Genomic DNA, 72,089 nt, shown 5'->3' on the forward strand with positions numbered 1-72,089 from the left:
TACGGGAAGATTCTAGATTTGGCCGCAGCGGAGGTTTTTACGGAAGCTGCCGTATCCCTCGCCCAATACTATGACCAGCCGTTGAGGTGTTTCACGTTTGGGGACTTCCAAATGGTCCCAACTATTTAAGAGTTTGAGGAAATATTAGGATGTCCTCTTGGAGGGAGGAAACCATATCTTTTCTCCGGCTTTCTTCCTTCCTTGAGCAAGATTGCGGCTGTAGTTGGTGATTCAGCAAAGGAGTTGGATCGCACGAAGCAAACTCGGAACGACGTAGTGGGCCTCAGAAGTATTTGGAAGGTAAGGCAAGGGATATGGCAAGCCAAGAGAAGTGGGGGCCGTTTCCGGATATTTTAGCTTTGCTGATTTTTGGGGTTGTCCTCTTCCCGAACGTCGACGGTTTGGTGGACCTAGCCGCCATTGATGCTTTCCTCGCCTATCACCATAGCAAGGAAAGTCCAGTGGTGGCTATCTTGGCAGATTTGTTTGACACCTTTGACCGGAGGTGTGAGAAAAACAGTGCACGGATTGTCTGTTGTTTACCCACTCTTTGTGTATGGTTGATTTCACACCTATTCCGACAAGACACGAGACACTCGTGTCCGCTTCAAAGCTATCGCTCATGCGCCAAAAAAGGAAGAGTCGATTGGGACCAACATTTGGCTGGAATAGGGGGCAGTGCGATCAATTGGTTTCCTCGTTGGAAGGAAGGCAAGGAAGGAGTTCTTTTCTCGTGTGGGGACTACCCTAATGTTCCACTGATAGGGACTAGGGGTTGTATTAATTATAATCCCGCACTCGCCATAAGACAACTAGGGTACCCAATGAGGGGAGCGCCAACCGAAGAAAGTCTCTCGCCTTTCCTTGTGAGGAATCTAGGCGCACAAAGTCTCAAGGCGATACAAAGAATCCACAAGGCGTGGAGAAGTCCGTTGAGGAAAGACAAGGAGCTTAGGGGGATCCGTAATGGCGTCATCAGAGGTTATCATGGATGGCTAAGAATTCACACGCGGGGCTTAGATTGGCTCTCCAAATTGAAAGTTATCGATGAGGAGAACTTCGAAGCTCCGGAGGAAGATGAAGAAGTCCGAGCTCTAAAATTAGAGCTAGGGAAGGCGAGACTCGCCAAGGAGAAGTTCAAATCCGCTGCTACACACATCCGGAAGGAGTGCACCGAGTTACAAGAGGAAAATGCGGCCACTGCAAGAGCCCTTGAACAAGAAACCAAAAGGGTCCACAAGGAGGAATATGGCCGAGAGAAATTCCGAGGAGCATTGTGGGGTAGCAACAATGAGCTCAAGCTCCGAAGAGAGGAGAGAGATCGGTCACGGGTGCATGGCATGATCTTAAAAGAAGAATTAGTTGCTTGCGCGAGGTCCAAAAGGAGTTTGGCTCAACACTTGGAAGCCACGGAGCAAAGCATGCTAGCTATCATAGGGCAATACAAGGAAGAATTGAACCAGTCCATGACCCATGAACAAAAGCTAGTGGAGGATTTTGCACAAGTGTATGCCGAAAAAGAAGCAAGAGGGAGGGTGATTGATGCGTTGCATCAAGAAGTGACTATGTGGATGGATAGGTTCGCCTTGACCTTGAATGGAAGTCAAGACCTCCCGCGGCTGTTAGCCAAAGCAAAAGCCATGGCCGAAGTGTGTACTGCCCCCGAGGAGATTCATGGGCTAATCAATTACTGTCAACACATGATAGATTTGATGGCCCATATAATTAGGAATCGTTAGGTTCTCTTGTAATACCTTTTGTATAATCTTGGCTAGATGAAAGCTTTGTTCTTTTTATAAAATAAGAAGTTCTGAACTCATCATGTTATCTAAAAAATCCTTGGGGTGGATCCAAGTGCTCCGATCATCCATTTGCATACTCATGTTTTGGTGGCATACTCACCGTTGTTTATTTCTTTAGGAATTTCATCATAACTAAGAAAACACCAAGGCACCCCTATAACACTCGATCCAGAAAAATGGATAATGAAGAGGGCGTGCAGGAACAGATGAAGGCCGATCTATCAGCCTTAAAAGATCAAATGGCTTCCATCTCGGAGGTCATGTTAAAACTTCAGAAAACCATAGAGGATAAAGCCACCGCAACCGCCTCCAGTACAATTAGGGAAGCGGAGCCGGTGCTGCAGCCCGCCTTGAATCCGGGCCTAGACAGAAACACGGCCGTGTTCGGTCGAAGGTATAGTCCGCAAGCTTATCCTTATGGCCTGCCTCCGGACTTCACCCCCCGTGCCACCCCGGAAGAGTTAAGCCAAGCCCCTACTTTTGAGAGGCAACTCCCACCTTATGAAGACTATCTCGGGCAAGACGATGGGGAAGGAGATACCCATCTTGGCCCCCTGCTCCACCTCAAAGATCCGTCCCCGCATGAACTACCCCAACCGAACATAGTCCGTCATACCCCGGCCTCACCCACACCCGTAAAAGAATCTGTTCCCTTTGCGGAAGATAAGGGAAAGATTGAGGCGCTTGAAGAGAGGTTGAGAGCAGTCGAGGGCCTCGGCAATTACCCATTCTCGGATTTAGCGGATTTATGTATCGTGCCCAACATCGTCATCCCTCCCAAGTTCAAAGTACCGGACTTTGATAAGTACAAAGGTACGACATGTCCGAATGGGGCATCTTTGGATGTATTGCCGAAAGATGGGGGCGTATTCTGCGGACGAGAAGTTGTTGGTTCATTTCTTTCAAGACAGCTTGGCTGGAGCAGCTGTAGCATGGTATACCAATCTGGAAGCTTCCCAAATCCGATCATGGAAGGACTTGGCAACTGCCTTCATTAGGCAGTACCAGTACAATACGGACATGGCTCCCGATCGGAACCAGCTTCAGGGTATGACTAAACGAGAGCATGAGTCCATTAAGGAATATGCCCAGAGATGGAGAGATCTCGCAGCCCAAGTCGTACCGCCCATGACGGAGAGAGAGATGATCACAATTATGGTAGATACGTTACCCACGTTCTACTATGAAAAGCTGATAGGCTACATGCCAGCTAACTTTGCGGATCTCGTCTTCGCCGGAGAAAGGATTGAATCCGGGCTACGAAAAGGAAAGTTCGAATATGCTGCCAATATGGCCCCCAACAACAACAGAAGAGCCCCAGTAGTGGGCGCGAGGAAAAAGGAAGGAGATGCCCACGCAGTCACCACCGTCCCAACATGGATGAAAGCACCCCAAAATATCCAAAGCTCATACCAGCCCAATCCCCCAATTTTTTTAATCCGAGCCGGGAACTCCCTCCCGACTCAAGTAAAAGGACCACCCGCAGCAGAAAGAGCGCCGGCCCAACGCACAGCTCCAGCCGCACCCCGGCCAGTTAATAATACAGCCCCCGGCGCGACTTATAAATATGCACAGCACCCGAAAGACAACTTCCCTCCTATTCGGCGGGAAGTGATGGGGGAAATCGACATTCCCATTCAGATAGGCCCCCACACTTGCAATGTGGTGTTTCAAGTAATCGATATAAATCCCGCCTATAGCTGCCTCTTGGGAAGGCCGTGGATTCATGCCCTGGGAGTGGTCCCTTCAACGCTTCACCAGAAATTGAAGTTCGCAGTGGGTGGACTTTTAGTGATAGTGTCGGGTGAAGAGGACATGTTGGTGAGCTGCCCCTCCTCCGCACCATACGTAGAAGCGGCGGAAGAATCATTGGAAACGGCTTTCCAATCCTTTGAGGTGGTGAGCTGCGCCTCTGTGGAACCAAGTCCGTCGCTACCTTCTCTCTCCAAAGCGGCCATAATGGTGGCGTGTGTTATGCTTAGGAACGGATTTGAGCCCGGAATGGGTCTAGGCAAGGACTGCCTCGGGAATGCCGACGTGGTCGATATCAAGGGAAATCCATACAAATATGGATTAGGGTACAAACCCGGGATGCCGGGGAGGAGGAACGTGCCGTCAAGATTTCGGGCGGATAGGGTATGGCCCGACCGTATTAGCCAGTGTTTCACCAGCGCTGGAATGATGTCCGAGGAGGAGGTGGCCGCGATAGAAGAGGAATTCCCTCAAGACCCACCAAGTTTTGTGCAACCATGCCACCCCGATTCCTAAGTGGGGAACTGGCACGTGATAAGCCAGTCAGAAGTCTATACCGCCGATTCAATGTAATTAGAGCCTATAGATTTCCATTCTCTTTTGTTTTGTGAAACCTACCTTATTAAATAAACAAAGAGATCTTGTTTCATCTATTCTTGCAGTACCACCTTTTCTCATATCATTTTGCATGTTTTTGTTTCTTTTGTCTTGTTTGGTATAGATGTGAGGGTCGATTCTTTGAGGAACCTAACAATGAGGGTTTGACAATCGATTTCGATCGAGATATAAGCCAAACGATAAACGAGGAAGAGGAAGAGGAAGAGGAAGAGGACGTCCTGTCACCAGAGTTGGAGAGGCTGGTCGCTCAGGAAGAACGTGAAATGAAGCCTCACCAAGAAGAAACCGAATTGGTAAACTTGGGGACCACGGAGGAAAAGAAGGAAGTAAAGGTAGGAACCGGTATGACCGCGCCTATCCGTCAAGGCTTGATAACCCTTCTTAAAGAGTATCAAGATGTCTTTGCGTGGTCATATCAAGATATGCCCGGTCTGGATTCCGACATTGTGCAGCATAAGTTGCCTTTGAATCCTGGGTCTTCTCCGGTTAAGCAAAAGTTACGAAGAATGAGACCCGAGATGTCTTTAAAAATTAAAGAAGAAGTAAGGAAGCAGTTTGATGCAGGTTTCTTAGCTGTGGCACGGTACCCGAAGTGGGTGGCCAACATTGTCCCTGTCCCAAAAAAGGACGGCAAGGTTCGAATGTGTGTAGACTACTGGGACTTGAACCGAGCTAGTCCTAAAGACAACTGTCCCCTGCCACACATTGACATATTGGTAGATAATACAGCCAAATTCGCCCTTTTCTCATTTATGGATGGTTTCTCGGGATATAATCAAATAAAGATGGCACCCGAAGATGTAGAGAAGACCACTTTCGTCACCCTATGGGGGACATTCTGCTATAAAGTGATGGCCTTCGGGCTGAAAAATGCTGGGGCAACCTATCAGCGTGCCTTGGTGGCGTTGTTCCATGACATGATGCATAAGGAAATAGAGGTCTACGTAGATGACATGATTTCCAAGTCTCGGACTGAGGACGAACACCTTGTCAATCTGCGTAAGCTGTTTGGAAGGTTGCGGAAATACCAATTAAAACTAAACCCAACCAAATGCACCTTTGGGGTGAAGTCGGGGAAGCTGCTAGGATTTATCGTAAGTCAGAAAAGGATAGAGATAGATCCCGAGAAAGTGAAGGCCATCCTTGAAATGCCGGAACCCCGCACGGAGAAGCAAGTTCGGGGGGTTTTGGGCAGGTTGAATTATATCGCGAGATTTATCTCGCAACTCACCTCTACCTGTGAGCCCATTTTTAAACTGTTACGTAAGAAGCAAGCGGTCCTATGGAATAGTGACTGCCAAGAGGCCTTCGAGAAGATCAAACAGAGTCTCGCGAATCCCCCGGTGCTCATGCCACCTGTAACAGGAAGACCTCTTTTCCTGTACAAGATCGTGTTGGACGAGTCTATGGGGTGCGTGCTGGGTCAGCATGATGATTCTGGGAAAAAGGAGCAAGCCGTCTACTATCTGAGCAAGAAGTTTACCGCATGTGAGATGAATTACTCAATGCTAGAAAGGACGTGTTGTGCTCTGGTATGGGCATCACATCGGCTTAGGCAATACATGCTCAGCCACACCACGTGGCTTATTTCCAAAATGGATCTTGTGAAATACATCTTTGAAAAACCAGCCCTCACGGGACGAATCGCTAGGTGGCAGGTACTATTATCGGAATTCGATATCGTTTACGTCACCCAAAAGGCGGTAAAGGGAAGTGCCTTAGCGGATTATCTTGCCCAACAACCCCTCCAGGATTATCGGCCGATGCACCCCGAGTTTCCAGATGAAGATATCATGGCCCTGTTTGAAGAGAAGCGGACGCACGAGGACATAGACAAATGGATTGTTTGCTTCGATGGGGCATCCAATGCTTTGGGCCACGGAATAGGGGCAGTCCTTGTATCCCCGAATGATCAGTGTATTCCTTTCACGGCTAGGCTAGGGTTTGATTGTACCAACAATATGGCCGAGTATGAAGCATGCGCCCTCGGGGTTCAGGCGGCTATTGATTTTGATGTAAAACTACTCAAGGTGTATGGAGACTCAGCTTTGGTGATACGCCAGTTGAAAGGAGAATGGGAAACTAGGGATTCGAAGTTGATACCCTATCAAACTCACATCTTGAGATTAGCCAAGTACTTTGACGACATTTCCTTCCACCACATACATCGGGAAGAGAATCAAATGGCTGATGCATTAGCCACCCTGGCATCCATGTTTCAACTCGCCCCACACGGGGATCTGCCGTACATCGAATTCAAATCTCAAGGCAGGCCGACATATTGTTATGCAATAGAGGAAGAGCGGGATGGGAAACCATGGTATTTCGACATCAAGCAGTATGTCGAGAACAAAGAATACCCACCAGGGATTTCCAACAATGACAAAAGGACGTTGAGGAGATTGGCTACTGGTTTCTTTGTAAGTGGGTACTATCCTTTACAAACGAAACCACGACATGACCCTCCTACGATATGTAGATGCCAAAGAGGCAAACTTCATGATTGAGGAGATCCATGAGGGTTCCTTTGGGACACATGCCAATGGGCATGCTATGGCCAGAAAAATCCTCAGGGCCGGCTATTATTGGCTCACCATGGAAAGCGATTGCTGCGCTCATGTTAGGAAATGTCATAAATGTCAGGCATACGCGGACAACGTCAATGTTCCGCCACATCCTCTGAATGTTATGTCCGCCCCTTGGCCTTTTTCTATGTGGGGAATAGATGTCATTGGGGCCATAGAACCCAAAGCGTCGAATGGTCACTGCTTCATTCTTGTGGCGATAAATTACTTCACCAAATGGGTCGAAGCAGCTTCTTATACTAACGTCACAAGGAATGTGGTAGTTAGATTCATAAAGAAGGAGTTGATTTGTCGATATGGACTCCCCAAGAAGATCATTACTGACAATGGCACCAATCTGAACAATAAGATGATGCAGGAGATGTGCGAAGACTTCAAGATCCAGCATCATAACTCTACCCCTTATCGGCCAAAGATGAATGGGGCTGTAGAGGCTGCGAATAAGAATATCAAGAAGATTGTTCAAAAGATGACGGTGTCATATAAAGATTGGCATGAGATGTTGCCTTTCGCCCTACACGGGTACAAAACCTCGGTGCGAACTTCTACTGGGGCAACGCCGTATTCCTTGGTTTATGGGATGGAGGCAGTACTCCCGTTTGAGGTAGAGGTTCCTTCTCAGAGGATAATGGCGGAGTCAGGCCTAGAAGAGTCAGAATGGGCTCAAGCACGCTACGACCAACTTAACCTTATTGAAGGTAAGCGTTTGGCTGCCATGAGCCATGGGCGTTTGTATCAACGAAGGATAAAGAACACATTCGACAAGAAGGTACGCCCGCGCAAGTTCAACGAGGGGGACCTCGTGCTGAAGAAGATGTCCCACGCTGTTAAAGATAATCAAGGCAAGTGGGCCCCGAATTATGAAGGACCTTTCGTGGTGAAAAGAGCTTTTTCTGGGGGTGCTCTGATACTCACCCACATGGATGGCGAAGAATTGCCTTCGCCCATGAACTCCGATGTAGTTAAACAATATTACGCTTGAAGTCTGAGGCAATCGAGAGGACCGTTGCATGGTCTTTTAATTCAGAGTTTTTGTGCTTCCTGGTTTCCTCCAGGGATTCCCTTCCTCTGTATTTGTCTTGTTCTTTTAAAAAAAAAGGAAAAGATAGGCGAGGTTTTAGTCCTCCCTTTGGTTTCAAACTTTGTGTTTTAGATTTGTTATAAGCATGAGCCTTCTTCGCTCGGTGTATGGGGTGCCCCAAACGCTTATTTAAAATTGAACCTAACTAGCCTTCACTAAAATAAAATCATCGCATTAGAAACATTCATACATGCACATGCACATGCATATCTTGTGATAGCAAAGAGCAGAATTGTCTCAGGTCACAGTTAGAAGTCAAGACAAGTTGACTGCGGAAATCAACCAAGGTAAGACGATGAACGGACACGATTGGCCACAGATTTTGTTTCCTACTTGCAGGTACATGGGGACGGATGCAAGTGGGGATAGGGTCACGACCGACCGATCGTTCCCCTTTCCCGGCGCTAAACAAGCAGAGAACATCGCTGCAAGGCAGCCCAGTATCCTTTGCATTCGCGGTTTCTTTTACTATTGTTTGTTTTAAATAAGTAATCAACACCTAATTCTAGTTTTAGTAGGTTCAAGTAGGCAAACGCTAGCCCGTAAGGGAGGAGGGGACATGGTTAATGTTCCCCTAAAAAAAAATAAAAATAAAAAATAATATGGCAGGTTAGCTCGCCTGGGCGAGCTGAGCTCGCCTGGGCGAGCAACCCCTGCACCCAAATTATAAAAACGAGGGAGGGGAACGCTTTGGCATCCAAAAACTCCCCCCCCCCCCTCATTCAAAAGATAAAGAACACGAAGGCTTGCGGTTTCTTGCTCCCCTAAGCCACTTTTGATCGCGTTTTGCTTTCGTTTTTGGTGTTTCTATTCACTCCAACAAGTAAGTATTCCATCCTTGATGTTTTTGCTTCCCATTGATGTGTTTTCTTCATCTTTTGGTGCCTTAAATTGTGAGAACATGCTTATATTTGTGAGGCAGTTTTGGTTTGCTTTGGTGCTTGTTTTCTTGAATTGAGGATTTGAATGAAAAGTCCTTAGGCCTAGGTTGTATTCTGAAGCAATGGGGCATGCCACATTGCTCCCATTCTCTTGCAATTCATGTCCAAACATGCGCTCACCAAGTGCTCGGTGAAATGCCCCAATGGTGTATGAATATGATTTTGTAAAAATTGGGATGGTGGGGCTGTTTTTATGTATGTAGGTACAGCATAGGAGATTCAAAATAGGTGTCCAAATGCAATTCCAAGCTTAGGAACCCAAACTTGTAGCTTCAATGCAAGGAAACATGCTTATGGCTAGGAATCCAAAATTTGGTTTTAGGATTAGAAAAGTATGAAAATAGGGATTTGTTTGTAAGAATTTGGGTTGCCCCATGATTGGTACTTTGCACCTAAGTAACGTGGGAAATGCTTTTCAATGGTGTGTAGATATATGTGTAAATATAAAGGGCATGAAATTCTTTGTAAAGGGTGAAGGAATATTGAGGTCCCTTCCTAAATGAATGTATGATAGCACGGGATTCCCTTTTGAATGAAAGTATGTGCATAATGTTAAATATCTTGCCAATATGCATAAGTGTGAGTGAAACAATGAAAGTTTGTATGGTATATATATTTTGAGTGTGTGTAGGTAGTTTGTGATAGCAAGTGTTTAGGACATAGTTAAGTGTAAATTTTGACGCAATGCCTTAAGCGTGAGAATGTGTGTTCTTTTCAAAATGCATATATATGTATGACAATTAGAATGTGTTAGAGGGCCTCTATGTTGATATAAATAGTAGGATATTCTACGCATACGCATGTGCATAAATGTGTTACTTTAAACGTGCGCATGATTTCGTTCTAAACCGGAGGGGTTAGCATGACATTTTTGCGTTAAGACAAGTGTTATCTTGTAAAACTAACTTCTAAATGTTTGTTCTCACAGGAAATGGCCCCGAGGAAACTTTCCTCAAAGAGATCCAGGAAGGATAAAGCGGTTGAAGGAACCAGTTCCGCTCCCGAATATGACAGTCACCGCTTTAGGAGCGCTGAACACCAGCAGCGCTTCGAGGCCATCAAGGGATGGTCATTTCTCCGGGAGCGACGCGTCCAGCTCAGGGACGATGAGTATACCGATTTCCAAGAAGAAATAGTTCACCGGCGGTGGGCATCACTGGTCACCCCCATGGCCAAGTTCGATCCAGACATAGTCCTCAAATTTTACGCCAATGCTTGGCCTACAGAGGAGGGCGTGCGTGATATGAGATCCTGGGTGAGGGGTCAGTGGATCCCGTTTGATGCAGATGCTATCGGCCAGCTCCTGGGATATCCTTTAGTGCTGGAAGAGGGCCAGGAATGTGAGTATGGCTAGAGGAGGAACCGGTCCGATGGGTTCGATGAGGAGGCCATCGCCCAGTTGCTATGTATACCGGGGCAAGATTTTGCCCGGACTGCTGCTGGGAGACGGGTGCGGATCATGCGCACTAACATGACCACCCTGACTCAGATATGGATGACTTTGCTGCTCAGCAACATCCTGCCCAGCGATCATAATTCCGACCTCCCCCTGCCGAAGTGTCAGCTGGTGTACGCCATCTTGATGCGGATGAGCATTCATGTGGCTCAATTAATCGCTGATTTCATCTATATATTTGCAGGTATGGCGCCTACTAGGCACCCTCTGGACCCGGATAAGTCCAACAGGGCCCTGGGATTTCCCGCCTTGATCACAGGACTCTGCCAGTCGTTCGGCGTCCCCGTCACACCTAGCAAGGTGATTCGGCCGCCCATCACCCGAGCTTTTATTGAGAAGTACTGCACGCAGAGACAGGTCCAGGGTGATGCACCACAGGCCGCGGACGCGCCGCCACCTCATCAGGCTGGTCCAGCCGGATTGTTTGATACGGAGTAGTATTTGCGGCATTTGGTTTGCCAGCAAGCGGCCAACCACCGGGCACATGTACAGACCCATGATTGTCTTTATCAGATGAGTCTCAGCCTGCAGAGCCAGGGCTTTACTTCTTTTCCGTGCCCTACTCTGGACCAGTTCAGGGCAGAGGTCGCATGGCCTGGAGATTTTCCTGAGGCCCAGGCAGGAGAGGCACCAGCAGAGGCTCCTGACGAGGCAAATGAGGCCCGCGAGGACGAAGAGATGACCGATTTAATTGATTTCATAGGAGGGAGCGGGGTCACATGATTGGGAGATCTCTCGACCCATATTTCTTTTTGTTTCCATTTGTTTTTTCTGTTACATATCATCTTATTTTGTGTTTGACTAAGGAACTGACGTTTGTTTCATGTTTTGACTTTTGTTTTGTACATACATATCGCTTGAGTTGTTACGTCGGTACTTGTTTCATTGTTGTCAATAGTGTTTGTTGAAATTCCGGAACCGTGTAGAGTTTTTTATTTAGGGACGTCATCCTAAAAATAAAATGAACCAAAAATCCTAATAAAAAGGAAAAAGCGTTGTGAATAAAAGTCATGTTCATAAAGAAAAGAAAAAGGTTTTTATTTATATATGTGTGTAAAAGGAAAATGTGTGTAGAAGGTTTTTGTGTGTAAATGATGCGTGAAAAGGAATTCTTGTGTGTGTGAGCAACGAGTGTATATGAAGGAACTTTTGTGTGAACTATAAGTGTGTGTTGGGAAAAATGGAAAATCTTTGAATGTAAATAGGGTTTGTATATAGACCGTGTGACGTAAAAAGAAGAGTTCTAATGCGTGTACAGAAAAAGTTTGTCATGTATAAAAATATAGATGTACAAAGAAAGATTTTCCTCATAAAGGATCACAGGTGTATAGTTTTAGTGAACGTATATAAAAATAAAACAAAAAGTAAAGAGAAAGAAAGATCGCGAAGGTCGACATGTTATAGTTAAGAAGTATAAATCATTCGTAAAGAGCAAACGCATCTTCTGGAAACAAGGGACTGATGCTAAGAGTTTATTTTCTGGAATGAACCGAGATAAGGATGGATGAATGCATTGAACTGATGAAAGAACATAATTTGGAAACGTTGGGTCTGTCTGTATAAATTCCCAACCGTAGAATCACAATGCCATAAACAGGATGCTTGAGTGCCCACCTGGCTGTAGCCATGACTAATTTTGCACGTAGTTTCCAAATCATCATTGTCGCGCGTGCCTTATGGAATAATGTGGAAGTTCAGCCCGAGACCGACACCTCGTCGCCCAAATTTGTTTTTCCCCAGATATCAAGATTGGGTTCCCACGATAAAAGACCCCATTGAAACACAACCTTAGACCTCTTTGAACCTTGGCCTATAAAAAAGGAATCCTCATCCTTTCCCCCGAAGCAAAGGACAACGGAATCTCCTCAAGGGAGAGCAAATAGAATGCTAAAACCCGATTTCCCAAAGAAAGGGATGGGGAAGGAAAGGTGAAAAGAAAGAAAAGGAAGAAATGGAAAGAAAGAAAGAAAAAGAGATGAAAATAAAGAAAAGAACAGAAGAAAGGAAAGAAGGATTCCCGATCAAAGATCAAAAAGAAGTGAAAAGGGAAAAGAAGCAATTCTCGATCAATGAAAGAAAGAGGACAAAAATTCTTCAAGGCCATATTGCCACTCATAATCATTCTTGACTGGCAATATCCCACCCCACATGAACAAAGAGAAAAAAAAAAAACCGAAACACCCAGCTTCCTCTCCAAAAAACACTATCTACGAGAAAATCCTATTGGTCCGTGATCGTGCGTTTGATCTTTGATTCGATAGGAAATCGTGTGCAAAATAGAGTCATGGTGCAGTTATGGTTTGGGAATAGGATCAAACACTTGCCTTGTGAGTTCCATACACTATGAGTGACTTATTTTCAACTTAGTCCGATGTTTCCCTGCGTGTTCATTTGAAAGCTAGAGGTTGACATCTTACCCTTCATTCTCGGTTACAAGGAAGATTACCCTTGGCACAAGTATATTGTTTCTCTAAGATGTGGTGCTCTCGCAAATGATTTATTTTTCTTTGCAAAAAGCATGTTATCCTTTTAGGTGGAAAAACCCGGTGGACCGTTCGGTCCCGCCAACCCCTTTTCCGGAGCCCCGTGAATTGCGTTTTCGTTCATGTGTCCTCCACTTTTGAGTTTGGAGCTGAGTTTCATGATTGCCTAAGTGAGGACCCTAAAGGCAATCCTCCATTCTCACCCTTTTCCGGAGCCCCATGAATTGCGTTTTCGTTCATGTGTCCTCCATTTTCGAGTTTGGAGCTGTGTTCCATGATTGCCTAAGAGAGGAACCTCAAGGCAATCCTCTATTCTCATCCTTTTCCGGAGCCCCATGAATTGCGTTTTCGTTCATGTGTCCTCCATTTTCGAGTTTGGAGTTGTGTTCCATGATTGCCTAAGAGAGGACCCTCAAGGCAATCCTCCATTCTCATCCTTTTCCGGAGCCACATGAATGAATTGCGTTGTCATTCATGTGTCCTCCATTTTCGAGTTTGAAGCTGTGTTCCATGATTGCCTAAGAGAGGACCCTCAAGGCAATCCTCCATTCTCATCCTTTTCCGGAGCCACATGAATGTTCTTGCTTAGGGCTGTTCATATGTCCTCTATTTTCGAGTTTGGAGCTGTGTTCCATGATTGCCTAAGAGAGGACCCTCAAGGCAATCCTCCATTCTCATCCTTTTCCGGAGCCACATGAATGAATTGCGTTGTCATTCATGTGTCCTCCATTTTCGAGTTTGGAGCTGTGTTCCATGATTGCCTAAGAGAGGACCCTCAAGGCAATCCTCCATTCTCATCCTTTTCTGGAGCCACATGAATGTTATTGCTTAGGGCTGTTCATGTGTCCTCCACTTTCGAGTTTGGAGCTGTGTTCCATGATTGCCTAAGAGAGGACCCTCAAGGCAATCCTCTATTCTCATCCTTTTCCGGAGCCACATGAATGTTATTGCTTAGGGCTGTTCATGTGTCCTCCACTTTTGAGTTATGAGCTGAGTTTCATGGTTGCCTAAGTGCGGACCCTCAAGGCAATCCTCCATACTCCACCTTTGTTCGGAGCACCATGAATGTCATTGCCTAGCGCTTTTCATGTGTTCTCCATTATCAAGTGCGAAGCTTCTGGTGACTGGGAAGCACGTTATTCTGTTGTTTTCCAGATCGGTTCCTTCGCCAAGTATGTGTATGTGTATATGTGTATTATATTCGTTGTTGTTTGTATTTTGTTTTGTGCAGAAGAAAAAAGAAGAAGTAGAGATGAGAGTCGTCATCACGGAAAGGGCAGGACGGACGAAATCAATGTCCTATCTTTGCTTTCCTCTTATCTCCGATGAGAGGTAAGTAAAGAGGGGCAACTGTCATACCCTAATTTCGTCCGGGGATTATTACTTGATGACATGCAACCTTTGGTTAGCCGCTTTGAGATACTTGGCGTCCTTTGTTGCACAATAAATGAAGTCCCGAGATGTCTCAGAAATCTAAAGGAAGCAGGCTTGCGCGATCCGTGAAATTCCGTAATGTGGCGGAAGTCGAAAAGAGGTGTTTTTGCGCAATCCGTAAGTTTCCGTAACTTCTTCGAAAGCTAAAAAAGAGTAAATACATAATCCGTAAGGATTCGTAACCTTGCGGAAGGAAAATAAGTATCGTTACGAAATTCGTAAAGTTTCGTAACGTTACGGAAAAAGAATTACAAAAAATAGAAGGGGGGTGCATTTAGTAAAAAAGGGGTGCAAATAGCAACCAGGCCCACTTGGGCCCTCCAGAAGATTCCTCCAGAAGGCTGTTGCTTCTGGAGGAAGCAACCTTGCTCGCCTGGGCGGCAAGCTTCTCCCCTATTTTGCTATAAATAGGGGATGAAGTGAAGAAGAAAAGGGTTCAGCCCCTTAGGCACTTCTCTCTCTCTCGAAATAGCTGAGGAAAATTAGTTCCGTGAAGAAAATCCAAGCCGAGGCGCTTCCGTAATGTTTCCGTGAGTAATTACGCGAAGATTCTCGACCGTTCTTCAAGATTCATCATTCGTTCTTCGTTTTCTTCAGTCTTCGACTGGTAAGTACCTCAAACCAAGCTTTTCAATTCATTCTATGTACCCGTGGTGGTCCACATTTGTTTTGTGTATTTTTATTCTCATTTTCATTCGCTTTTTATACCCCATTTTGACGTGCTTAAGCCATTTATTTAAGCCATTTCTCGCTTAATCTAAAAATAAAATAAATTTCCACCGATCGTTTGAATTGTATCATCCGTTAATTTTGGTTAAAATGAATTCCGACCGTTCGGTCGTGCCGTAACCACGTTGGAAATAAAAAAAGAGGTAAAATAATAATATAATAATCAAAAAATACCTTTTAGTAAAATAAAAGCGAAAGATCAATCGGACGTTTTCTCTTTGGGATTTCTCATTCTTAATTGAATTGACTAATAACTAAAGTGAAACTAAGGCTAAAATCAACTCGCCTAGTCAAGCTCGTCCACAAAAAATAGGGTTTTGAAAGTTTATCATCTCAGTTTTCTTACCAAGTAAAATAGATCATTTTTAAGGTCCAACGCCTTAAAATGATCACTTTTTAAGTAAAAAGAACCACTTGATTCACGCATAAGAAAGAACTACGTAGGTCTAATTTCCTCTCCAAAGGAGGGTACGTAGGAGCAAAAGCCCCGCTTTTGTCGACCTCAAAAAATAAAAAGAAATAAAAGTTAAGATAACACAATTCCACAATTCTAAAAATAGGTTGTTGTCTTTCGAGACAAACGTAAGAGGTGCTAATACCTTCCTCAAGCGTAAATACAACTCCCGAACTTAGAATTTTCTTTTTGACCGGTTTCCTTCGGTTTTCCCGACGTTTTCCACAAATAAATGTTGGTGGCGACTCCACGCATCTTTCCTCCTTTGGGAAGCGCACCCGTGAGCCTCGCCCTCGCTCGCCCGCGAAGGGCACGTTGCGACACTAAGCTAACGGCTTCGTCAGCTACTGAGAGATACAATAGTAAGGGTGCTCTTAGCCTGGGTCAACTTAAAACTAGCAGTGCGTCTATGGTGTCCTTGAAAGCCAGGAAGGCTTGTTCACAAGTCTTGTCCCATAGGAAGGGCTCAATTTTCTTGAGTAGTTTGTAGAATGGCTTCACCTTTTCGATGAGCTTTAGGAGCAACCTGGATAGGGATGCTAGTTTACCGTTTAGCTTCTCCACTTCTTGGATGTTGGTTGGGCTACGCATCTTTAGTATGGTAGTGCATTTGTAGGGGTTGGCTTCAATCCCTCGGTGTGTGATCATGAAGCTGAGGAACTTGCCTCCTTGTACCTTGAAAGTACATTTCTCAGGGTTGAGGCGCATGTCATATTTGCGGAGTTCTCCAAAGAATTCTTCTTGGTCCACCACGTGTTGGGGTATGCTTTGAGACTTGACAACCATGTCATCCACATATACCTTGATGTTTCGTTCGATCTGTTGTTTGAAGACTTAGTCCACGAGTCATTGGTATGTAGCGCCTGTATTTTTTAGGCTGAAAGGCATGACCCTGTAGCAAAACTTGACATCTTCAGAGATAAATGTCATTTTCTCCTAGTCTGGAGGATGCATTATGATCTGGTCGTATTTGGAGTAGGCATCTAGGAAGCTTAGCACCTAGAAACCGGACGTTCCATCAACTAGCATGTCGATGCTGGGTAGAGGATATGCATCTTCGGGGCATGCCATGTTCAGATCAGTGTAGTCGGTGCACATTCGCCATTTTCCATTGACCTTCTTGACCATGACGTAGAAGCATATATGCTATGATGTTTTGATGATGCCAAAGATAAGCGCTTCTCACGTTTGATCCAAGTCAAGAATCCAGAAATTCAAGATAATTGATGAACTTAGTTCCTAGAATCTAAGGAAGAGTTTCTTAATTGATGATGCACAGGTTTGGCCAAAGAATATTTTCCAAAAGTTTTTTAGATTTCATAAATATAATGTTTACTCTCTGGTAGTCGATTACCAGAGGCTATAATCGATTACCAATGGCCAAAATAATTTCTGAAATGCTCTTACAAAATTTGAATTTAAATTTTTAAGCCTGTAATCGATTGCATAAGGCTTGTAATCGATTACTAGAAGTTTTAAACGTTTTGTAACAACCTTTAGAAATTTGAATTTAAATTTTAAAGCCTGTAATTGATAGAACTTGTGTGTAATCGATTACCAGACATGAAAATTCAAATTTCAAATCTGAAGAGTCACAACTTTTCAAAAACTAACTGTGTAATCGATTACAACAATTATGTAATCAATTACCAATAAGAAATTTTTGAAAATAACTCCCAAGAGTCGCAACTGTTCAAGAAGTTTTTGAATGACCATCAAAGGTCTATAAATAGGTGACTTGGGACACGAAATTCCTTAGAGTTTTCCTGAACAAATTGTCTTATCCTCTCAATACCAAATTGTCTTATAACTCTAAAAAAGAATTCCCTGGCTAAAACACTTGCAAATTCAATAAGGAATCTTGAGTGATCTTCAATTGTAATATCTTTGTCTTAAAGAGAGAATTCTTCTTCTTCTTCTTCTTATTCAAAGAAATTGATTAAGGGACCAAGGGTCTCTTAAGTTGTAAGGATTTCTAAACGCAAGGGAAGGGTTGTCCCTGTGTGGTTCAGACTTTGTAAAAGGCATTTTACAAGATAGTGAAAATCTCAATCGGTTGCTTGGGGACTGGACGTAGGCACAGGACGTAGCCGAACCAGTATAAAACTGAGTTTGCATTCTCTCTTCCCTTAAACTTCTGTTATTTATTATTGTTTATATTTTGCTTTAAAGAAGTTTGTTTTTGAATTGTTCTTAGAGTAATTCATAATAAGGGTTGCATTGTTAATAAAAAAAAGAGAGTTAAATTTTAATTGGGGGATAGCTTGTGTATCTTAATTCAACCCCCATTCTTAAGATAACTGAGACCACTTGTCTAACACATGACGACATTGGCGAGCCAGGTAGAAAACCTGACTTCTCTTATGAAGTTTGCCTTGAGGAGCTTGTCAACTTCTTCTTTGACGACTTTATGTCATTCTTTTCCCATCTTCTTTTTCTTCTGTGATATTGGTTTGGCCTGCGAGAAAATGACAAGTTTGTGGCAGATTATGCTACGATTGATTCCTGGAATGTTAGACGACTGCCAAGCAAATAAATATGTGTTTTTGTGTAGCACGTTGGCGGTGCGCCAGTGCTCATGATTGGGGAGTTTCCTACTGAGCTGTGTGCACTGCCCGAGTTTAGGTCTGAGTTGCAGCTTCACGAGCTCTTCGATGGGTTTCAGGTCTCTATCAGAGGTGTTGTCTCATGGATCTATGTTGAATTCATCACCCTAGCTTGCTTAGTAGATGGTCAAGGCTTAAATTTGAGACCCTTTGTCCACACTCATGACTTGAGTGCCTTCAGTTGCTGTGGGATGAGGCATGACAGGTTCCTTGGTGGAAGGATATGCTACTACCTTCAAGCTCTCTGCATAACACTGTTGTGTTTGCTTTTGGTCAACCTTGATGGTTACAATTTCCTCTATTAGAGTATGGAATTTCATCTTCAAATGGGACGTAGAGACTTTGGCTCAAAGCTCGTTAAGTGTCTTCCAGCCGATTAAGGCGAAGTATGATGTGTCTGCGTCAACTAATAGATATCTGATGGTGAATCTCCTGGAAAGCTTGCCCTGACCGAAGGTGGTCATCAAGTCCACGTAGCCTCTGGTCTTGACTCTCTTGCCTACAAAGTCGAGGAGTGGATCGGCATGAGGATGGACGGTGTCAGGGGAGACCTCAAGTCTCTGGAAGGTTTTCCCATACAGGATATCTCAGGAACTGCCCTGATCGATAAGGACCTTAGACACCATGAAGTTTGCAATGATGATGGAGACAACCACGGGGTCATCTTGGTTGACGGGGTTGATGCCCTTGAAGTCCCTATCTATAAAGGTGATAGGAGAGAGTATTCATTGTAGGGTAGCATCAACAAAATTAATGTCGGTGTCCCAGATGGCGTGCATATGACATTTTCGGGACTAGATGGACTGTCCTCTAGAGGAAAATCTAGCCGCAATGGTGTTGACTACATCTCTGATTTGCTGGGTGGGTTCCTATTCTTGTGGAGGTTGTCGCTCATACCGTTGTTGTTGTTGTTGTCTGCCTCGGTCTTCTGCTCTTCTTCTGTCTGCTTCCTGGTTCCTATGCCCCTCCTCTTGGTGCTATTCAGGTCTTGCTCCTGCTTGGTGGTTGTCTGGTCTCTTAACAAACCGGACTAAGTATCCAGCCTGTATAAGTTCTTCAATCTTGTCCTTTAGGGCCTATAAGTCTTCAGTGTTATGAACAATACCGCAGTGATATTTGTAGTATTTGGTTGCATCTGACCTCGGCCTAGGAGGTTTCCTTTAGGATAGTCGGATGGGTACTTCCAGGTTGAATGCTTTCTTGAGAATCGTGGTGCGATTGGCTGTTAGGGGTGTGTAACACTCGTACCTGGTGGTTGTTAGGTTGTGTGCTTGTCGAGCTTTTGTCTGGCTTGGTGGACTACATTCTGGAATCTGGACATTTCTTCCATCTGGATGTAGCCCTTGGCTCACTCGCACAGCTCGTCCATGCTATCGGGTAGTTTTTTGCATAGACTGTCTGTGAACTTGTCGGGGCATAGTGCGAGGAGCATGGAATGCAACACTACCTCAGGGTTAAGATTTCGGATCTAGACGACTTTATGCCCAAATCTTTCCATGAATTTTCTGAGGGACTCGTCGTCCACTTCTCACAGACTGGCCAAGGCGATCGAGGTCATGCGGTGAGACCTACTGGTAATGTACTGTGCATTAAATTGTTCAACGAGGGTGTCGAAGCTGTCTATAGACCTAGGTGGGAGTCCACCGTACCAGGTCAATGTTGCCCTTTTGAGGGACGAAGGGAAGACACGACATAAAATCGTGTCGTCGTTGGTGTAGAGGTTCGCCTGTGTTAAGAAGGCATCCAGATGCTCGTTTGGATTTGTTGTCCCATCGTACTGCTCGAGGTTGAGTGGTTTCCACCCCAAGAGTATGTTTGCCTCCATAATACAGTCGACAAAAGGATGTTGGAGGATGGTCCGCCTTGTTGGACGGTGTATGTGGGAGAGATTTAAGTCATCTACAATGTTGCCTATTGTTAACTCGTTGACAAGTGTACCAAATTGTCACAAGTAGTAAAGTACTCGGAAGTTCGAGTGTCGAATCCACAAGGACTTTGTTTGTACTTAGATTAATGCAAATCCAATTTAAAAGCAAGAGATAAGAATTTAAAATAAAAGATAAAGAAAGATAATAGATAAGATAAATATTTAAAGATAAAAATAGAAGATAAAGAAAAAAGATAAAAGATTAGAAAAGTGAAAGATAAGAAAGATAAAAGATTTAGATAATAAAAAAAATTCAAGATAAGATAGTGTTAGGAACTGACTTGCCTTGTTTGCCTTGGATGTATGAGTTTATGATTTTTTATTTACCAATTCAGGTTATTCTATCCTACCCACATCTATTCATTTACTTGCCCCTGATTGCTCACGATGACAAGCCTATTTTACCTATCTATCTCCCAAATGCCTTTGCAAAGACTCAATAGATAAAATGCATGAAGTTCTAATTCTAGATGTTTGCTTTGACACATGGGCATAATGCAATCACTCTATGCCTAGCAATGATTTTATTATGATATCTTTTCTTCTTGTTCTATTAGAAGTTATCCTCTCCCGAGCGTCTAACCCCTAAAACTGATGCATGCATACCTTCTTTAAATCTTATTTAGAAGTTACCCTCTCTCGAGCATCTAACCCCTAACAGAATATAAAGATGGGTATACAAGATAAAAACAGAAAAGAAAATAGGAAAGAAAAACCTGATATTGCATTGATAAATAATGAAGAGTACATCATACATCACATTGGCTTACGCCTGCCAGGCCCTAACTAAGGGTTTAGTCACTCATGGCCATTGAGGGCTTTACAATGAGAAGGGGGGTGAAAGAAAGAAAGGGAGTAAATGAAACCCCTAGGATAGGGGGTTCTGTCGTGATGTGTTCTGTGTCTTCCCCCTTGGACTGGCTCTCTATTTATAGCTGCTGAAGTGGGCTTTGGGCCTTCGTAGGCGCGCTTAGCGTGACACCCCCTCGCTCAACACGTGTAGATCGCGCGCTTAGCGCGCGTGTTGCAGGCTTAGCGCGTGCTTCTGTTGGATCGCGGGCTTAGCGCGTTCTATTTCAGTTATGCGCGCTTAGCGCCTGTTGCGTGCTCAGCGCGCATGACAACTCTCGAGCTTAATGCCTCGCTTAGCGCCTATGCTTCCTGGCACGCTTAATGCGTGACGCGCGCTAAGCGCACGTATTGGGCTGGGCCTACTCCAGATTTTCTTCTTTTCTTCAATTTTTTTTGGCTTTTTTGCTTGTTACACCTCCAATTTTTATATCTGCAGCCAAAATTCAACAAAACATCAATTCTTTAATATTTAAGCGCAAATAATTGCTAAATAATTATTTTTAAAGACAATTTTGCTTGATTTTCTACTATCAAAATCCAATTATTTAGCAGTTATCACATATGCGTTGGGGTGTGATTCCCCTTGGGTGCATTCAGGCAAAGTGTGGGTAGATTGCTCGTCACCCTGGGAACGTCTGACACGAGTCTCCAACTGGTCATGGTCAGCCTTTACCTTTGTCAACTCCTCTTCATGGCGTCGCTCCATCTCTGTGATGCGGTTTTGGAGTTATTGTAGAGTGTTTGTGTTTGTCATAATAGTCAGATGAAGATGAGAGTGTTCGAGAGGGGTCTCGTATCTGAGGCCAAACTAAGTGCTAACCATGGGTGAGAAAGAGAGTTGATGAGAGACCGCAGGATATGTTTTACTACAGCCCCATGGCGGGTGCCGAATGTTCTTACCAAAATCTGAAAACTGTGACACGTCAAGGGGGACATGGCTGGAGTAGGGTCTCGGATTTCACATGTCAGCTTTGAGGATGACCTTTGTTGAAAGGACAAGAGATGGGACCTGCAAAACAAAGGATTCTGAACCTCAAGTAAGAATGTGAGTTAGGAGAAATAAGCAAGTATATTCGTATGAGAGCAAATATGCTTAAGCTCGAAGGGTGAGCGAATGAGAGATGATGGGATGTGTAGAGGGTTCGATGAAACCTCTATTTATAGTAGTGGAGCGTGACTATTGGTCCTTGTTTGTAGGGGTTTTTATAGTCGTTGCATATAATCCTCGGCTTGTAGATAATAGCCAGAAGCTTGTAGATAATGTTAGAGATAAACATTTGTTTATAGATAAAAGGTAGAAAATAATCATACGTGTGACCTTATAAATAATTAATTACCTATCAATAGATAAGATGTTCAAATACATTTGAATATTAATAGGTTAGAGATAACTTGTTTGTTGGGGAGCTCAGCTGCTGAGTGTCGAGCATCCCCGCTCCTGTAACAAAGCTGACATGAAGGATTAACACGTGTCTAAAAGTGTCATACAGGATGCCACATGTATTTTGTGGGTCCTGAACAGTACAAAACCGATACAATATTTTTTGTGTATGGAAAATTTAACTAATATTTTTCCTTTTCTAACGTTTATCATAACCTTTAAGCAATCTACAATCTACGATAATTATAAATGAAATATCTTGTTTTAATCTTAATATTGTTTTTGGCCTCTTTTATTTCTCGACTTATATTATTGCAAATTATCTCACTATTAGTATATTTTAATCTTCCAAATTAGTTACTTCTCTCTCACTAAACTTTCCAATAAGAAATTAGACTGACTACATATAAAATCTAATAATTCTAACAATAAAAAATTGTGAACAAATAGATTGGTAATGCCTATTTTTCCATTATCTATAATCCATCTATACTAATACTAATAATAAAGGAAATATCCCATTTGATGTATACATCTCACTAAATCATTTTATCCTTTGTTATTTTTTAAATTTTTGTTACTTTTCCTAGTAAGTACCCACTAATAATTTTTAGTGTCTCTCTCCTTTGTATATTATTAATTTATATCAATATACAAAAGGGATAAAACTTTGTGCAATTGTATTTTGTCTTCACATTTTTTAGACTATTTGATCCTTATTTTTAATAATATTAAAGTAATTACAACAATTAATCATCTTTAATTATGCATATTAAAAATGACCTAACCAATATTAGATAACCACTCATTAATCACTCTCTATTTTCATTGGATAATTTTACCATTAAATTATTTCTTAAATTTTAAAATTTTCTTTTAACTTACATTAACTTCCAACTACTTTTCTATTATTAGTTTTTTTATTCTCATTTTTTAATTAACTGTATTCAATTTCTATTTTTTTATTATTTAAAAAATTTAGAGAGACACTCTTCCCATAATTATTAATAAAGAGAATTATCTCATTTGATGTACACATTTTATTGGATAATTTTACCTTTAAATCACTTCTTAAACTTTTAAATTTTTCTTCTAACTTACATTAACTTTTTCTATTGTCATTTTTTTATTAATTATATTAAACTTCTATTTTTTTATTATTAAAAAAATTTAGAGAGACATTTCTAGTATAATATAATGTGTTTTTAATAATAAAAATACACAGTATAATATTTAAACAATTAAAAGATTGCACTTGTGTATTAAAAAGGTTAAAACGTAGTATGAATCTGTAAAAAAAAAAAATGTAGTATGAATGGGTAAACTCACACTTTAGTTCGTGTGTTTGTGAGATATTGCTATAGTAGTTTTTTAAAATGGAATTGTTATAGTAGTTTTAGAAATTAGAAAGATGTTCAAAATAATTAAAATTAAAATTAATAAATTACTGTCTTTTTTTATATATATCTATTCTAACCCTTTACTGGTTGGTCAATGTTAATTAGTAAATTGCAAATTAGTGTTATGTTAGCTCCTCAAATATATAATTTATTATCATTATATTTTCTAACAAAATTAATGGAAAAATGAACGTAATTAACAAATTTTAATGCATCAAGAATTGAGGGTGTATATTCGTCACAAACTCAAAATGTTAAGAAAAAAAAAGTTTAACTTCTATTTTAGTTCTTTAATTTGAGGGTGTATTTTTTTTTTCTAAAATTCAAAATTATTTATTTTATTCCCTGAATTTAAGGGTGCATTTTTTTAATTCTTAAAATTTAAAAATATTTATTTTAGTTCTTGAATTTTGATCCTAAGTTTATGTGTTTTTAATTTTGGACTTTATAAATTGTTTTATGTATTTTTAGTTTATGTAAATTTGTGTATTTTTAATTTTGATTTATGTAAAATTTTATTTATTTTTAGTTCATGTAAATTTATATTTTTCCAATATTTATCTTGCTAATTACAAACTTACGGATATTAAAAATTAAAATTAAAATATTAAAGAGGTTAAAATTAAAAAAAACATAAATTTATAGTAAGAATTAAAAATGAAAAAAAAAACTCACAAAAATCAAAATTTAAAAAGAATAAATTTAAAATAACTAAAAATCAATAAAAAAATACTTATACTAAAATTAAAAAGCATAAACTTACAGGATAAAAACATATTTATGATAGAAAAAATGAAAAGAGTAAAATGGTTTTTAATACAAGAATCTTGGGACCTGCCTCCTTTGCAGGGAAATCATGATCCCCAAGTCCTTCGTGCCCGAAAAGAGCGTGCATTGTAGCCGTTACAATCACGCAAACACCACCCAACTTTCCCATTTTGCCCCTACCGACTATTAAAAACGACCTCCGTGTCATCCTCCTTCATCAACTTCACTTCTCTCTTTTTCCTTTCCCAACAAAAAAAAAAACCACACACATTCCTTCTTCCAGCCCTATAAGTATCACAAAATTCCCCTACACATTCATTCTTCCATCGTTTTCTCTCTCTCTCCCTCTCTCTCTCTCCCTCTCTCTCTCATACTTATTCTCCCTCGCGCGAAAGGTATGACCTAACTCCGAATCTCCGTTGAATTTCCGTTTCGATTTTCTCCTTCGTATCACTTCGCGCTCGTTCTCTCTCTCGATCTGTTCGAATCTCGCCGAGATCTGACCGCGTCCATCTCAGATCCGCGCCTTTTCTTGCTTCTTTCATTTCTCGATTCACTCACGCATTGCTCGATTCCGTTGCGTTGAAATGAAAATTCAGCTGGATTTTAATTGATTCGGCGATTTTTTTTCGTTTCTTAGTTTTTTTATTCACTTTTTATTTATGATGTAATGGTTCTGCTAAGTTTTGGTGTCGGTTTTGGTTAACGGCAATGACTTGTATGAAATTGCGTAAAGGTTTAATGTTAAAAATTGAATGGGAGTGTTGCATGTCTGTGTTGTTGCTGCTTCTGAAAAATGAAAATTCAGCTAATTTTTTAAAATTGATTTGGCAGTTCGTGATCTTACTTTCAGTTTTGTGGTGATTTTTCCATTGCTTAGTTTTTTTTATTTGTTCCTTTTTTTTTTCCAGTTTTGTGGTGATCATTCTTGTGCATGTTAGTGTCTGAGCTGTTGTTTTGGCTTCTTTTCTATAGATCTAAGTTTTGATTCCGGTTTTGGTTAACGGCAATTCCTTGCATGGAGGTGTAATAGAAAATTAAATGAGTATTGCTGTCTGTCTTGATCTGTTGCACAGTGAATGAGACTTGTGAATCAGCTGAAATTTTTGGTGAATTGATCAGCTATGTAAGGATGTGAGGATTTAGAATATTATATGTGAATTGAGTGAAAAGTTTAATGAAAATTTAAAGGAGAGTACTGCATGTCTGATTTAGACTATGCAATGCCTTGCATGAAATTGAGTGAAGGGTTTAATGGAAAATTGAAGAGAGTATTGCATGTCGGTTTTGATTTGTTGAATAGTGAATGAGACTAGTGAGTGAACTGAATTTTTTGGTGAATATATCAACGATTTAAGGAAGTGAAGATATAGAATATTATAGTGCATATTAAGATCAAATTGCTCTTTTTTTTTTTAGCAGAAGTATAACCATAATTTAATGGAATTAGTGCAATGGCTTCTTTGCTATATGGAACTTAAGCTTATTAAATATGATGTTTTTTTCTGGAATGTGTTAATGAGTAATGAGAAAAAACGAATATACTTGTATAATAGGTGCATGATTCCTTGACGTAGATAATTTCTCTTTGACTCATCTTTGTATATATTTGTGAATTTTTGCCTTTACAGATAAACACATTTTTAGTTGCAACTAATGGGAACTGTTGAAGCTGCAAACAAGGTATTCATGGTTATTTCACATGTGGATTCACTTCTAGCTTTTTTGCATTTTCACTGGTCATTTTTTGAATCAGATTAAAGTGAATATTTTTCATGATTCTTTTACATTCATTCAGAATTTGAAGGTTTAAACATTGAAATTTTTTTTCCTTGATTGGGCAATGCTGGTGCTATGTCCAGCAAGATATAGTTTTTTTTCTTCTTTTCGTAAAACTAATACAAGCTTTAAACTTTGATTTATAACCTTTTCTTGTGTTGTGATGGTATGAATTTTTAATGTATATTTTGACATACTTTTTTTAATCATTCATTCTAGGATGCAAATGGAAGCCTCCTAGAGAAAAATCCTACAGTTGTTTTTGTGTTAGGTAAGCAGTTATTGATTAAATTTGAAGTTAAGGATCTCCAACTCTCCATAGGCTTCCTCCCTCTAAATGAGTTTTCAATCAAATTCTGGTGCATATGAGTTTGTTTCAAATTGTTGAAGATGACCCCTCACTCTCCGTAATTCCATGTTATATTCCGTGTTCTACTCAATAATAATAGTTTTGGTCTATTGAAAAGTTCATTTGTAGTTTACTGGTAAGATGCTAATGTAATGCCGAATATTTAAATTTTAGTAAAATTATAATTATAATTGGACTGAGACTTAATGGGTTTTTAAGTTCCTTGATTCTTTCTTCATTGCTTCAGTTTACAATTTGACGAGATGTTTTGGAAAACCTGAATCTGCAGTTAATTGTTTTTTAGGTTATTTGCAGAAAACTGTTTATCTTCTAGACAAAAAATTGGCTGATGAGTTTGGAAGTACATCACAAATTTTACTATTCAACACTATTATTTTTTTTTTGAGTTTGTTAACTTCTACTTAACAGGCTTTTTAAATCCCTTAATTCTTTCTTCATTGCTTCACTTTACAAATGACGAGCTATTTTGTGAAACCTGAATCTGCGGTTAATTTTTTCTAGTTTAGTTGCAGAAATTTTTTGCCTTCTAGACTAGAAATTTGACTTAGTTTGGAAGTACAATACAAATTTTTACTATTCAACTCAACACTATTATTTTTTATTATTGAACTTTCACTTTGGAAAAGAAAAATTTGAAAGAAACAACATACTACTTGCATGCCATAAAATTCCTTTTGACATGATAAATCACACTACACATTTTGATGGTTTGACAGTCACACTGATTCTTACTTTTTATAAATTTCTTGCAATCACTAATTTAATGGTTTAGTTTTTATTGTTTAGCATGCATCATTTTTTGTTGTGTTCTCTTTTCTTTTGAAGAGTGAATTTATTTATCCATTTATGTCTAATGTGTTCATTGGAATTTACAGTGGATTTTTCTGATTTCTAAGTTGGTTATTGATCTGATAATGATATAGGTGGCCCAGGCAGTGGAAAGGGTACCCAGTGTGCAAATATTGTCGAAAATTTTGGGTATACTCACCTCAGTGCTGGTGATCTTCTGCGAGCAGAAATCAAATCTGGTTCTGAAAATGGGTGTGTTATATTCTTTATGTCTTCATGTTAATATGTTAGTGAAGATTTATAAACCTGATCTGGACTGACCATTTACAGTCTCTCTCCTGTCTGTATCAAAAACATCAATTGACTAGTGGTTCAATAGGTAGTGCACTTTCATTTTGTTTTTTTTATAAAAAAAAATTATACTTGTACAGGAAAAACCTATTTTTTGTTATAGAAAAATCACTTATCTGAATAAATCTCACGAAAAAAGACCTAGCACACTAATAATGAGAAATTTCAGCGAAATTATATTTTTGCAACTCTTGTTGGTACTAGGATTCTAAACTTCGTATCCCATTGCCCAGAGGCCCTTCGCTATGCGAAGGTATGGGGGGTACTAGGATTCTAAATTGAAAATAATTTCCAATGTACCAAAATGTTTTTTCCCACACTAGGTTTTATTTTTTCATAAATTTCATAGGACGAATCTCTTGTATTTCTAGTAAATAAAAGTTATGGAGGCTATGTGAATTATACCATGGGTCATAATGGCAATTTTGAACATATTATAATTTTTTTGGTTAGTGGAGGTCGCCTTGTAACACATGATGGTAGACCCATCACTCCTTTTGGGTTTTTGAGGGGTCACAAATTCAATATAATTACATTGAAGATTTTTTCTGTGTCTGGAGGATTGGTGGATGTGTTTTGTTTGCATCATTTTTTCAATGCATCTGGCTAGAGATTTGAGAGTGATGCTATAGTAATAGCAAGCTGGAATATCTTTTATTCCTGTTGTGGGGTGTGTTTTCAGGAGGTTTCATTTCATTGGTATTGCCCTATTTTTTTGTTTTTCTGAGTAGGACTTTATATTCTCACGTATTGCTTACCAAATTCTGGTTGCATTCAGTTCTTATATGTATCTCCCTATACTGATTATTCATTTCCAACTTTGACTTCTGAGCAGTGAGCACTATTGTTAGTCTAACATCTTGTATTGTTAGGCTTAAATAGTCCATATCATTTAGTATTAACAAATTTATTTCTTTTGTTTGACAGCACAATGATTCAGAATATGATTAAAGAAGGAAAAATTGTTCCCTCTGAGGTAACAATTAAGCTCTTACAAAAAGCAATGCAGGAAAGTGGCAATGACAAATTTCTTATTGATGGTTTTCCCCGCAATGAGGAAAACCGTGCAGCATTTGAAAAAGTGGTAATTGTACTAACTTTGATTTTCAATTCCCCCAATAAAGCTTGTTCAATTCAAATTATTCAAATATAGATAATTGTACTAACTTTGATTTCCAAAATGCATTATGGCTTTTGCAGACAGGAATAGAACCAGCATTTGTCCTATTTTTTGAGTGCCCTGAGGAAGAGATGGAGAGGCGACTACTTAGTAGGAACCAGGTTGAGTTTTTTTTTTTTTTTTTTTTTTAATTATTTGTATTTCCTTGTGCTAGTCGTCACTTGAGACTTTTTCTCAATTATAAAGGGTAGAGAAGATGACAATATTGAGACAATAAGGAAGCGATTTAAGGTTTTCTTGGAGTCTAGTCTTCCCGTGATTAATTATTATGATGCAAAGGGAAAAGTTCGCAAGGTAATTGATAGTTGTGCTTCTTCCCTACTTTTTATTAGTTGGGTTCCTTTGGTACTAAGGGCATCACATAAATTTTTCTTTTAGATTGATGCTGCAAGGCCTATCGAAGAGGTATTTGAGACAGTCAAAGGAATTTTTGGTCCAAAGAATGAGAAGGTAAATCACTATGTTCGCCTTATGTCAAAACTTTATATGTACAAGTTCCATTTTGTATCGAAGACAAAAATTGGGAATCATTGTCTTCCTTGTTAATTAGTAAGGTATATGACTGGATTACAATATGTTGTATACTATAATTTAACTAGTGATGAGTTCCTGCATTGCATGGATATTTTAAGAAGTTTAACTTTGTATGCATTATGATGCTTTTTTCTTATGCACTGCAAGAGAACTTTGTTTATCCTTCTCTTTATCAAAATTTATTTGTTCTATATACCATATATTAGTGATGGGATTCATTTTTTTTTTTTTGAAAATATAAAGATATAGGTGACATGAATGAAAGAATAGATGGGGATGTTAAGGTTCATAGAGAACAAAATTTTATTTAAAGATTAAGATTCATTCATATAGAGATAACAGCATAACTCAACTCTCAAGTACACTCAAATATGAATACAGTAAGCCCTGCTTGCTCAGCCCTTTCATGAAAGCTTTTAAACTTTTAATAGTGAATCAATTGCCGGCTCCTCAGCCTACGCTTTTGAGAACAAACAAAAGAAAAAAAAAATTATATGGTGCGTTCTTAAATGGCAAAGCTCGCCTTTGTATGTTAAGAAAATTGGATGAAGCCTTAACCCTCGAACATTCTTAACCCTGAAGTGCAATCTACTCTTCTGATCAAACTACTTCCTTTTGAATCAACTTTTGTAAAAAGTATAAACCTTAGGTTGTGCATATGTTAATATCAAGATTAGCAAACTTGCGATGCGACCAGTTAGATGCTTGTGGACATTGACTTCCTACCACACTACTTGCTGGTTTCCTAAGGAAAGTGTACGTTAAGAAAGAAGTTTTTGGAACTTTCTTCAGTTTCAACACCCAAGTTTAAACGGAAGTTCGAATAAAAATTTACATTCCATTTGATCCTTCTGTACCTGTAGTCTTTGCATCAATGCAATGACTGCTTTTTCGCGCTTGAGACACGTGAGGAACTCCCGAGAAGTATAAAGAGCAACTTAACTTTTCACTAGCAACATTATTTGGTCATCACATCAAATTCTATGATCATGCCATTTGAACTGCAAACTTTTCTTGGAATTGATTTTCATCTGTGGTATTTGCAGGCTGATTGAGCATGTTCACCTTCACTCCATGGTGGAAATTTAGAGGTAAAAGTTGTAACGAATGGTAAAAGATGGCATTTATTTTATGATGCGTTTTCCTGTACTATTTGGTCTTGAAACCTTTTTGATGCATTAGAAGTTTTCTCAAGAGGACGGGACAAATTTATTGTGTTGCAATTCTTCTATAGGTTTATCATTTTAAAGTTATATCCTTCCAAGTGGTAGGGCATCAATTCTTTTTGGATTTGCTTTTCGGATCTATGTCTAGGCACTCTATCTGGACAAGATAACATGAACAACCATCTTTTTTGTAATACTTTTAGATATTCTACTTGTATGGTTAGTGCTGAAAAGTAAAGAATATTCTTTCTTGAGTCATCCAAGTTGTAGACTGTAATTTTGGTTATATCATTGGATGGATCATGCTTATTTCATAAGCTACTTGGTCTCTTTTCTTTTCCTATTGAATTCAGATTTTTACGTAAAAAAAAAAAATCTAAATTGGTACTCAATCATGTTTTGTTAAGTTGGTGATTTCTCATTAACAATAAAGATCTTGTGCGTGAAAAGTAGCAATTTATTTATTTTATTTGTTTTGTACACGTTGGATTGAATAGAGTTTCTAAATAGGTGTTTGTGCTCATTTATAGTTATATGTGGATGCAATGCATGATGTTGAATTATTGTTCATCTTGTTTTTGTTTTTCAGGTCATATCAGTGTTGGCTGCTTTTTCTATTGTGTCACATTTTGTTATTAAGTATAGAAAATTGTAGTTTATACCTAAGGGTTTTACCTCTGTATTCTAATGTGTTATATCTTGTTGACTCATTCATTGATAATTGCAATAAAGATTTGTGTGGGATTATTTCTACCAATTTATATATTTACTTATCCCATTTATTATTCAGCTGTACTTTCAAAAGACGGCATAAATAGTCTGCACCTGCAGAGAATCTCTAGCCAGAGAAATGTGGTTTCATAATTCTGATTTTTTATAATGTGAAAAACTAGGCCTGAACCTGTGCTTTGCAGAGTTTTTTAAGAAAGATTCACAGAGGAAAAGAGTAAAAAGAGGTGAAAAATAACAAAAAAATTCCAAATTTATTTTCTAAAATGTATCTATTGCATTCTGGAAATTGAATTCAGCAAAGTTTTAACATTTAAAAAATTCCCAGATGTAATTTTTAGAATGCATTAGATACACTGAAATTTATATTCCAACAAAATGTGTTGAAATGCTTAAGGCTCACCAGAGAAGGAAATGAACAATAAAATATCATTTGGGGATCATTTGTGCACAAAAGAGAATGAAATTAAGGGGTGATGTTAAGTGCACCTAATATTATTGTTGGTGTATCCAATCCAACATTTTAAGTGAATGGGCGAAAATGTCCTTCACTCAAGTTGATCTGTATGAGTCATACGGATCAACATGATCCGTATGACTCATACGGATTAACTTAATCTGTATGTTTAAATTATAATTACGGATTAAGTTCATTCGTACAAATTATACGGATTAACCACGAACTCGCGTACCTTGACATAGGATAATTTTGGAATCAACAAAAAATATTGGATGCACTAACAATAGAGTTGGTACATTTAGCATCACCCGAAATTAAGATATATGAGAGTTGGAAGTGATGAGGGTGATCTTGAGAGAACTTCCAAAAATAAAAACTGGAAAAGAGGGGTGCAAATAATAAGACTTGACCTTATATGGGCTACTGTAGGCAACAAAGTTGGGTGTTACTTTGGGCACCTGGGACACCCAACACCCTTAGTGAAATGGCTAAATTGTCCTTGAGCCATTTAATATATAAAGGAACAGTGACTCGTTCGTACGAGTCACTTTCTTTCTCCTCCGCGCCGCTTCACTTCTTCCTCTTCCTCTGCTTCGTCTTCTTCTCTTCCTCTCGTTGTTCCTCTACTTCTTCTTTCTGCTTCATATTTCTTTGCTTCTTCTCACGCACATTGTTGCTTCCTCTGTCACGTGCCGCTTCTACTTTGTCTTCTTCGTTGCTGCTTGGTGTTGGTTGTTGTTGTTGGCTTCATCTTCTTCCAGGTAAGTTATCTTTTTCGTATGAATGTGTTGTTTGATTCATTGCTTTGTATTCATCTACTTCTCATGCATTTTTGGTTGATTCATTACTTTGTATTGAATGAATGTATTGGTTTGTTGTTGTTTGAAGTGCATCAATGGCGGAAACAATTTTTTTTTCAAAAAAAAAACCCATACGGATCAGCGGTTCATATGAATTTACGGATTGACAATTCGCATGAACCATATTGATCACTGATTCGTATGGGTTCTTTAATTTTTTTTTAAATTGAAAATAAAAATTTGTATTTTTTATATTGTTTTGTAGTGTGGTCATGTTTTGTAATATTTTGTGAAATTTGATAATGTATTAATTTTTTATTATGTATATGCTTATTTGGTCAGTGTTCCTTTTTATATTATGTTTTTTTATTATGCTGTGTAGGGATTATTTTTGCGATTTATTTATTAAGTATATTAATATTAGATTAGAGTAGATTAGATTAGATTAGATTTCTAAAACTAAGATTAGATTAGATTAGATTTTCAAAAGAAAAATTAGATTAGTTTGGCCAAAATATTAAATTAAAATATTATATTTATTTAACTTTAAAAAAAATTCAAACAAATATTTAAATTTGCTAGTTATGAAAAATATTTAAAATAATTTAAATTTGTTAGTTATAAAAATAATTCAAACAAAAATTTTAAATTATTTAAATTTGTTATTGAAACAAATATTTTAAATGTATAACAAATTTCTAAGTTATAAAAAATGGTTGAAATGAAATTTTAAAATATATAAAATTTGTTAGTTATAAAAAATATTGACATGAAAATTTAAAAGATTTTAAAATTGTTAGTTAGTTTTTAAAAATTGATTGAAACGAAAATTTATACGAAAATTTTGATGAAACCAAAATTTAAATTTTAAAATATGATTGAAATAAAATTTTAGAATATATTAAATTTGTTAGTGATAAAAAATTGAAACCAAAATTTAAAATACATTAAGGTGGTTAGTTTTGATACATGATTGAAAGTAAATTTTAAAATATATTAAATTTTGTAGTTAAAAATATTGAAACCAAAATTTAAAAATATTTAAAATAATTTAACTTAATTTTTTTAGTTTTATAAAATATTTGAATAAACATTGAAAATAATTTAATTTTGTTAGTTTTTCAAAAATTTGAAACAAATATTTAAAATTGTTAGTTAGTTTAAAACAATTGTTGAAACAAATATTTAAAATAATTTAAAATTGTTAGTTAGTTTAAAACAATTATTGAAACAAATATTTAAAATAATTTAAAATTGTTAGTTAGTTTAAATTTGTTGAAACTAAAATTTAAAATATATTAAAATTGTTTGCTTTCAAAAATGATTTAAAACGAAAATGTAAAAGATTTTAAAATTGTTAGTTTTAAAAACGATTGAAACAAAATTTCAAAATATTTTAACATTGTTAGTTTAAAAAAATGATTGAAACAAAAATTGAAAATAGTTTAACATTGAAAAAAAAATCACAATAATTTTAATAATATTGTGCAGATAATGATTAGAACTAGAGGTGTTGGTCTTGTTTTAGGCCGAACAATTGAAAAAGTTATGGGGAGGAGAGACACGAGTAACGATGATGCCCCCAACAGCGAAGGCCTACTGCATTTGCCCGTAGGCAGCGACAACAGAAGCGTGTTGTTGAGGATCTTCCTATGACTGCAGAGGAATTAAACGAAGAGTAGCCAGAAGCACCAGTTGAAGAAGTTGTTACTGATGTTGAGGGTTTTCCAGGCAGACCCATGACACATAAGTTCTTAGAGATTTTGAAAATCACATTGCTTTGAGAGTCTGGAATGAAGAGGTGTGTAATTTTTAAAAAACATAAAGCACGTTGTTTACAACTTAATAATTTTTTTTTTACATGATCGATATTATTGTTTACAGGAACGTCCTGAGCTGAAGTTATCTTCCCATGGAAGGAAGATGACTAGGTTCGAGAGACTTGCTCCAAAGATTGAAGGCCTTGTGGCTGCTAGTGGACTAAATTCTTGGATCGAATGTTCCCTAGATATGGGCGATCAGAGACTAATGTTTGCTTTTGTGGAACGCAAGCATAAGGAAACTAGTAGTTTCCATTTGCCTGTTAGAGAGGTGACTATCACCTTGGGTGATGTCGCGTCGTTGTTACATCTGCCTATCGTAGGGGCGTTCCACAGCTTCGAGCAACTTCATGTCGACGATGCGGTCGATATGTTGGTGGAATTACTTGAGGTCAGCGCTGCAAAGGCGAGAGCTGAGACAATTCAGTGTCATGGCTCTTATGTTCGACTATCGTGATTGCGAGACGTATATCAGATGAAGATTGAGGCATGTCACTAGATTGTAGCAGCGCGAGCGTATTCGTTGCATCTGCTTGGATGCACACTCTTTGCTAACAAGAGTGCCACACACGTGCACGTGGTATTCTTGGATGCACTGCGTGACTTGATGCATAGTGGGATTTACGCTTGGGGCGCTGTTGCACTCGTGCACATGTATGATAATTTAAATGAGGCATCAAAGAGTACGGCGAGGCAGCTTGCAGGATATATCACTCTGTTACAGGTTAGTTAAGATGTTACGAAAAATTCTTTTCATTGGTGTTGATTATTATATGTTGTCACCTATTTTAATAAATATGTTTGCAAAATATATTTAGTGTTGGATCTACGAGCATTTTTTGTCCTTTGGTTCCACCCTAGCTACCGAGGATTATAATGAGAGGAGACCGCATGCATGTCGATGGACCTCTAGCAAGGCACTGCCCGTGTCGACGTATCGCATGCGTCTGGACAGAATGACCCCAGACGTAGTGTGCTGGATTCTGTATGGTGACCATCGTTCATTTAGAGAATTTGAGGTCATCACATTTTTTGACCATCTCAGACGGGGTCCCTTGATGGTCATTCACCGACTGGAGAGGGTTGTATGACAATTTGGATACATCCAGACTATTCTGCCACATCCTGCTGCACCTTCGGTTTCTTATGAAGAAATGGATGATAGATGGATGCAGTTTAGTGACTACATTGCACTTGTAGGACAAATCTATGTAGTGTCTGACCAATGTTCGTCAGATTACATGGATTGATTCTACATGATTTTGCACCCATTCATGAGTTCAGCATGGCCAAAGGATCCTCCTAGAGTTCTACCAGTTCAGCAATATGACATATTTGTTGAACCAGATGTGCATCAACAACCAGTGGCAGCAACGACACCTGATGAGGCAGACGCTGATGCGCATCATCTTGGACATGCAGTGTTAATTAATATATATATATATATATATATATTGGTATCTTGTGTTTCTTATTTTCTTTTCTTTTCTATTTTATTACTAACAATTGCTATGTTTGTTTTTTTTCACTTGCTAGGATGGTCACAGATCGAGGCGTAGGCGGCGTACAGATGGTCATTGAAGTTGTTTTTTTATTTTCCTTATACATGTCTTTTGTTATTTTTTGAATAATTTATTTATTTCGTACATTTATATAAGGACAGTAACATTTGGTAGGTTTATAATTTTGGTGCCTTAATTACAGACACATTTTTTATTATGTGATACAAATTTTTGTCATCTGTTTATCGTTAATTAGTCGTTAATCTTGATTTGAGGATTAAATTAATTCATCCATAAATAATTACGAATGTATGTTTTTTGTTGCATTGAAGCATCATAAATCGTTCTCAAAGTTGACAACATACTATGAATTGCATTCATATGTTTTAAAAAATGAATACTACACGTACATACTGACATAGAAATGACTACTCAGTTGTTTTAGTTCTGATAGTAGCAATGCATATCTGATGTAAAATTAAAGCATGACACAAAATTGTTGTACTTGACAACACATAGACAAATTTGCACGCGTCTATTTTAAAAAAATAATACAAGCAGTCTCAGTGAACACTATCTATATATACCACACCAACACTCTAAAAAATTACACATTCTCACCCAATCCAACTTTAGAAACCCAATTTTACAAGAAACTATGACATTTTTGGGAGAAACAAGCAGTCAGACCATTGTCAACTCCAGATTAGGTTTTAGTTTTCCGAATGGATCAATTATTCACAACGAATCTGGTGTTTATTTCTAAAGTTTCACTTCGATACCCATTTAAGTACCTAACGATCGTGGTTTTGAAACGCTAAAAAGCAGAATGCACAATACCCTTCAACTAACCAACGATCAATATTTGGATGAAATTTACTACCGACAGCCATTCGTAGATGCAGGTAACCAATTTGGCTTTCAATGTATGCAATTAAAAATGATGATGATGTTAACACAATGTTAATGTGTAATGATCAATACTTGTGTTGGCTTGATTGAGTTATTATGCATCATTAGTAGAACACCAGATGATATATTAAACTTACTTCAAGCCACTATGACCCCTACTCATGATGCCCTACTATATTACAACGGGAGGTGGAACATGTCACGCCAACACGACTTTGTGGGTTACTCGTTCATATGAAAAAATCCAAAAAGATTTGACATTCCTTCAGGATGTACCATCGATGGACTGAAGGATGTGATCAAGTAAGCTGCACCTCAAGGGATTCTCCTTTATGTTATTCATGAATCACAAACAGTAAGGTGATTGTTTTTTCGACAACCAGGTCATTATGAGTATTTAGACAAAGTTATCAAATTTGAAATTATTGAGCTGCAAACTGACGATGACGTGTTAAAGGTCTTAGTAGAGTCTAACTACTGGAAATAATTTGGCCCAATAGAGATTTTAGCGATTTTTAGTAAACCGGTAATCAAAATGGAAGACGACATATCTCGGTCGGAACATGATTCAATGCAAAATTAGTATTAGTTAATTGTAGTTTTTGATGCATTTTATGTTTGTTTCAACTATGTTCAAGTTAATGTAATGTTTAAATTCGTTTCCATTAGCTAATGAAACCGTATCTTTATTATTTCCAAAGTACTTAATTATTTTCCAACCTATAAAAATAATGACCGAAAATAAATTATTATTTACAAAATGTCAACAAAATATTATTTACACAAACGTCGGTGGAAATAACATATTTTATGTTCATTGTTCACCTAAATCAACAAATTCAGTTTTTAGCCTAGACAAATTTATGTAACGCTGCATTCTACCCATGTACGGGGTGGGCCACTGCTTTGCCTGATAATGACAATGTGTATTCCATAACAACGCCAATGGTGGTAAAGGATAATGGTCTCATAAAAAAACCTATTACATAATGACAAACAGATTCAATGTAAGATAACCAACTACACTGTCACCACTTATACTAACATCATAATTATGCAATTACTTGTACAAAATAATTTCCATGCACATGACCAATGCTTAATACATGATGCACAGAAGAATTTGGTGGCGACTGACTTCTAAAAGGAAAAATGCCATGCTTTGTTGTTGTGAAAAAGAAACAATGATCACGTTGTATCGTGAAGCAATGACATATCCCATATCCGAAATATTCATCCACTTGTCCATGGTAACCTACATGTAAAAGATAACCAATAGCGATTACTTAAACGTTATTTTAAGAAAAAGTGACATAACAATGAACTTATGCACCACAGATAATCCGTCAACAAGTAGGGAACGCTTTAATTCCTAAAATCTCTCTATGCCACCAAGCAGGTTAATATACACTTCCGACCAACTTGTTAGTTCTTTATGCAGATAGTTGCGCACCAATGACCACAATTCTTCACCCATACCCAATAAGGCAGCTATTACCCGATAACCATAGTTACTATCCACTTTGACATCAATAATGTATTCAATAGAATCCTGGATGCACGGATGAAGTTGATCCAACATTGGAATATTTTGTCTCTGTATTGGTTCATCAGATGATGATGCACTACGTTTCACTCAAGAATTACTATTTTGCACAGAGTGTAACGCATCAACATACTCCCAATAAGACGGATCACGTTTTGCTGACTTTTGTTGTTTGGTCAGCGATTTTTTTGGAGCACCCTTGGTCTTCACCTTTTCTGGAGGAGGACACATGGAGTTCAGATCAGGATAAGCAATTTTTCTCAGCTTTGTCTTCAAATGTACTTTGTCACAAACATCGAGCTGCTCAAAGCATTTCGATATGGTTTCCATCTCCTCAATTATGGGCACTTGTGCCTCATATAACCCTTGATCTGAAAAACTAAGTCTTCGCCAAAAAAATATGGATTGTCTCTAGTGGTATGGAGCCAACAACATGTTTAGAAAATTTACATGCACATGGAAGACCGTGGGTACTCCTCATGACACATCCACAACATGAAGGGTATTTGCCTGCATAAGGTACACGCTCATACTCAGTAGCAATTTCATTTAAAGCATATCTTGATACCATGCCAAGTGGTTTTTTTATACAAGGTAACTTTAAACATATGCCCAACCACGTATGTGCTTGTCTCAAAAGATGCTTTAATCTGGGTGGGTTGAAGTGTCGTCATGTTGTTTATTGATTCCCAAACAATGCATATGTCACTAAGAGAGTTTTGTAGGAGTCTCTTTAATGACCAATGAGCATTCTCAACCCTACAAATGAAATATACAACAACATATAAACAACTGCAACATTTTCATTTAAGTCAACACTTAAACAAATCAACATAAACAAAAAACAACATTCATACTTGTTAGTGATTGTGTTTCCTAGATGCATCACTTTGTTGGTCCATACTTTCACAAATTTTTCTTTGTGTGGAATCACCCATGTTTGACACACATAGTCCACAAACATAGGCCACGGAGAGCAAGCCATTTCAAAGTTTTGAAGGTACTCATCAAAAGAACTCTCACATGGATAGTCAACCAAACTCCCCTAAGCCTCTATCACATAATCCCATGCATTCTTTTGAGCAACCGGGGTTTTTCACTTTGCCTTCACATTCTTGTCAATATGGAACCGACACAGCAAGTTCGTAGCATCCGAAAATACAGTTTTCACTGCATTCATCAAAGAAAAATCTTTGTCAGTGACAATAACCTCGGGGAGTGCATCAACTCTCATGAAAAGACCCCAAAACCGCTGTAGAGCCCAAACAACATTATTAAGATGTTCTCTTTCCAAGTAAGCAAAAGCAGCAGAGAATGTCATTCCTGTTGGTGTAACACCAACAATATCAACCAACGACAGTTTGTACCTACTTGTTTTGTAGGTACTGTCAATCAAGAAAACCAAATTACAAGAATTGGTTAACTTTACCGCATCAGGATGACTCCAGAACAAGTCATGTACAACATTATCATCCTTCATCCTATGCCAGTGAATATATTGATCTCGATTAAGCAGCATCATGAGTTGTTGCATTTCGGTGTTACTCCCTCTTATGGAAGAACGATAAGCATGTTTGGCATTGTAAATTTGTTTGATTATTATATAACTGTTGGCATTGTGCTCCTTCAATGTCAAGAGAATATTTCTTGGCTTCACCATGAACTTCGTCATATCAACAACAACAATCTTCTCATCCTTTGTCAGTCGACCCACATATGGATGCCTAACAAATGGCTTTGTCATTTCGTGATTGTGAATCCCATAAATTAACTTCACCATCCATCCTTCTCCTCCCAAAATTGACTTCGCACGCAACTTAAACGAGCATCCACATTTTCTATTGTCAGTGCATGTTCTTACCAAATTATTCTTCTTAGGCCTATACTCACCACTCCTTTCGCAAGCTATCAACAAAAATGAGATTTTTCCTCGAACACCAGTATTGGTGTCTGACCTCATTATCACGACAACAAATTCAATGTCATGAGCCACTGATCGAGCCTAATGTAAAACTTCATCACGACTAGCAAACAACTATAACACAATTCAAAAAAGGTTTGACATCAATAAACATCTATGTAATATAATTACTATACCAACAAAAAATTAGACAAATACCTGAGAAGTATTAAAGGTATCAGAGCAATCGACGTGTTCTACTTTCACGCCAACATCTTCCTCATTTTCAACATTCATATCAACTTCTTCAAACATGATACTACCATACATCCTCTATTCTTCGTTCATCTTAATAAAATACTTAACAAATTCAATGACAAAAAATACAACTTCAAAAAAATATACACATAGTTGTATACAAAAATAAAATAAAAATGTATTTTACATCATATAACCATAAACTACATTTTTACTACATATATTCATTAAAATATCATACAAATCTAATAAATACATCATTCAATAAAATACCAAATTTTTTTAATTAGGCAAAATTGCATTTTTGGTCCCCTACTTTAACTCCAATTTCGCATTTGGTCCCCCGGTAATTTAATTCACGAATTGGGTCCTCCTGTTTTATAAAATCCTGTAATGTTGGTCCCGGACGCCTCAATTGGACGTTGACCGTTAAGCAGTGATGTTGACTGACACGTGTCAACGTCTGAGAGACACCTTGAAACAACTTGCGTTTTTTTACCCATCTGTTGTAAATATTTTTTATGCTGAAAAAACCCTAAAACCAATTTGTTTAGAAATTCCTAACCCTAAAGCTTGGTTTTTGGAAGCACAAACCTGTATCATGAAGGTGTCGTCGTTTGTGAAGGTGCGTGAAGAGTCACTATTGAGCGTCCTAGGAACATTGACGTGGCTTTTGTTTTCAAGTAAGTTATTTTATTTGTGGGGTTTGTTTGTGGATGTGGTCCATAGAGTTTAGGGTTTAATTTGTGCATGCCCTTCAACAGAGTGGTTTTGTTAATTTGTGTGGTGGTCGTGTGTGGATAGTTTTGTGTGTTTGTGTGGGGTTTGTTGGTGGTTGAATTGTGTGGAAAGGTTTGTCTATTTGTGTTGAGTTTTTGGGGTCCACGAGGCTTTAGTGGTTTTATTTTGTTGTGGTGTTCTGTTATGTGGTCGTTGGTGGTGTGGTCCCGATACTGAGTTTGATGGGGTTTGTGCTGATATTGTTTTTTTTTGTGGTGGACCCTTATTGTTGTAAAATTGAAAACATGAATGCTGGTTTTTTTTGTGGTGGTGGTCCCCATTTTGGCTTTTGTTTTTGTTATGTTCTGAAAACCTTTGTTGGTGGGTGTTGTTTTTATTAATTTTTTGGGCTTTGTTGTCGTTTGCATTTTTGCAGGCCAACCGAAGAACACACAGTCAGGTTAAAGATTCACCATGAAGGGATGTTTATTTATAAGCCATCTATTGTGTATGTCAATGGAGACATGTGGATACTATGTCGTATATTGACTTGACAAAGGTCATTAAGTCTATTGGGTACAAAGCATTCAAGTGCTTATGGTACAGGCACCCCCGAAAAGCACTTTGCAAAGGGTTGAAGCCACTGAATTATGACTTTAATACTTTGCAATTGGCTGAACATGTTACTGGGTTTGATGTGGTGGAAGTGTATGTGGAAGATGGGGTGATTGACAAATGTGATAAAAAGTTGAATGATTTTAAGGGAGATGAAGTTGTTGTAATTGATGGAGTGGAGGCTGAACCAGTTGTGGAGGGTGAGGTTCAGGTGGAGGGTGAGGTTCCTGTGGAGGTTGAGGTTCAGGTGGAGGCTCAGGTTGATGTGGAGCCTCAGGTTCAGCTTGATGAGGAAGGTTTGGTTGAGGTTGAGGTGCAGGTTGAAGATGAGGCTGGTGTTGTGGGTGAGATGGAGGTTGTTGTTGAGCGTATGGATGATATTGATGTTGGGGTTGACAAAGATGATGATGATGCGGGGTCTAAAAAAAGTGATGAGGATTATGTTGGGGATGAGGAAGATCATGATGATAGCAGCGACTGTAGTGAAGTTTCAGATAGTGATTTTTGAAGAAAACTCTGATTGGACAGCATGGTTGGAGTCTGCAACATTTAGTCAAAGTACTGAGGCTACTTTTGAAGTTAAGAAATTTTGATTTTGCTTATGAAGCTGAATATTCTGATGAGTTGGATACTCCACCTGGAAGTGAAGATGAAGGTCCCCCAAAAGTTAGACTTCCTCATTTTAAGGTGCCTAAAAATGATGAAGATGTAAAGGTTGAGGTTGGGTTGCAATTTCAGACTCAAACTCAAGTCACAATACTTAATTTCATAACATTCACAAGGGACGATTGTACATTTAGGATTATATCATCAACATCAAAAGCTTGACAAACTTAGTCATATTTGAGTAAATTCTCATGCTGATCAACATCACAAGCTTAAATTCTCAAAACAGAGTGCCTACACAAACTTAGTCATATTTCAGTGAAAACATATTTGAAGGCTGAATACAAAATTAATACCAAATTTGAACACCCATAAAATCTTCTTTCACTAACATACCAATTCAACAATTCGACAATTACAATCTGCAGATTACAAAAAACCAAAAAATCACCATGACTTTCTTCCTAAATAATTACATAATGACAACATGTTATTGGCGCCAAATTACTACCATTTGCATAGACCCAGCAAAAAAACCACCAACAACCAATAACATTCCCTTGCGACATTGGCAAATTACATTCCCCTGCTACATTATCAAATTACATTCCTCTGCTACATAATAAAGACACTAACAAGCAAACACAGACCCAAGAAACAACCAATACAATCCCTAAAAAATTTTCCTTCATCTTCATGTCACTAATCCTGCTTTGCAAATCATTTTCCCTCAACTTCAATTCATCAACCTTCTTCATCAATGCTATAATGATCTTCTTCTAACGAATGTTGGCAACTGGATCGTGCCACTCAAAATAATTACACCATTTCCTACCTGTAACCTATATGCCCAAAATAACCAAAAAGAATCAAAAAATAAACTATAACATAACCCCTATGAAATTATTCCTTACCTTGTATAGACCACAACCACAAAAATGCCTCCCTGGATTATCCTCGGTCCACGATGTCACCAGTGGAGCCTCTACGTTACAGAGACACAACACACGACTTCAGACCTCGGAGGTGTATGAGGAGGAACTCCTTTCCATGGTGACGTTTACGGACGATAGCAACACCTTAACCAAGACGACTATGCAACGACACAGTGACGCCGATGACCCAGCCACGCCGACGACGCACCCACAAAGAAGGTAAGCTTGATGAAGCTGAAGACCCACGTGGACGATGAAGCTGAAAACCTATTTAGGGTTAGGGATTTCTAAATACATTGGTTTCAGGGTTTTTTTCAATGTAATTTTTTTTACCACATATGGGTAAAAAAAACGCAAGCTATTTCAAGGTGCCTCTCAGAAGTTGACACATGGCAATCAACGTCTCTGCTTAACGGTCAACGTCCAACTGTGACGTTCGGGACCAACATTGCAGGATTTTATAAAACAGGAGGACCCAATTCGTGAATTAAATTACCGAGGGACCAAATGCGAAATTGGAGCTAAAGTGGGGAACCAAAAATGCAATTTTTCCTTTTAATTATTAGTCATTGTAACAAACATTACCATACATAATTCAGTTAAATGTATACACAAATTTTTTTTAACAATCTAATATTAATTTTACCAATTGAATTACTAAATTATTTTTAATTAATTAGTAAATTAATTTTTAAGAAATCTAATATTACTTTTACCAATCTAATTACTAAATACATTTTTTTATACCACTATAAAATAATATCACCAAATAAAAATTTCTAAAATTGCTAAAACTATTACAAAAAAATTACACTACAAAACAAATTAAATATATAATTGAAAAATTTTTAATAGCAATTTAAAAAAAAAAATTAAATCCTATGGATTGCCAATTCGTATTAACCATACGGATTACCAATCCGTATGTTTCTAATTTTTTTTCACGTACCTCGTCTTCTCCGGCAACAAATAACAACCCAATTTGTCCGTATACTCCTTAACAATACACGTACACCACCGGAGACCAAAAACGCTTTGAAAATGACCCTAATAGAAGCAACTTACACTAAGGGACTGGGATTTTGTGAAAAAAAAAAAGGCGTTGTAGAAATGAAAAATGAGTGTTGGTATTTATAACCAAAAATACCCATAATTTATGAAAACTGCTAGGTGTCCCAGCAAAAATGCTGGGTGCCCCAAGGAGTTGCCTTCACTCAGGTGTGTTTGGTTAAGAGTAAAGAAATATAGAGGAGATAAATAGAACATTAATTTTTGAATTAAAATGGTATGTAAGATATGTGTGTCCTATAAAATAAAGTACAAAATTTTTCTTGTATATTATTTCACAATTACTTTCTATAGCTGTTTTGTATTCTTCCTGCACCTCCAAACGTTTTACAATTTTCATATTATCCTTCTTTTATTATGGAATGATCATTCTAGAAGTGTATCCCCATTCCAAAATAACTGTTCTAAAATATGAAAATTATATTCCACAACAGGTTTTCAAATTACTTATTCCATTTCATAATAGTTATTTTAGAAAATAATTTTTTCTAGAATATAATTTTTCAGGAAGTGTATCCCTATTCTAGAATAGCTATTCTGAAATATGAAAATTATATTTCACAATAGGTTTTTAGATTACTTATTCCTATTTTATTCCAAAATAGCTTTTCAGGAATAGGGATAATTAATCTAGAATATAACATTTTAGAATAGCTATTTCAGAATAGGGTGACAAACCTTGTTTTCTTTTCTCTTTAACCTAATTTGACCCCACACATATTAGAGTTTACCTTTTCACCTTGCACCACCCATACATTCTCCCCCTCACCCTGAACCCATTCTCGTCCCTCATACGAAATAAACCCTATCCCCAAAACCCCACTGAACATCTCCTTATCCCTACCTCACTTTCTAAAGGCAAAACCATTCCAATTCCTTTGAAAGCTTACATAACCACACATGTGTTGTAGAAAACACCAACAAACCCCCAAATCGGGCTTATTCTTAAGCAAAACAAACACATCATTGAGAAACACAATGCTCTTAATAGTGAGATCGACAACATCAACAAAGATGCTCAACAATTCCAAATGAGTCATGGTTCGATATGAAATTAACTCTAATAAGAAAGGGAAACATGCGTAGAGGAATTACACCTTGAGAGTAAAACCTAGAAAAAATGATGAGGAAGGCGAGCATGGTGATGAAGATGAGGTAGCTGGAGAGAATAAGGTCAAGGTGAGGGACGAGAATGAGTTTGGGGTGAGAGACGAGAATGAATTTGGTAGAGGTGGTGCTACAGAGGTGCCTAGTTAATGTAGTTGAGAGAAGACTGAGATAGAGAAATCTTGCATTATTCAACCTAACTTAAAAGTTGTTACAAGACAGTTTATATAGACAATTATGCTAACAACCAACTAAATCTAACAAACTTAAGTTATTTAACATACAATAGAAGGAGAACTCACTACTAACTATAGTGAGGATCCATAATACAACAGAAAAAGTAAGAAAAAAACACAAGGAGTAAAGTATACTCTTATACTCCCTCGCAAGCTCAAAAGGGATTGTAAGAAGGTCTTTCAACCACTTTGAGCTTGGACCTAAATGAAATAAAGGAAGAAAGAGACAAAGCTTTGGTCAGAACATCTACAATTTGATCCATAGTAGGAACATGAATGACATCAAGCTTCTTGTTCAAAACTTTCTCTTGGACAAAAAACAAATACAACTCCATATGCTTGGTTTTAGAGTGTAAAACAGGATTGTGAGCTAATGAGATACTGCTGGTTTTGTGAAAGATGAGAGGTGTAGAGTGAGAAACTTGAAGTTCAGACAACTAGGACGAATCCAAGTGACCTCTGTTGCAATAAGAGCCATGCTTTTGTATTTTGCCTCAGTGCTGGATTTGGCGACCACATACTATTTCTTGGACCATCAAGAAATGAGATTGGGTCCAAGAAAAATAGTAGCACTAGAGTTAGACCTCCTTTCATTAGGATCAGAGTTAGTCTTGGCCAAGAGATCTTTGATGTATATTGATTTAGTTAGAATGATGGATCCATTTGGTTTCCTTTGCACTTCTATTCCCAAAAAATAGTCTAAATCACCAAAATCTTTGAGAGAGAAGAAATAATTGAGTTAAGCAACAAATGAGTGAATGATTTTTACGTTATTTCTAGTTATGATAATGTCATCTACATAGACTAATATATAGACAACATAAGCATTTTTCTGAAAAAAACAAAGAGTAATGGATCACACTTGTTGGAAGAAAAATTGAAGCCGAGAAGAATGGCTTTAAGTTTATCAAACCAGGCCCTAGGTGCTTGCTTAAGACCATAAATAACTTTGTGTAACCTGCACATTTGATGCTTGTTAGAAGACACATATCCTAGGGGTTAGGACATGTATACCTCCTCTTCAAGAATGCCATTGAGGAAGGCATTGTTGGAATCAAGCTGCTAAAGGAGCTAATTGTTAGAAATGGCAAGAGAGAGTACAAGTATGGCAGTTACTAGTTTTATTAAAGGGGAAAAGGTCTCCTTGTAATCAAAGCTTAACTACTGGTGGAAGCTGATGCAATCCTACCCCCAAGGGTATTGGATAGAAGACTCCAAGAGGATTGGGCTAGAGCTACTAAAGAAGGCCATTGGGTTCTCATGAACCTTAGGGTAGATTTTTTAGCCTATGGGTCAAGGTTGAATTCACACTTCTTTGTAAATGTTAGAATTGGTTTTTCCTTCTTTTGGGCCTTGTATTTTGGCCATTCTAGTAGTATAGGGTTTTAGCCTTGTATTTCAGGGCATTTTGAGTAGTATTTGTAATAGGGACTTTTTTTTATATTTTCATGTATTTTGGCATGTGGGTGAGTTTAGCTATTATAGGGGGTGTGTGTAGATAAGCTCTAGCTTCTTTAGGAATCTTCTCAAGGAGGTGAGCTTAGTTATTAGAGGGGTGTGTGTAGCTAAGCTCTAGCTTCTCAAAGAAGTTTCTCAAGGAAGTTTTCTCAAGAAAGCTTCTCAAGGAAGCTACCTAGTCTATAAATAGAAGCATGTGTAACACTTGTTGTAACTTTGATGAATGAGAGTCTTGTGAGACATAACTCAAAGTTCAACTTCTCTCCCTTTTTCTTCCTTCAATTTCGTGCTCCCCCCTCTCTCTTTCTGTCCCTCTTTTATTCCTTCAATTTCGTGCTCCCCCCTTCTCTCTTTCTTTTCCTCCATTAAAGCATCCTCTTCAAGCTTCTTATCCAAGGCAATTCTTGGTGGTGAAGCTCCTTCTTCTTGGCTTATTCCCTAGTGGATGGTGCCTCCCCTCTCCTCTTCTCCTTTGCCTTCCGCTGCATCTCCATGGTGTAAAATCACCATTGAAGGACCTCATTGAAGCTCAAAGATCCAGCCTCCATAGAAGCCCCTCAAGCAAGCTTCCATCAGAAGCCCTTGGCAACAAGCCTAGCTTTGTACTTGTTGACTGAACCATTAGGATTCTCCTTTACTCTTAACATTGACTTACTCCAATAACATTTCTAAAGGATAGGAGATAAACCAGAGACCAAGTGGCATTCTTGATTAAAGTTGCATATTCAGTTTGCATGGCTGAGCGCTAGGAGGGATTATTCAAAGCTACTTTAGTAGACTTAGGTTCAAGATGAGCAAGGAGAAGGGTAGGGTTAATTCTAGGTTTGACAATTCTAGATTTTGCACGAGTGCAAATGGGATGGGTATCTGTGGGTCTAACTAAGGCAGGAATTGTGTCAGGTGAGGGAAGGTTATCAGTTTGAGGCTGGTCAGTATTGGTAGTAAGGGACTAAGTATCATGATTAGTGGATGAAGTGGTTGGTTGTGGGTTGGACAAATCCGGAGAAGTGGATGGTGAACATGTAGTATGGCTAGTGACATTAGTGATAGATGCAAGTTGGGTGGTAGACAAAACAGTGAGGATTGAGGTAGGGTCAGGAACCTCAAAGGTAATTAAAGAAGGTTTAGGAAAAAAGTTAGGGCAAGAAAAACTATTTTCATTGAAAGTTACATCTTTAGAGATATAGAGTCTACCATCAGCAACAAGACATTTGTAACCTTTGTGTGAAGGAGAATATCCTAAGAACACACATTATTCAGATCTAAACTATAGCTTGTGCTTGTTGTAAGGCCTAAGTAGAGAGAAACAAGAGCAATCAAATACCCTTAAAAAGGAGTAATTTGGTTGTTTGTTAAACAACTTTTGATAAGGAACCTCATTAGCAATAGCAAGTGAAGGCAATTTTTTTATGAGATAGACATTGGAAATAAAAGCATGATCTCAATAGTGAAGAAGCAGCTTAGCTTGACACATCAAAGTACGGCCAAGCTCTACTATGTATTTGTGTTTGCATTCCACTGCTCCAATTTGACGATGAGTGTAGGGACAAATGAGTCTATGTTGAATGCCATGTTACTCCAAAAACCTAGTAAAGGGTATAAAGTCCCCTCCCCAATCTAACTAAACAACCTTGATAAAAGAATTTAACTGATTTGAAACCATAGTTTTAAATAGTTTAAAAGTTTCTAAGGTATCAGATTTATTTTTAAGTAAGTAAAACCAAGTGAATCTGGTATTAGCATCCACAAACGTAACATAATACCTAAAACCCGAAGGAGATGGAAATGGTGCAGGACCCCAAAGATCATTAAAAATAAGATTAAATTTTTTTCATAGACAATGAGAGAACTAGAAGAAGAGAGTCTATGAGACTTCCCAATACAACAATGATTACAAAAATCTAAATTTTTTTTATTAACGTTGGAAAGATTACAAAGTCTAAACACAATTTTCATGGCATCAACACTAGGGTGACCAAGCCTAAAATGCCAATTAGCAAAAGAGACAAAATTACAAGATGTTGTATTAACAATAGAATCAACAACAACAATATTATTTGAAGACACAATAGGAAACTCTACTACAAGTAGTTGTATTTACAACTAAAGTTTTTAAAGTAGTATTGTTTGAAAGGGATGAATGAAGACTTTTTGAGGAAGACTTAGGCTGAGGCATGGAAGCAAAGATATAAAGGAACTGATAAAGGTCATCACTTCCCACAAATCCTTCTAGCAAAATCAACTCAGTATCTTGTGGTTTAACAAGATAGACAAATGAGTGGAACTCAAAATAAACATTATTGTCTTTAAAAGATTGACTGACACTAATGCGATTTTTTGTAATAGAGGGAGCAAACAAAAGATTACTTAGAGCAAGGAAAAACTAAGGGTTAATAAGAGAGGAAAAGGTCGTTAACCTCAGGAATTGATATTAAGCCCTGACCATTTCCAATAGTAATTTGACCGAGTCACATGTTGAGAAGCACCAAAATTAGGATACCAACTCTAAGGTGTGGTAGCATAACTAGTCAGAAAAATCTAAGGAGAGTTGGTTGGTTGTTTTGGAGCTTGAATAACCTGCGGTGAAGGTTGAATGTAAGCATATTGAGGTTGAGCAACATACTGAACAGGTTGAGCATATTGAGAGGATGGAACCATATACTGAACATGTTGTGCATATTAAATCTACTGTGAGGGAAAAGCAAAAGAAGTCCATTGAATAATCGAAGCCGGTGGAGGAAGAGTTGACACATAGTACTCATCAAGACGATGATAACAAAATGATGCACCATGTCCAATCTTGTAACATATTTGGCACTAACCATTAGATAAATGACCTCTGCCACCACCACCGCATCCTGGATTGCGACCACCATAGCTATGACAGTCAAAGTTTCAACCACCACGACCACTAAAAAACCGATTTCCAGTATAATCATTGGTAAGTCTAAGAAGTCAAATTGACATGTACCTAAGAATTAAGGTTCATTGTTTGGGTAGAATTAGGAGTAAAGGAATTCTCCAGAGACGAACTGCCAAAGGTAACTTCACTAAGATTAATGGAAACTAGGGCTCGCATGCGAGACCTTTCAATGCGCGACTCATGCTCTAGCAAAATAGTTTCAACTTCATCAATAAGAGAGGATCAAATATTGTACTAATCACTGATGGACGAGTCATACTCATTAGGAAGACTGTCAAGAATCAAATTCAGATGTTCAAAGAAAAACATAGATTCGCCAATCGAAGTGAGTTCATTAACCTTATTCTGAACATAAAGAAGATAATCAATGATGGAGCAATTACTGAGGGAGAGATATCAAAGTTCGTTGCGAAGCTAACGAACACGAGTCCAAGTAAGACATTGAAAATGTGATTGAAGACGATTGCATAATTGCCACGACAATTTGCAACCAATAACATGGTTAAGCATATCACTAGAAATGGTTGATTGGAGCCAAACAAGAAGGAATTGGTCTTTTTCTTCCCAAACACAATATGCATCAGTAGTTGTATTAGAATCGCGATCTTCGACAAAGGCATATTTCTATGGAATCAATGGATTAGCAAAAAAGTGATGAAGATGATGACTCTTGATCATAGGCTCAACTTGTTGAAGCCATAGAAGATAATTTGTTGCATGTAGTTTCTAAGAAATCAAATGCGAAAAATACTTTGAAGAAGTTTCTAAGAAATCAAATGCGAAAAATACTTTGAAGAAGTCGCTGACAAGGAAGATGGCAAAGGGGAGGAAGGAGGAGAAGAAGCGGAAGCCATGAATGAAGGCTAGGTTTCAACCTAAGCTCTAAATACCTTAATGGAGTTGAGAGAAAAAGAAGAGAGAAGAGAAAACTAAGATAGAGAAATCTTGAAAACCCAACTGAAAACTTATTACATGACAGTTTATATTGACAATTATGCTAACTATCAACTAACTCTAACAAGCTTTAGTTAGTTAACCTACAATAGAAAGAGAACTCACTACTAACTATAGTGATGATTCAAAATACAACAAAAAGAATAAAAACACAAGGAGTAAAGTATATTATTATACTAGTGAAGGGTATTTGTGTCCATTCAAGTCTTTTTGGAGGGTGCATAAAGCAAAAAAGGGTTCAGAAAGTAATTCTGACTCTTTTGGTATATATTTTCACTCTTAATCTGCACTAGAGTTCGTTCGACCAAATTGCCATCATAATCATAAATGTTCAAATTAAAAAATATATAATTTTAATTTTAAATAAAACAATTGTAGAATGTGGTCTCTCTTGATGTACAACCTCGTCGGACAAGAAACAAGAAACAGTAATTAGCTCCATCACTATCCTACAACCAAGAAAGGAATATAAACTGATTTTTTTTTCTTTTTATTTCAATGAATATACAAAGCCTGAAGAATAAAATAATAGAGACTCTACAAATGATATCTGGGTCTAGCCAACATACAATCAATAGCTAATAGCTACATGTAAATAATAGCAACCAATTAAGCTCATCGTGCCCAAGAAACAGAATCAATTTCATCCCTTGCCGCTTTATATAGTTCAAGCCTTTTAGCACATTGTTGCCTCCTCCCCGTCAAGGCAGGATCTTCATCTAACAATTGTGATAGCTGTTTAGCCTGCACCAACATTAATAGCAGATCAAATATCGTGGATATACTTAAAAAAACTAAAGCCGGTATTCTACAATATACATAAATCTGGATACATAAAATACATTTCATGTTTTCATAGATAGTCACTTGCTTCTTTTTTAAAATTCGTAAATGCTAGTTTTGTTAAGAAGCGGAAGCCATGAATGAAGGCTAGGTTTCAACCTAAGCTCTAAATACCTTAATGGAGTTGAGAGAAAAAGAAGAGAGACGAGAAAACTAAGATAGAGAAATCTTGAAAACCCAACTGAAAACTTGTTACATGACAGTTTATATTGGCAATTATGCTAACTATCAACTAACTCTAACAAGCTTTAGTTAGTTAACATTAACAGAGGGGATCGAACCCACAACTTTTCCCCTCTTACCTTCTCTCTTAACCATCCAACTCATCTTATATCTTTTAGATAGTCACTTGCCTAATACACATTCAATAGTCAGTTGCTTAATTGATGATTTGGTGGAGTGAGGGGGAGTTCCCATGTTATATAATTCAAATCTTAATATAGCTCCCCAAAAGATAGGAACATAAAATGTGTTTTAATCACATCCTTATGAGGATTTTATATGGCTATTGATTCAAATAAATTTTCTATGTATTTTTTGTACTTTATATAAATAAAAAGGTTGAATTATCCACTAGGTCCCTAAAGTTGTAATCATTTTAAGTTTTAGTCCTCACACATGCATAAAAGTTGAGTTTTGATCATTATTGCTAATATCAGAGAAAGCTTTGTAAGACCACAATTATAATTCTCATGTAGGGATTAAAATTTAAAATGGAGACAACTACGGGACAAAGTGAATAGTTTAAATCACATAAAAGTTACACACAATCACCCCTAGGATATCACTTCAGAGTTTAGAGGTATATCTAATGCAAACCAAAGGAACAATTATTCTTCCATGGTAAAGATATTTATTTAGTTTTAGTCCACATCATGTTGAAAAGACTGATCGTATTTTGTTCAATTGATTCCAAGAGTACTCCACCGTTCCAAAAGAAGAACAATATCTTCCTTACCCAGAAAGGAAAGATGAGTTTTAATTGCAAAGATAGGAAACATGAGCTTTAATTGAAAGCGAGATCGAGAGAGTACCTCTTTCTTTCCTATTTGTATGTAGAAATGGTTTAGCAATGACAGTTTTGCTTCCCTGACCTGACAATACACTACAGCCTTTGGAATAGTATTCCTGAGAGTGTCTGATATCATACTGATATAGGAAGATACATTTGATCCAATCCTCCTGTAATGTCCTTCTCCATATCGATCCACATTTGGAGTAGCTTGATTAGCTGGATTTCCAGCTTTCTCCATTTCTTGAGGCAGTTTCCTGAAGAACTCCACAGTGAGATAGGAAGCTTCCATGTCCACAAGCCGCATAGCTGTCTTCTTACTCTCTTCGCGGAACCTCTCTAAAGCCTCATTTGTAGCTGCTGCTATTTCGGCTTGGAGAGTTGGGAAACGTCTCAGTTCCTATTCAACCACAAATTTGTAGTTTATTGATCATTCTAGTAACTTTATGAACAAAGTTACTATAAAATAAAGGACAAAACTTAGGTGTAGTTTCTTAAGTGTTTTTAGTGTTGTTCTCCGATCAGAATTGGAGTTTCATCTTGATAATCCACGTAATAAAATCTTCTATAAAAGATCAACATATATTACATAGGTAAAACTCCAATTCTAATTGAAGAACACCAAAAATACCTATGAAACTGTATGTCTGTATCTGAGTTTTGTCCTAAAATAAATCCCCAAGCTTTACCTGAGTTTCAGCTATTGATTTCCTCACAAGTTCTTTTAAGACAAAGTGAACCTACATCCAAACCATAGAAATACAACTTTAAACTGTTAATGGCAGCTTCAAAATAAATAACAAAAAAACAAAAGAGCACAACCAGGTATATACTTACTGCATCAACTGAAGCTTCAGCTGGACCTCTAAAGTAGCTGAGAGCTCCCTCAATGAGGCGTCGGTAACCTTGCTCTGGTGCAATTAAGTGAGGCTGGTAACCATCTGCCTCTGATACCACTTTCCTTACATTTTGAAGAGAAAGATGCCGGTCGAATGGAAGCTTCCGTAACGCTGCAGGAAGCTGATTGTCAAAGACATTATAGATCCTATCTCCTCCTGGTCGCCTATGACAATAAACAAAAAGGTGATTATGTAACCTAAGAGACCTTTCAACTTGTTGAGATATGATTCTGATGTGTTAAGACATCATTCTGATATGATTGTTTCCTTATTTACGTTATTGATTTAGTTTCCTAGTTACTATTTTATGTAATTGATTTAGCTTGATTATTATCCCCACAGTTAAGGGATTAGATTGTTACTGTAATTAAACATTGATTACTATAAATATACAGCCAAGGGGATATTCTCTTTAGGCATTTAAATTTAGATATTCAAGTCAACTTATGAATTGGACAAGAAGCTGACTTCAGAACTATCATTTCAAATTGCTTTACCATATTCAGGAGGTACATTAAATCTTTGCCATGCCTTTGCATAGCAGTACACAGAACCAATATTTAAAGTTGGAACTGTAGCTAGTTCAAATTAAAAAAAAAAAAGTATAACTTAGACATTAACTCATGATTGATGATTAAAAAAATCAAACACCAAATTTCACGCAAGTCCAGATTTATTAATAAATTTTTAAAGGGAAATTATCATTTTTTTTTCTTTTTTAAAATCTCTCAAGAAATTGCAAAAATAAATCTTGTATCCCAAATTAAGCTAACCCAAACATGCACCATCAATCCATTAAGAATGAATTGAAAATAGTCAAGTTACAATAAACGAAGTTTGGTTTACCCTCCATCCAAATGCTGTCCACCTAAAAAAATCAAATAAGCTAGCAAGATAAAGAAAAAAATGGAACACCATAGCATATATTTACCCTCCATCTAAATGCTCCTTGAATACCCGATCAAATGCGCGGCAAAGTTCTAGGATAGTATATAGTTGAGCCTGTAAGAGAAAGAATAGTTGAAAATTGAAATATTCCTCCGCAGGATATTATAGGAAGACTTTACACTTTCAGGAAATAATCACAAATGTAAACCACTCACCCCAGCATCAGCAGCAATGGGTCTCCCAATTTGATTCATCTCTGATTCAAGTTCTTCGATTGTTTTGTTTATCAAAGATGTTATATTAGGTATCCGTTGCCTAATTACCGACTCCAAATGCTACAAAATAATTAGCATGATTAAAACAACACGTTATTTCATAAAAGAAGGGCAAAAAACAACTTTCTGAAAAACAAACCTGTGAGAGAAGTTTTGCAAGGTATACAGAACCCATTTTATTGGCTAAGTGCCCATAGTCAGGACTAGTTTCAAAATACTCACTCTCCTTACGTCTAGCAACAATCATGTCAACGTTTTTATTGATATCCGCTTGGGATCGATTTACTACACCGACCCAGGGATGTTGCAGACGGTAAGATCTTCCTTCAAGGACCTTAAGGGAATAAAAATGGGTAAGACAAACTAATTATATATGGTTATACAGGCACTGCTCAAAGTTATAGAACTTTATAGGTATATATATCATAACCACTGCAAGACAGGGAAAATGTGAGAGGGTGTGAGAAAATTACATCCAATGCATTAGTTCCTCTGTCCATCAAATCCAGCTTTGTCAACACTCCAAATGTCCTCTCACCTGGATTGTTTTACAGACAAGGATTTCAGTGACAAACAATGACTCCAGCTAAGGTAATATAATTCCACAGAACATTTAAATACCTGAGGGATCCACCTCCCTCGAAAGTTTAATAGCATCAGAAGTCGCTATGTCTTGGTTGGCTGGAGATATTGCCAGTATAATACAATTAGGCTGTCAAAAGTAACAAGTGTTGGTTAAAGCAAATATGTAACTTGACGCCATCACCACTTCCTGCCTAATTTATCAATAGTAAACACTTCAACAATGTAATAAAATGGTGCTGAACTACCCATCACCAATAGAAACAGAGAAAGGAACTTTGATGTATCGTCCAAACAAAATTTTCAATTGGAAGAGTGAGGAGGAATTAAGAGACATAACCAAAAAACTTCTTTTACCTTGTCAACAAAAGATCGAACCATATTTTCAATGTCTTGAGCAATAGTCTCAGGCTGTCCCTCTGAAAATGGAAGTTGTTAATCAGTACAAAACTTTACAAGTATCACATTATCCAAAAAAAAAATCAAATTATTTACAGTAAGCAATTGAATGCAAATCATACCTACAGCAACTTTAGTCAATCCAGGTAAATCAATCAAAGTTAGGTTGACAACTGCTCAAACAACAAACAAATTGAATTAGGAAACACAAATAACAGTTGGAGCACATAGAACATAAGCAAAAGAAGCAAAGCAAATTCATACGAGAAAAATGATTATGCTTTGATAGTGTAAAAAGCTTTACACAGTCATCCAATCCCAACCCACCATGTATGGTAAGTTTATTGACTTTTAAAATAATTATCTTAAAGTAATTTAAACAGTGATTTCTGATTGAATGACAGTGTAAACCAGTGCATATGCATTAAACTCAATTCATATTACAGTTTTATGGGCCTTAATACTTGGAATAACATAAATAATGGGGAAAGGTAAGGTAAGAAGCAGCTCTAGTCCTTGGAAAATTCAAGCAACTCTTCGGTAAATTCATTTCTTTAGGTTATTCTTCATTCTTACATTAAATGACAGGAAATGGTTCCTGTATTAGGTTTAAAAAAAATATGTACATTGGTGACACTCTTTCTGAGTCTTTCCCTTTACTGTTCTGTATTATTTATGGTGTTCAACCAATGATTATGTGGAAGGAGCTTACTTCACAGACAAGCAAACAGATTATTGGAAACTGCTATATTGATTAGCATACTTTTTGGGCAGTTGCTCTTTGTTTTCTTTCAATATGGTAAGAGAATACTATTTCCTCTGTTTTTGCACTCTTTTTCTGTATTTCAATAATAATTTTCCTTTACTTCAAAAATAAACAACAGAAGCATCAAACATGATTTTACAGAAAACCATCTAATAAAGTTTTCCGAAAGTAAGAGACAATAAAAATTAAAGCTCACCATGTGGAGAATAAATGCTAAGATGAATTGGAACGGGAGATATTTGTTTTGTCCTCCCCGTTACTCTATCAGTTTCATTCTGAATTTCCTGACGGACAATCGCTGCGAAAGGAAAACAAATAACTTTAAAAAAAAAACAAGATATTTGATCAATTCTAAGCAAAACAAGGAAAGGGAAAAAGCAATTGCACACAGATAATTACACCAGGAAGCCAAGTAGTCAGCAGTACAATGATGACAACATGATAAATTTCTAGCATACTACTACTTCATGGATAATGACGCAAAAAAGGAAGAAAATTGCTTGAAAGAGTAATGTCCCAGTAAAGTAACATTGGTAAAATCAGCCAAACAACATAATGGATTAACGGAATCAGATAATGCCATTAATTACAAAGCCCGACAAAATCAAACAACCACATTGAAACCAGCATTAAAATTTGTGGTACAAGCGACCAGAAACAGGGGAAACAAAAAAGACCATCCTATCCTATTCCTATAATTAGCAAATAATATGAATTTAATTTCTCTAGTGTCAGTTTCCACAGCAACCGACTAAGAATAAATCATAAGAGCTATACGACTTTTAAAGTAGCTATGGTATTAATCAGCAAACTTTATCATACATGTCAATTTGCAATTGAAAAACAGAATAAAAAAACCATTTGCACCTTTACAATGCAAGCCTCAACTCAACTTATCAATTTATCAAAAGTATCAACGTGTAAACCTTGAATATAGAAATACAAAATGCACCCAACAAAGAACATGATTGGTTTGCAGTTGCAAAATTATGTTTGAGGCAAAAGTAATTTTGTCAGCGGATCAGAACTCTTTCTTTTGCGTTCATTTTACTTTTTATCCGTTAGATTTGCATTGGAACGCCCACCGCAGCATTTTTAACTATAAACTAAACATGCACAAAATCAGTAACTGAACCAAATTACCATAATCGGTTATCTTCTGCCCTGGCATGTGAAGAAACTCTGCATACTCCTTCGCTTTACCGTCAACCTTATGAAGCTGCAACACCAATGGACGCCTCGTCACAATTCCTGCAATTCAAATTCAATTCGTAAATTAATTAACTAATTAACTAAACAAATAACACTCCACAAACCAAAAATATTATTAAAAAGAGCACACCTGATCCTCTAGGAAGAAAGTCACGTCCAACGATGCTTTCCAAAACCGAAGACTTCCCCGAACTCTGTATTCATTTTCAATAAAAAAAAAATCAAAAAATGAAAACGAAATTTTATTTATGGACAAAACCTAGATACAGTTCCTTAGGTGTTGTTTGTGTTGTTGTTCAGTCAGAGTTAAAAGTTTTACTATTTCATTCGCATTAAAAGATTATGCGGTTATGGAGGTGAAACTCTAATAGCCTGTTTGGATACAAAGGTTGAAGTGCAATTGAAAACTTGTCAAAGCTTCTCTGCTTGAAAAATCTATCTCTATATTTCTGACTTGTATCCAAACAGGTCCTAATTCTGACTCGAGAACAACACAAACACAAACAGCACCTAAAAACTGTGTATAAGTTTTCTCATTTTATTTTGGATGCTTTCTACTTCTAAGACAACGGAGAATGATGACCTGGCCACCGACGACGGCGACGGAGGGAAGAGCTTCCCAAAGAGAAGAGAAGGCGTTGTTGTCGGCGCCGCCGTAGTCGCCGAGCACGGTGCAGGCCTGCTGGATTCTATTTACCAAGCCGATCAAGCTCTCCATGCTCGTCATCTCGTGAAGAAGAAGATGATGATGATGAAGAAGGTTTCAGCTACAACAGAGGATTCAGAAACCCTAGATTTTCAGAGATAGAGAGAGACAAACTTGGTGGAGAAGTTACAGACAGAGAGACGGATGACGGATGGAGGCAAAGAGCGATGGAAATGAAATACTAACGTGGAAGGTTCGTTCTTGCCATTGCTACCTGCTCTTTCTTTCTTTATTTTTAAAAGTTTGAACAAAGAATTTACTACCATTTTATTTATTTATGAAAAATATTACAAGCCGCGAGAAAATTAGTGTCTTAGAATATAATGTATTTATTAAAAAGATTTTAAATTTAATTAATACATTATTAATTATTAATTATTATTATAAAAATTTAAAAAAAAGTTAACTAATTAAATATTACTATATATTACCAATATATTTTATTAATTTTTATTAATAAATAAATATAAAAATCATTAAATTTTTTTATAAATTTAATTAGAATACAATTAAACCATAGAATATTTTATATCATCGGCTAATCATTAATTTGAGTTTAAGTTTTACGTATTATGTAAAAAAAATAATGTTTGATATGACTTATGAGTTAATTTTTTTTAATGAATCTTATAAGTTAATTAATGTGAGAGTCAATAAATTTATTATACATATAATTTTATTATTAGATAATATTATAAAAAACTATATTATTTTTTAGTTATTTTTTATAAAGATTAATGTCTATAAAAAAATTAACTAATTATCTTTCATGGGATCTCTTTTCTTAACTTATGATTTTATATTCACAAAACTCAAATATTATTTAAGAGATATAAACTCAATTTGAACTTACAACAATAATGTCTTATCCCACTAGATGGATCGGCTACATGATCAATTTCCGCCATAATGTTCTATCAAGTATCATACTGAATTTGAACTTAATTAATATAAAACTTTTTTACGCATTAATCGATCAAAAGTTATTTTTAGAAATTAAAAGTCAGTAGACTTAGACATTTAATTAATTAATTCATTAAAAATGACTTAATATTAAAATTACAAGTAATAATGACTTTGTCAGTAATAATTAATATATATATATATATATATATATATATATATATATATATATATAATTTTTTAACTACTTGATAGTTTTTTTTTGTTATTATTTTTGTCAGTTAGTGGCTTATTGGTTGTTTAAGAAAAAGCAAAGCAACAATTGTTTGAACGTTGAACGTTGAAATTTGAAATTGAAGAGTCACTGTGATAATGATATCGGGTAATATCGCTGTGCTGGTCCGCATGCATGTGTCTCAACTCAAGAACAAAGGAGGCGGCGCCAATTTTCAACCGCTTTCAATATTCCCTTTACTAGTGTTGCACCCCGTGCAACGCACGGGAGTAATTTAATTTAATTAGATAATAACGTATAAATTTTGTACAACAAAATTTTCACAATTGTTATTTATTTCAAATTAAAAATAATGGTTTAATATTATCATTGATTAAATAAATATATTTTTAAGGATAAAATCATATAAAAATTAACAGTAAATTTATTTGCAAAATTGATAATTTATAATTGACTTAAATATCTTTTTCATTATGTAATTTAATATTTTTTTATTTCTGTAATTTGTTTGTTTTAGTTATTTTAAAATATGTTTGTTTTATTTTTCATTTTAAACTTTTGAACAATAAAAAAATATTATATAAAACACTTTAAAAATAAAAAATAAAACAACCATATTTTTTTAAGGACTAAAATGAAAAATAATGATTTACAATTATTAAAATTAAAAAAAATACAGGAATGAAAAGGGTATTTAAGCTTTTATAATTTATAACATTTCATATCTTGTTGGGAACTACCTATGATGTCCATGCAAGTTTTAAGTTTGCCTCCTTAGCCGCTTCTTGAGGTGCTTTAGGGAGATACAATGAGAGTCTTCTTTGTTCAATTTTAGTTTTTCTATTTTTTTTCATACTCCAAAAAAGGATTTTTTTTTTTTTTTTGCGGCTATTATACGGGGTTAAAAAGCCCAAAAGAATATTACAGAAAAATAAATGTTGGGGTGATGATTCCCATTACATCAGAATTTAGCAAATGACCTACAAACAAATGCAAATGCTCAAAACTCATGAACTCCAACTCAATATCACAAATAAAATCGGCTAAAGGTATCAACACATCTATTGTCTTCTCTATAAGTATGAACAATCATGACATTACCTCCTTGCATTAAAGAACGAATTGTCTAGACCAACCTAAGACCAGTAGCACAACCGGCTCCAGAACCAATGAGGGACTTCACAACAACCTGCAAATTAGATTGAATAATTAATGGATACCATCCCTTCTCCTTGACAAGCTGCATCCCCTCAAAAATCTCCCATAATTCAACCACAAAAGTTGAAACATTCTCAAGCTTTTTGGCAAAACCACCTAATCATCTCCCCATGCGATCTTTAACAAGGCCACCGCAAGTTGCCATTTGATGGGATCCCCACATGGAACCATCTGAATTGAGACAAAAGGCCCCTATTAAAGGAGGATGCCATCCCACCTCAACCCAAGTTCTTTGATTATTGGTTAGAGTTAATAGTCTCATAGGATTGTCCACATAATCCTTCCATTGTTGAATCAAGAAATGTCATGGTTTATGAGGGCATACAAATTATGATCATGAACATGTTTGTTTCTCCACAGCCATAAAAAATAGCAAGTAGTTGTCCACAACTATGCCTAAGGATTCAAATCGCCCCTATCTACTTCAATATAAAGGTTCAACTGCAACCAATCTTGAAAATTCATTCCAAAGAAATTATTCTTGTGATTTAGATTAACTAAATGCGTCCAAGACCAAATTGCCAAGTGACAATCTCTCAGCACAGGAGCCATAGTCTCCTCCACAATATGGCAATGATGACAAAAAGGATTGTCCAAGTTTCACTTGACTATCCTACTATTGGTGCAGTCTCTCATAAGCTATTTGCTAAAGGAAAACACGCATCCTCTAAGGAACTTGGAGCTTCCAGATTTTCTTCCAACTCCCCTTATTTGTCATAACATGGAAATTATTGATCCTTTTATAAGCATTAGAGACATAATATCTTTCCAACTTTTCCCCTTGCCACATTCTCCTATCCGGCCTAGCTTCATTATAAGGAGGCATCATAGGCAAAATACACTGATTCAACTCATTTGGCAACACTAAGTTAAATAAATCTCTATTCCAATTGCCTTGATGACAGTCAACAAGGTCCTTCACACATATGTCTTGAATTGAGAGAGGAGTGTTGGGAACAACATTAATCAATCTAGTGTTAGGGTTTATCCACTTATCAAAAACCACAAATTAATTCTATTTTTATCTCTCACCACCCAAAATTCATATTGTTTCATTAAAGGCTAAAGACCAACTACAGACTTCCAAATATAGGAACCAAAATTTATCTTCTACAAGGCCAAGATATTCTAATCCACAACATCCCCCTTCCATACTTACCTTGAAGCACCTGACTCCACAAACCAGAATTTAGAGCCCAAGCCAACTTCATAAGACAAGTTTTATTCATGGCAACTAGATTGCTCATAGTCATACCACCATTACTCTTAGGAAGCATTATAGATGGCCACCCCACAACATGAGATCGTCTTGTATTACCATGGCCTCCCCAAATAAAAGATCTATAAATTTTTTGAATTTTTTCTAAGATAAACTGTTGAAGCAAATAACACAAGAAAAGGGGAGTTGAATTGTGTTTTTAGAAATTTAAAATCTTTCTTAAGAATAAAAAACATGTTCATCGTCTGATGAGTATAAAACTAAACACTTAGAGAGATTTTGATACAGATTGTATTAGACGATGAAAAAAATAGTTTTCTTTGAAAAATGAAATAAGATATATGATCTAAAAATAAATTCAAAATCCTTTGTCAGTTAAACAACAAGAAAGAACACAAAGAATTTATATTAGTTTGTCTCAACCTCAACACTACGTCCAGTTGACAATTACCAAGTTTTCACTAGCTTATCAAAGTTACAAGTATTGTTTATTGTTATTTCTGACTCTTACACTTGCAAGCTCTACCTCAAGCTAGACTTAAACTCAATATTCTTTGTTTTATCAAGCCACTATTGGTTCTAAACAAATCAACTAGATTTGTTGGAAGATTGCACATTGACTAAAATGTATGATCGTCTAACAGACGAATATATCACTTAACACTTTTAGTCTTTTCTCTCAAGGTATACAAGGTGTTTTGAGAGCTTTGCATCTTTACAAGAATTTACATAAAGCTTTACAAGAAAGAATGAAAAAATGATTTGCATAGGTAATTTGTATCTTGTTTCTTCAAGGCTTCTTTTATATATAGCCTTCATCTTCAAGTATCCATTATCTCCCAACAGTTGCATTCTTCACTCCGTTCTTCGTTTAAGGTCTTAAGTCTGTTGGGGCATTTAATGCTAGTCCTTTCTTCATGCAAAGTTCATGTTGATAGGATAGTGTATCTTGTACTTCAGCAGGGAAGTCAATTCTTTCATCATAGCAGGTCTGCAACAACAACGTGTATCTTTTGGTAGACTGTGGGCTTCATTTATTCTTCATAGGACTTTGAGAGACCCTAGGAGAATGTTTTCTGCATGAAAGAATCTCCGACATAGAGTATTAAATGAAGGTCTTACATGCACTACTTAAATGTTATATTAGATTGTCTTATGAGGGCATCATTTGAAAACTTTGAATACATAGAGACAGATCATGATCTGATAGCATATCAAATACAACTTTTATCATTTGTATTTATTTACATTTAATCAAAAAAATTAGGAGTCCTTATTTTTCTTTAAGACATAAATTTCTTTTGACTTAACATAGTCTTTGGGATCATAGTCGTCATCATAGGATAAATTGGCAAGGATTGGATGATGGATTTTGCAAGAGTGATTTGAACTGTTAAAGAGAGTTGTTGCCATGTCCACCCTAAGGGATTTTGGGAAACTCTCTCAATAAGATACTGGAAGTCATTACATCTAAGGGTTTTACCAAGGAGAGGCATACCTAAATATCTTCCCAAAGAATTTGACTCATTAAAAGATGGAAACTTGACTATAACATTTCTAGTATGGGGTTCACATTCTTTGAGAAATAAATATTAGATTTCTTTGCACAATGGTTTGACTTGGCATTGTACAAAATAAATCCAACACCTTTTGGCACACATTTGATTTGTTGGATTGATGCTTCCCCAAAAAGTAACACATCATCCGCAAACATGAGATGAGAGACTTGAGGGTCATCTTTACTAGCTCTTGTAGGAGTCCAAAGACCTGCATTTATAGCTTCAAGAATTAAATGAGTGAGTTTATCATACACATAACAAATATATAAGGAGATATAGAATCTCCTTGGCACAAACCCCTTTGAGGGGTGAGGGGAGAAGCTTTATAACCAGTCCAAATCATGTTCGATTGAATCGAAGAAATGCAATGCATAATGAGCGAAATGAGATTTTGAGGGAAAACCACTTCATGGAGAATATGATCAATATAGCTCCATCTCATTTTGTCATAAGCTTTGGCAAGATCCACCTTAATGACAAAGAAACCAAGCTTTCTTTTGACTGTGTGCATGCTATGAATCATTTCTTGGGACACAATGATTTATCATGGATACTCCTAGTGATAAAGCCTGTTAGATGGGGGAAATTATCTGAGGCATCAAAGGCTTCAATCTATTAATAATAGCCTTTGTCAGAATTTTGTAATTTACATTGCATAGGGAGATTGTCCGAAACTGAGTTACAAACTTAGGTTTGTCAACTTTTGGAATCAAACATATATCAATTTGATTAAAACTAGCAATTTGGGCAAGGGAGTGCCAAAAGTCTTTAATAGATTGACAAACATTGACACCTATGCAATTGTAAGCTTGTTGGTAAAATCCTACAGGGAAATCATCAGGTCCTGAAGCCTTCCAAGGTCTCATATCCATGATAGCTCACTTAATTTCATCATTAGAAAGAGGCTCTTTCAACAAGTTATAATCATCATGACATAAAACGGGGAAAGAGAAAGCAAATTGATACCGCTTATCACCATCTACATTTTAAGAGAAAAATATTCTGATAAAAGGAAGTGACAACCCTTTCAATCTTGTCTTCTTCTTCCATCCATTGACCATTTGAATCTCTAAGCATAATAATTTTGTTTCTCCTTCTCCAATTAAAAATTTTAAGGCGATAATATTTAGTATTCCTATCACCATCATGAAGCCAAGACATTTTGGATCTTTGGAACCAAGCCAATTCCTCTTGATAAAGAACTGTAAACAACTCAGATTGAAGTTGATTCTCTAACCTAGTTAAATAAGGATTGCTTCTTCCTTCACTATATTTCTTTTGAATGCTCCCAATACGAGCCAACATAATATTCTTTTTCTTTTTGTACTACCAAAAACATCTTAGGCCCATCTAGAAAAAGACTCATCCATGAGTTTTATGGTGTCGCTAGATGCACTAGCCATATTGCTTGTGCACCCAACAATAAATAGGTATTCTGAAAATACTCCTACCTGGTTTCTTCTTCCTTTTAAGTTTTTTGTTTATTTTTTGTAACACATTCATTCATTCATTTGGTTGGTTTCTTCTGGTTTTTTCATTTTCGTGAGAGGAGAGGTGCATTGTGGCCGCTTCGGTTGAGGTGAAAGTGTTACGGAGGTACGTTGACAAGTGGTGGTTGTGGTGGTGGTTGGTGTGGTTGTTACCGAAGGTACGTCATGTATTTTTTTAATTTGTTTTATGCATATAAGTCTTATGGATTGTCAATTTGTATAAGTTATACGGACTAAGTGTCCAATACGTATGAGTTATATGGATTTATAATATTTTTTCAATTTAAAATTAAAAGAAATACTTTTTTTAAAATTATAAATATATTAATATGATTGTTATAAAAATTAATGTGTAAAAAAATTATTTGTTTATTTGAAATGTAATTTGTAAGTATTTATTTTTATATTTTGGAAATGGTATTAATTGTAAAATAATTTACACTTATAATTTATGTATAATTTATTTGAGTCGTTGTGGTCTAAAATTGATTATTTTTTGTTTAATTTGATTATTTATTTTATTATTTTGAAAATGGTATTTGTTATAATTTGATGAATTAGAATTAAGTTCAATAATATAATTTATTTTAGTACATATGGTTAGGTTATAATTTTTTATGTATTATATGGTTATGAATTTTATGTTGAAAAAGTTGATGTTATTGTTTTTAATATATAGGGTTATCAATTTTAATGTTTTATATTATTAAATGCGGTAAAAAAAAATACCTAGGATTTTGTGTGATAGCATATGCATGGTGCGGTTAGGGATCATTTGCCTGTAATTGAAATTTTTTAATGTCTTGTTAAGATGAACGAAAATCAGTGGATGTATGACGATATAATGTTTGAAGAAGTTGATATGAATGAACAAAATGAAGATGAAGATGGTGTGAAATTAGAACATGTTGATTGTTCTGATGCGTTCAATACTTCTCAGGTATTATAATATGATTTTTTGTTGTTAAAGAAGTTATTGAATGTTTGTTGAAGAGTAAAGATGTTTGGATTACATTGTAGGTGTTTGTTACCCGTGATAATGTTTTGAATTAGGCTCGAGCTATTGCTTATGAAATTGGTTTTGTGACAGTCATTATGAGGTCAGACACAAACACTGGTATGAGAGGAATGACTTTATTTATCTTTATTGGTTGTGAAAATAGTGGTCAGTATAGGTCCAGGAAGAAAGATTTTGCGAGAAGAGATACTGGCAGTAGAAAATGTGGGTGTCCCTTTAAGCTGCATGGGAAACTAGTGGTTGGAGGCCAATGATGGATGGTGAAGTTAATGTGAGGGAGTCACAATCATGAAATAACAAAGTCATTAGTTGGACATTCATACGTTGGTCGATTGACTAAGGATGAAAAGATAATTCTTGATGATATGACAAAGTTAATGGTGAAACCAAGAAATATTCTACTAACGCTGAAAAAGCACAATGCCAATAGTTATACAACAATCAAATAAATATTCAATGCAAGAAGTGCATATCATTCTTCCATAAGAGGCAGTGATACTGAAATGCATCAACTAATGGAACTTCTTGAACGAGATCAGTATATTCATTGACATAGATTAAAGAATAAAGATGTTGTATGTGATATCTTCTGGTGTCATCTTGATGCAGTGAAGTTGTGCAACGCCTATAATTTGGTATTTTTGATAGATAGTACTTACAAAACAAACAGGTACAGACTCCCATTACTTGACTTTGCTGGTTTGACACCAACGGGGATGATATTATCTGCTGGTTTTTCCTATTTGGAGGGAGAATATCTAAACAATATGGTGTGGGTTTTAGAATAGTTTCAAGGTCATTTTCTCAAACGTGATGCCCTCCCTAGAGTTATTGTTACCGACAGAGATCTAGCATTGATGAATACAATGAAAATTGTATTCCCTGAGTGTACCAACTCGTTACACAGGTTTCACATTGACAAGAATGTCAAGGCAAAATATAAATGCTAGGTTGGTAAAAAAAATGCATGGGATTATGTGATGGATGCCTGGGGGAATTTGGTTGATTGTCTTTCCGAGGATCAGTTTGATGATTGCCTTAAAAAGTTTGAAATTGCTTGTTCATCATGACCAATGTTTGTTGACTATGTCAACCAAACATGGATAATTCCCCACAAAGAAAAAATTTTTAAAGCCTGAACGAATAAGGTGATATGCTTAGGAAACAGAACAACAAATAGGTATGAAAATTGTCATTTTTTTAGGGTTTAAGACTTAATGGATAAAAATACTTTTATCTGTTGATTGTTTTTTGTCTAGACTACTTGACATGGTATCAAGGTATGCTTTAAATTAGTTTGCTGCTGAGTTTGAGCATGTACATTATGTAACACCCTGATATATATATATATATATATATATATATATATATATATATATATATGTGTGTGTGTGTGTGTGTGTGTGTGTGTGTGTGTGTGTGTGTGTGTGTGTGTGTGTGTGTGTGTGTGTGTATTATTAGTAATTATATTTGATGTTTGATTATATTTGTTGTGTTATTTTATCCGTAATTATTTTCAAGGAGGTGAGTTTATTTATTAGAAGGGTGTTGGTAGTTAAAGCATTAACTTCTCAAAGAAGCCTCTCGAGGAAGCCTCTTAATGAAGCTTCTCAAGGAAGCTACACGAAGCTGTCTTGATAAAAACGCTTTCCAACCTTCGTTAACCATTGGATCTTCTCGAAATTTGGTCTGGAGCTTCACAGAACACTTGTACATCTAACTGTTGGGATCTTTGAGAAGACTTCTGGAGTGTGCGTGACGTTTCCGTTTCCGAGAGCATTAGTCACTTGTGCGTTTTGAGCTTTGTAGTCTAGGTAGCTTTGGAAAAATGCCATTTCCTTCTCCTCCTTTCTTTCAAAACCATTTCCAACATTCCAAGCTCTTTCTCCATCACCCACAGCCACCAGTAGCCATCACAAACTGCCATTGTTCTCCATTGAAACCCCACACCGAGAGGAACCCTTCAACCGAAGCGGAATCTTCCAACTTGGCTCGCGCTTCGGTAGAGAACAAAGCTCTAATCTGACCTTTCATTTTCCTTCGAGGTAACCATGGTTATACGTTTGTTTCTTGTTAGTTTCATCTTACCTTTGCATCATTTCTGAGTTTGGAAACCGCCATTGCATGTTTTATGCTTCCTCTGAAAACCCTAGAGCAAAGAGACTTTGTAAACGTTATCTTTTCATGAAATGGGTGTTATTTTCGTGACCTTCACTGAACCCCGGTCACATTGGCGTGATCGGAATTTCAAAATGATGTCCCTTTGTAAAACCCGAAATGTTCTCAACCCTTTTCAGGTAGTGAAGTGGGTGTTTGACCCAGAACATTGTTGTTAGCTTTGTTTCTGAAATCCATATTAAGTCTCCTTCATTTTAGCATGGTAGAGGCTTACGTGGAATCGACGAGCGGGGACGAAAAAGAAATCTCCAAGTGGCATGACGAGGAACCCGCGGGTAGCTCACAATAGGTGAGGGGAGTTTATTATAAAATTTACCGTTTTAACATCATAGTTAAGGTCAGGGAACTTAGCTATGAGAATAACTGTCTATCCCTGTTGCATGCTGATTTTTCCTTTATAGAAAATGATATTTTTAACTAATGGGATGCGATATAATTGTCCTTGATGTGCATGCAGTTTTTCCAAGAGAAATAATGTTTTAACTAATGGGATGCAATATAATTGTTATTGATATGCATGCTGATTTTCAGGAAAAACTATGTTTTAACGAATGAGATGCGATATATATATTTATTGTGATGAATGAAATTGGTGTCTTTATTTGATTTATGTTGTTTGAAGACCTGGGGAGTGTAAATCTCAGGTATGAAAGAAATAAAGATCATGTCAACATGAATTGATGTTATTGTTGATGATTATGTGAATATGAAATGGGGTTGTTGTTATTGTTGATAACGTCATTGAGACGAGATGATGTCTATGTTGAGAATCATATGAAAATGGAATGTTGATTGATGTTGGAAATGCATTGGCATGCGCATGTTGTGTATGTTCATGGGGGGGTGCATTGACCTTGTCGGACGGCCCATTCGTGGGGGACTAGAGTGGTTAAAGAATCTAAGCATTCGCTGCGGGGATGCTTAGGCGCTTTAATTTGTCCATGGTCATTGCACTTGATGGTGCCCATGTTCGATACGTTGGATGTTGTGTATGTTTGTGGGGGCGGAGTGCATTGACCTTATCGGATGGCCCATTTGTGGGGGACAAGTGTGGTTAAAGAATCTAAGCATTTCTGATGGGATGCTTAGGCGCTTTAATTGGTCCATGGTCTTTGGCACTTGCTTGTGGCCACGTTCATACCTTATACGACACAGGAAATAGAATAACTGTGACAGAGTGTACTTTTTACTGAGGGGGTGTGTCACCTGGTAGGGAACTTCTTTGGGCCCCAGGCTGATCACCTATGGGGGGGCAGTTACGTGCACAACCGGGTGGTCTCGACGAACTCTGAATAGTTTCCTAAGTGAGAGTGTCGTGTGGACACGCTTAGGCTATTTCCTGGGATTTGGTTGTTGGTACGTACCACACTGCATCTAAGAGTTGAGTCAGGTGCATGCATCATTCTGTGTAGTCTTGATTGGATCCATGGATGAATGATTAGTAATTGTTGAATATGGATGATGAGTAATTGTTGAATATGGATGATGAACAATTGTTGGATATGAGTGTCGAATAATGAATGTTGTGTAAGCTCATAATGTTTGCCTATGTCTCTTGCTAATTGTGGTTATTTGGAATTGGTATTGGTTCTTTTTATAATGAACTCACCCTTGCAATTTTGTATCGTGTGGTTGATACCTGTGATGATCGCGAACATTGTTCGTGGGAGCAGATTGACAGCAGCAGGGTGCAGGGAGTAGGATTATGGTAAGGAGCCGACGTGACGACGTTGGCATTATTTTGGGAGAGAGTTGTATTTTGTTTATCAACTCCTCCATAGTTGGATTATGAGTCATTTTGTTGAACATTATGCTGGCAAAAACCCTTCCCGTTGTAGATGTGTCATGAGAACTACTCACGGTCTTTCATATGCATATGAGCTATCTAGATATGTTGTTGGTACCATACCACTTGAGACAATCCATATGTTTTGGCAGAGGCTAAGTTTTTCAAACCAAGGGTTATTTGAGCCCGAGGTTAACATAACAGAAGAGATGAAAATCATATCCAAGTGGTTTCAAGAACTTGATGTTTGTAGCAAAGTTACTCTAAAGAGTAAACTCCAGAAAATTGCCTACCTTGATCTAAAATTTATGTGTCATCCTTTAGAAAAGGTCAACACCAAAGGTGCTCAGAAGAAACCGATGACCAAACATCAAAGATCAACAAGGCATAATCCGTCTTACTGGGAGTATGTTGATGCTTTACATTCTATGCAAAATAGTATTTCTTCAGTCAAACATAGTGCATCATCATCAGGCCAAGCAATTCCAAGAAGGATTATGTTGATGTTGGATCAATTTCATCCGTGCATTCATGATTCCATTGAGAACATTGTCGATGTCAAAGCTGACACTAACTATGGATATCGTGCAATTGTTGCGTTATTAGGTATGGGTGAAGATTCATGATCTTAGGTGCGCAACCATTTGCTTAAAGAACTTGTCAAATGGTCTGATGAGTATATCAACCTCCTTGGTGGCATAGACAGATATGAAGAATTAAAGCAGTTCCTACTTGTTGATGGATTATCCATGGTATGTAATATCTAATATATTTTTTAGTTCAAACAAATGTAATCATAACTGTAACATGCAAGTTATGATGGATAAGTGGATGAATATAACCGACATGGGTTATGTTATTGCATCAAGGTATAATGTCATCCTTGCTTCTCTCTCTCTCCAACAAAGGATGACGTCTTTTCCTCTTAGAAGTCAACCACCAATAGATTCTTTTGTGCATCGCGTTATATGTATTGGTCATGTGTATGACAATTATTTTGTTCAGGTAAATGCATGATAATTCTGTTTTTTAATTATGAAATTAATTGTGTTATAATAATTTGAAATTGTTTGTGCATATGTAACAGATTTTTTTAAGAGACTGTTGTCCCTTACCACCTCTAGCTTTGTTATGGTCATTGTCATCCTCATGCAAAGCAGTGACCAACTCCATATATTAGTAGAATGTAGCAATACAAAAATTTGTTGATGTTGAAAATAAACTATGTTGATTTAAGTGAAGAATGAAGATTTAACTACTTATGTAATTGTCATGTACTACAATAATATACAGGTGTTTCATTAGAAATTCATAAAATTATCTATTAAACTTTACTTTCAAATGGTTAAGGTTTATTATAAAACCTAGGGTTTAGTGTTACGCGCGTTATTAGGTTTAACTGTTACTTGAAAACTAGGGTTTAGTGGTACACCACCAATTAAGGTTGAGTGGTACATCAAAAAGGAGGGGTTTTACCGCCTAGGGTTTAGTGTTACGTCACAATTTACAGTTTAGGATTAATTTGAAACTTATTAAAAAAATTGTTATGTTTGGAATATAGGGTTTATGGTTTAATTCACGACCTATGATATAAGGGTTCGATAGTAATATAAAAACATGTCAAATAAAATTGGTAAACTAAAAATATTATCAAATAAAATAAAATGATAAACATTGTCTACACATTTCCTAAAAAATTCTAAATGTCTTCATGCATCTTCCATACGCTGCCTTTGTCGCGACCGCACATATATATTGCAATCCGCAGTCACACCTCTTATGATCCTTAAGCAGTCTTCCATGACATTGTATGCTTTTGTGCCTTCAGTCACTATCCTTAGGTTGAGCAACTGTTCCAACCTTTCAGTTATTGCTTGACAAGCCTCTTATGACATTCACAACAACGGATAAGGT

The 72,089-nt window shown here is 37.0% G+C and overlaps 2 protein-coding genes and 1 long non-coding RNA gene across 6 annotated transcripts; 2 read left to right on the top strand and 1 right to left on the bottom strand.

Annotated features, from left to right (window-relative positions):
• Positions 1-24,477: 24,477 nt before the first annotated feature.
• Positions 24,478-31,220, top strand: LOC100500111 (UMP-CMP kinase family protein). 3 transcript variants are annotated; one of them, NM_001250029.2, is made up of 10 exons: positions 24,503-24,664; positions 25,901-25,952; positions 26,268-26,319; positions 27,342-27,459; positions 28,486-28,642; positions 28,759-28,839; positions 28,925-29,032; positions 29,117-29,188; positions 30,319-30,363; positions 31,028-31,220. In NM_001250029.2, exons 2-9 carry the CDS (start codon positions 25,926-25,928, stop codon positions 30,325-30,327), a joined length of 624 nt encoding a protein of 207 aa, NP_001236958.2. In that variant the 5' UTR covers positions 24,503-24,664; positions 25,901-25,925; the 3' UTR covers positions 30,328-30,363; positions 31,028-31,220. The 3 variants fall into 3 exon arrangements, 1 of the variants encoding a protein (NP_001236958.2); XR_005890637.1 differs by having other exon boundaries at positions 24,479-24,664; positions 29,117-30,363; positions 31,028-31,185; XR_005890638.1 differs by lacking the exon at positions 26,268-26,319 and having other exon boundaries at positions 24,478-24,664; positions 29,117-30,363; positions 31,028-31,185.
• Positions 31,221-33,812: 2,592 nt separating this feature from the next.
• On the top strand, positions 33,813-35,986 carry LOC102667630 (uncharacterized). Of its 2 annotated transcripts, XR_413557.4 has the most exons (3): positions 33,813-34,228; positions 34,312-34,971; positions 35,066-35,986. It is a non-coding gene; the product is annotated as an uncharacterized lncRNA (long non-coding RNA). The 2 variants fall into 2 exon arrangements; XR_005890843.1 differs by having other exon boundaries at positions 34,312-35,986.
• Positions 35,987-51,456: 15,470 nt separating this feature from the next.
• Positions 51,457-58,817, bottom strand: LOC100820166 (dynamin-related protein 1E). Its single transcript, XM_003520987.5, has 15 exons — positions 58,447-58,817; positions 57,994-58,057; positions 57,795-57,902; positions 56,848-56,949; positions 56,008-56,058; positions 55,844-55,905; positions 55,526-55,616; positions 55,378-55,442; positions 55,044-55,238; positions 54,845-54,964; positions 54,673-54,743; positions 53,680-53,905; positions 53,532-53,582; positions 52,865-53,242; positions 51,457-51,731 (listed from the first exon to the last, which is right to left on the bottom strand). Exons 1-15 carry the CDS (start codon positions 58,588-58,590, stop codon positions 51,603-51,605), a joined length of 1,857 nt encoding a protein of 618 aa, XP_003521035.1. The 5' UTR covers positions 58,591-58,817; the 3' UTR covers positions 51,457-51,602.
• Positions 58,818-72,089: the final 13,272 nt, after the last annotated feature.

The sequence above is a fragment of the Glycine max genome, chromosome 3 (genome assembly GCF_000004515.6).
Source record: "Glycine max cultivar Williams 82 chromosome 3, Glycine_max_v4.0, whole genome shotgun sequence".
Lineage (NCBI taxonomy): Eukaryota > Viridiplantae > Streptophyta > Magnoliopsida > Fabales > Fabaceae > Glycine > Glycine max.

Coding starts and splice junctions, on each gene's coding strand:
- LOC100820166 (XM_003520987.5), bottom strand. CDS start 58,590: ATGACGAGCATGGAGAGCTTGATCGGCTTGGTAAATAGAATCCAGCAG. Junction 56,950..57,794: donor GCAGAAGATAACCGATTATG/GTAATTTGGTTC, acceptor TTCCTTTCGCAG/CGATTGTCCGTCAGGAAATT. Junction 53,906..54,672: donor AAGGAGCATTTAGATGGAGG/GTAAATATATGC, acceptor TTATTGTCATAG/GCGACCAGGAGGAGATAGGA.
- LOC100500111 (NM_001250029.2), top strand. CDS start 25,926: ATGGGAACTGTTGAAGCTGCAAACAAG. Junction 25,953..26,267: donor CTGTTGAAGCTGCAAACAAG/GTATTCATGGTT, acceptor CATTCATTCTAG/GATGCAAATGGAAGCCTCCT. Junction 28,840..28,924: donor GACTACTTAGTAGGAACCAG/GTTGAGTTTTTT, acceptor TCAATTATAAAG/GGTAGAGAAGATGACAATAT.